General features: G+C 34.6%; 1 long non-coding RNA gene across 1 annotated transcript; it reads left to right on the top strand.

The window, feature by feature from the left end:
* The first annotated feature begins 13,548 nt into the window (after positions 1-13,548).
* On the top strand, positions 13,549-40,227 carry LOC136043235 (uncharacterized). Its single transcript, XR_010621572.1, has 3 exons — positions 13,549-13,821; positions 31,393-31,633; positions 40,032-40,227. It is a non-coding gene; the product is annotated as an uncharacterized LOC136043235 (long non-coding RNA).
* The last annotated feature ends 31,862 nt before the right edge of the window (positions 40,228-72,089 follow it).

Here is a 72,089-nt window from a genome sequence, read left to right as displayed (position 1 = left end):
TATAAAATATAATTCAGTAAGTACTTGAGATGAAATTTTATTTGAAAAAAAGACACCATAATTTATAAGAAACTGATTTAAAACTTGTTGTTGCTATACCTATTCGTGGCCCCTGAAAATGGTCCAGAATAATTTCTTTCATGCCTGGTAGGCATGAAACTTACAGAACGTGTATACAGGTCCATATATAGACCTCAATGTAGAGGTCTGTCAATATCAGGTCTAAATCAGGTATACACCTCAATGATACAAAGTATTTTTACGTAATGTTGTATTAACATGTGACGCCTGAAACTGAGCGACAAATTTTGCTTAAAATTATTTTAGTAATTTATTAGAAATTTAGAATTATTTTCTCGCAGTTTTTAGATATTAATGGTATTTTTTACTAATTTAAAACATTAATTAAATGTTAATAAAGAAAATAAAACATTTAAAAATAGATGCATTTGATTATTCGCTTATGTATTTGTTTGTTTTAAGATCTATATCTTTAGTCATCTTTTTGTTCGGTATGACTATTCATTTTAATTACTGTTTGTTTTTGGTTTCATCTGTCCGTTCACAGTAATTCATGTTCGTTTCTAGATTAAACTATTGTGGAACTTTATTCCTCCTTTTTTTAGCTTTTAATAATGCTCTTTACTTTCATTTGAAAATTTTTTTATTCGGAAAAGTTTCCTTAAGTCAACTGCTCAAAAGCTGAACTGCTCTCATTAAAGAACCCTGATGGGTCAGTAACCCTTAATAGCCTGTTCTCAAACTGTTCACCTTGGCGCTATTGAAGAATCATAACGTCACTGCCAACTTTGTATATCACACTGTCACTGAGTAAAAAAGTATAGAAGAATTAGTGAGACAGAATTTCATTTAACAAAGACAAAGCTTTTTGTTGTTATTACGAAATACAGATTTACAATAAGATCATAAATCCACAAAGAAAGATTGTTGAAAAGAAGGCGGTTTGCTTTTCCACTAAGTATTGCCGAAAAACATCATTATATTAGAGGCCTAATTAAAACCTCACTAATTAGTAGTTCAGAGAAGTTATCAGTAGCATTTGTAAGTAGCGTGATTCGGTTGGATAAATAATAAGTTAAATTCCACGAAACGTGTTTAGATTCCCTGTTGTAAATGAATGCCCTGTCTTGTATGAATGATTATAATTTATTTTCTTCTATGCTGAAAAAAAGAATAATAGTCATTTAAATACAACTTCATGATTTTATTTGACATCAAAGGGTAGAAAGTTAGGCAACTTGCTCGGGTAATTTTAAGTCAACTAATTGGGTATTCTTAAATTTTTGTGGAACTTTCTTTTAGTGGACAAAAGTCTTCGAATCAGTTTCTTTGCAATTTTTGGGCAAGATAGGCATATCGAAAATTGAATGGACAAATTAATTCTTGGTGCTATTATCCAAAAATATGGTTAAGGGTCATAGTGACCACTCCTTTCTTTAGTATTCCGTTTACTTCGAGTCCGAAAGGGAATCCGACGACAAGACGACGTGTATTGAAAGCAAAAAATATGTGATATACACCAAAAGGTTGGAAATGAGATAAACAAACATTTACAATCGCCACTATACCAAATATAGCATGACATTTCTAAAGATGTTATTTAATTTTTTTTATTCGAAAATAGACTATAATATTGAAAATATACAAAATCCTTTTATAATACATATTTTAAATACTTCCTCTTTTCTTTCTTTATCCAGCGTTATTTGGTCCTCTTTTTCTCATTTCCTCTTCTTTTTCGTTTGCTTGATGACGGGTTGGTGATGCTTCATGTAATGGATAGATTCTAACCGGTTATTGTTTTCATTTCCTATATCTGAAAATAAAATAAAAATCACTCCTGTTTCTTTTTTTTCGAAGACTCCCTGGTTATTTATAATCTTACTCATCCCTATTTTACTATTATTTTCTTCACTTTCTTACCTCTTACTCGAGATTCCATAGCTTTCCACTTTCCTAATTCCTCACATACATATGTTTTTCTCTCCTAGTACATTTTATCTACCTCTTTCCTATTTTTTTTTTTTTGTTAACAATTTTTCCATTCATACGATTCTCCATTCATTAAATTACCATACAACAATTTCAAAATTCTCATTCTAGCTAACGCGGCGGCATGAGGCTGCTCCCTTTCATTAGGACTATAACATTTAACATTAAAATTTATTTTTACAAAGCATATACATTTTTGTGCTTCAAAATACTTTCACTTTTCTTAAAACACTTTTCATTGCATTTACATAAATAAAAAAAAAAATTAAAAAAATCTATTACCTTTTTTTAATACATCACATTTTAACACATTCTATTCTCGCTTGGCCTTACGTTATTGGGTAGCTACAACAATCTTAAAAAAAAAATCCCGAAAATCAAATATTTCCCAATCCAGGGGAATCGTATCCCCTTCAGCATATGAAATAAATTCTACTACTTTAAAATAAATTCCAAATAATCATAAAAAAGAACTTCAAATCTAAAATCTATAATATAAAAATTCATAAAAAATCCTATAATATTTCTACATTCCCTAAAAATGTAGTCAACCTTAAACTCCATATAAAAATTCTAACCAAATATCGAACTCTGAATTCAAACACTTCATGTAAATTTTGAAATATTTAATTTGAAATTTACATCTATTCCATAAATATATGTTCCGTCTTTTCCTTTTTCCAAAATTAAAAACTCCCTTTTCTAATCTTCTACCTAAATCCTTACTACAAAATAGAAAAATAAAAATCATACAAATCTAAAGCCTTAATCCTTTAAACCTTATACTTTTTCTCGGCTCTGCTTTTCTTTTTAACAACACATCGTTACCCAACAAGGCACAAAAACTATTTTTTTCGACTTTAGACGAAACACTTCCTCGATATTCTTACACTTCACAATCCCCACCCTTTTCTATTTTATTTCCACACGATCTATCACATCATAATCTTCTCTCTGCTTTTCTTTTCGTTTCCACGCATAATAACAAAATGCGATATTATGTACACTATTGCCCTCATATAAGCTTCATCATCTACTTTTAGGTACATAGCTCTCTTTCTAGGTCAACTTCATCTTTTTTACCTATTAAATAAAAAAACAAGTTTTTTTTTAACTGAAAGTAAGGAGCGACATTAAAACTTAAAACTAACAGATATTACTCCGTGTATGAAAGGGGCTGTTCCCTCCTCAACGTCCCGCTCTTTAAGCTAAAGTTTGACTCTTTCTCTCAATTCTACTTTATAAAACAGTAAATAACTTTAGCGTAAAGAGCAGGAAGTTGAGGAGCGAACAGTCCCTTTCATACACGGAGTAATTTCTGTTCGTTTTAGGTTTTAATGTCGCTCCTTACTTTCAGTTAAATTTTTCGAATTTTGATTTTGGCTCTCAGCAAATGAATAATTAAAACGAAATTTGCGTATTATTTTTTTTGCTAAATGGCTTTCTCTTAGTTTTGATCAGACGATTTTGAGAAAAAGGGTGGGGGAGGAGAACTAGTTGCCCTCCAATTTTTCGGTTGCTTAAAAAGGCAACTAGATTTTTTATTTTTAACAAACGTTTTTATTAATAAAAAATATACGTAACCTACAAATTTTCTTATGTAACGAACTTCTATATTTGTATGTTTTTATTATGTATATAAGGGGTTTGCCCCCCTCGTTAATACCTCGCTCTTTACATTAAAGCTTTAATTTTGCCCCAATTCTTTAAGATTGACCCCTGAATCACAAAGGCTGTAGAATAAATAGTTGAAATTACTAAAAATACTTTAGCGTAAAGAGCGAGGTATTTAGGAAAAGATGAGCCCCCCCCATATGTGTAATGATATCTGTTCGTTTTAAATTTTAATGCTGGTCTTTACTTTCAGTGGAAAGAACTTTTTCATATTTATTTTTTCATTGTTTTTTTTTTAATGCTAGAAAATCCTATACCCCCTTCATGGAATTTCTCTTCTCCCATGGAAAATTCCTCAACGGGAAGATCGTCCCACGTAGCCCCCTCCCCTCAACCCCCCAACCAAAAACCCTCCTGAAAAGGTCTGTACACTTTCAAATAACCATTACTGTATGTAAACGCTGGTCAAAGTTTGTAACTCGCAGACCCTCTCCGGGGACTGTGGGGGAGTAATTCAGCCCCAAAGACATAGTTATTAGGTTTTTCGACTATGCTGAACAAAATGGCTATCTAAAAAATTTTATCCGTTGACTTTGAGAAAACATGAGCGTGGGAGGGGGTCTAGGTGCCCTTCAATATTTTTGGTCACTTAAAAATGGCACTAGAACTTTTAACTTCCATGAAAATGAGCCCTCTCACGACATTCTAGGACCACTTGGTCGATACAATTACCCCTGGGGGAAAAAAACAAACAAACAAATAAACACGTACCCTTGATCGGTCTTTTGGTAAAAAAAACTAAGTTCCTCATTTTTGTAGATAGGAGCTTGAAACTTCTACAATAGAGTCCTCTGATACGCTGATTTCTGATGTCCCCTATTTCCCAAAACAAGGCAAATTTTCTCAGGCTCGTAGCTTTTGCTGAGTAGGACTAAATTTGATTAAACTTATATATTTAAAATCAGCATTAAAATGCGATAAAAAATCCGAAAAATCGGGTAAAAATCCGATTATTTTGATGTATCTATTAGTATCAAAATATCCGTTTTTTAGAGTTTCGTTTACTATTTAGCCGGGTCGCTCCTTATTACAGTTCGTTACCACGAACTGTTTGATAATACTTGCTAATAAATTCCTCAGTCCTGCTATATTTCTTTCTTGTTTTTCATATTCAAACATTACGTGACACTGCATTTCTAATTTCTTCTCGCATAGTTTAGCAGGCAACTTTCTAGCAGCATGAAACTCTTGTCCGCCTCTTCTTCACTATAACTACCATTTTCCATTGTCTTTAGTGAAGGAAATTGTTTCTTTTTTTGATAATATTCCTTAAGTATTTCTTTGACAATTTGTCCCTTTGTCTCAAGCGACATTCCAGATTTTTCTATTTCATAAATTTCTTCGAATACTTTATTGTATTTCGGTGGATGTTTCGTTTCTTTTCCATGTTTCCTACCAAGCTCTTGTTGGTGATTCTTTTTTCCTTATCATTTATTCCAACATTGTCCTAGTGAAAAGTTCGTTCATCTTATATTCCACATGTATGACCTGAGGACCTCCATGGTTTCTATGTATGAACATATTTTCTGTTTTCAATTTAGGTGGAAATTTTTCATTTTATACATACTGGTGAATTGTACTTACTATTTGCTTCAGATGTGTCTTTTTGGGTTGCAAAACAAAGGACAGATACCACAAAGCCGGACAAGCATAAGTAGCCTATTCACATAACTATCCAGTTTTCACTCTCCGTTCAGTTCCAACTTCTTTGAAAAAACCTACCCAATATTTTAATTTTTTTCCTTTCTTGAGATTCCCTCACACACCTCTTCTACTTCGTCTCCCAATGATAGAATTTCACACTCATCTCTATTGAACTGTAGCTTGAAGATGTCACAATATTGATCTACAGACCGAAGAGCCACTTTGAAATCATCTTTAGTTTCTGTGGACGTTGTCAGATCATCCATAAAAATGTTTAACTTGACACCTTCTATTATAATGCCATTTATTTCCTTTTCTAGATATTTTAATAACAGGTCAAAATAGTGTTCAAACAGTAAAAGACTCAGTGGACATTCTTGTCACACTCCAGTTTCTGCTTCAAATCAAACAGTTCGTTGCAACGAAGTGTTATAGGGAGAGACCCGGCTCAATAGTAACCGAAACTCTAAAAAACAGAATTTTGATACCAATATTTACATAAAAAGAATCGCATTTTGATGCTGATTTTAAATATATAAGTTTTATCAAGTTTAGTCTTACCTATCAAAAGTTACGAGCCTGTGAAAATTTGCCTCATTTTAGAAAATAGGGGAAAACACCCCCTAAAAGTCATATAATCTTAGCGAAAATCAAACCATCAGATTCAGCATATCAGAAAACCCTACTGTACAAGTTCCAAGCTCCTTTCTACAAAAATTTGGAATTTCGCATTTTTTTTTTTTGCCAGAAGACAGATCACGGATGCGTGTTTATTTGTCTTTTTGTTTTGTTGTTGCTTTATCGTATCGACTCAGTGTCCTAGAATGTCGCGAGAGGGCTCATTCTAATGGAAATTAAAAGTTCTAGTCCCTTTTTCAGTGACCAAAAAAATTGTAGGGCACCTAGGCCCCCTCCCACGCTCATGTTTTCCCCAAAGTCACCAAATGGAAATTAAGAGATAGCCATTTTGTTCACCATAGTCGAAAAACCTAATAATTATGTCTTTGGGGACGACTTACTCCCCCACAGTCCCCTTGGGAGGGGCTGCAAGTTACAAACTTTGACCGTTGTTTACATATACTAATCGCTATTGGGAAGTGTGCAGACGTTTTCAGGGGGATTTTTTTGGTTTGGGGGGAGAAGTTGAGCGTTGTTACGTGGGAGGATCTTTCCATGGAGTAATATTTTATGGGAGAAGAGAATTTCAATGATGGGGGTGCAGGACTTTCTAGCATTATTTAAAAAAAAAAAATGAAAAAATAAATATGAAAAATTTTTCAAATGAATTAAGGAGCATCATTAAAACTTAAAACGAACATAAATTATTATGCTTATGAGGGGTTTACCTCCTCGTAATACCTCGCTCTATACGCTAAAGCATTTTTAGTATTTTCAACTATTTATTCTACGGCCTTCGTGATTCAAGGGGTCATTCTTAAGAGAATGGGGATAAAATTCAAGTTTTAGTGTAAAGAGCGATGTATTGACGAGGGGGTGAACCCCCTCATATACATAATAAAAACATACGATAATACACGTTCGTTACGTAGGTTAATTCGTAAATTACGTATATTTTTTACTAAAACGTTCGTAAGAAATTAGAAGTTCTAGTTGCCTTTTTAAGTAATCAAAACATTGGAGGGCAACTAGGCCTCTTCCCCCGCTTCTTTTTCCTCAAAATCTTCCGATTAAAACTATGAGAAAGCCATTTAGCCAAAAAAGATTAATATGCAAATTTCGTTTTTATTATTTATGTGCGGAGAGCCAAAATCAAAACTTGCATTCAAAAACGTTCAGAAATTAAATAAAAAACAAGTGTTTTTAACTGAAAGTCAGGAGCGACATTAAAACTTAAAACGAACAGAAATTACCCCGTATATGAAAGAAGCTTTTCCTCCTTACCCTCCCTCCCCCACTCTTTACGCTAAAGTTTTTTACTGCGTTAAAAAGTAGAGTTAAGAGAAAGAGTCAAAATTTAGCGTAAAGAGCGGGGCGCTGAGGAGGAAAAGCCCCTTTCATATACGAAGTAATTTCTTTTCGTTTTAATGTCGCTGCTTACTTCCAGTTAAAAAAAAAAAACTTTTTTTTATTTAATTCCCCAGTAACACCGCGAGATGTTATTGTGTTGCGGAGCAACACTACTGCTTTCGTAGTTTTTTTTTTTCACCGTGATCAGCGACCTGTAGCTCCGAAGTGGTAAGATTTAAAAATTTGAGATTTTTCAGAAGGAAGGGAAACGTGAAACAGAATAAAAAAGTTCCAGAGAAGTTCCTAAAATTTCTAACAGTTTTCCATAAAAAAAAATAAAACGGTTTTTTTCTTAGAATCTGTGCGTTCGATGTTTGGCGTCAAGTTAAGACGACCCTAGCTTCGGAAATAAACTTGTTAGAAATACAGTTATGCTGAACTCATGTAAAACTTTCATTTGTCTCTTCGAGAACCGGAGCACAAAATTCCGTAGCTCTTACAGATTTCCCGGAAATAATTCCGGAAAAGTCCATCTCGTTCCGATTTTTTTTGGAATTTTCTCAAATTTTCGATTTTCATGTTTCTTATATTTTTATCGAGTAGTGCTATGAAAAGTATGCAAGAAGAAGTGAAGTGTTCTATATACCAAGTTGCTTCGTTCTCTAAGAAATAATTTCCGAAGTTTCGACGTTCTAGAGGTAACTTCTGTTCTGGACCAGCTAGAATTTTTTTCCAACGCGGTTCGACAGGTCTCGATCTTCTAACAACTGGAGCTTACAATAGTTTCTCCGAAATAAAATTCCTTCTTTGCGTTTTTCTATTTGGAACTTTTGTCATGCCCTCGGGGCAATTTAAATTTTTTGGTGAATTTGGTTTGTTTTATATTTTCCTAGTTTAGACCATCAGAAAATAAGCAGAAAACTATAAGACGTTATTTCCGTATCTCTTTTAAATTACCCGGAAATAGCAACTGTGTCCCGTAGGGCACAGTTGCACGTGTTGCTCCGCAACTGTGCCCTAAGGAACAGGGCACAGTTGCTGCAACACTTCCCGTTGCACAGGCACCGGAGGTCTAGTTTAGTTTTAGTGGCTTAGATAATTTTTTTGATAAAAGAGAGAAAAAGGCCTTATTTGGCCAAGAGGCCTCTACCGGTCGACGAGAAGTGGACAGAGGTTTATACCGAGCAAGATAGTCCATTGTTGCAGCATAATATTGGACAAAGCTTTTCCTGAGTTATCGACTCTTAACGCACCCTACTGGAGAGTGCGTTAAGACCTTACTCCTTGATACATTCAAAAGAGAATAGAAGTTCCTAAGAACAGAGATCCAAGCTCGTATATAAGGTCTTACTGGCTTACAATCAATAAGTTGCCATAGTTGCTTATTATTATAGCAAATTGTGTAACTTGTCTAAGCCATTTCCACCATTTTAGCATAAATAAGCACCACTATGTTGCCGGTGCTTTTAGTGCAAGTTGATATACGGGAATTTGTTGTACTTTTTGTGAAGGGAGGGAGAGTGTTTACCCCCCTAGAAAACCGATAAAATTATAGTGTAAAATTGGGAATATCATTTAAATCTTGGCCTTTTAGAGGGGCACTCATCCCCCTCTGTGTATGTGGCTACGTTCAGGCACCATACTGCGTTTCAACTAGCATCAGTGCCACACATAGGTCCTTTATATGGCACTTGCTATTTACCAAGTGACATATAGCGATCGCGATTTCTGTCCGTCTGTTTGTCTGTCGGTCCCGGTTTTGTTAGTTCGGGCACTTCCAGATAAGCTAGGAGGATGGAAGTTGACATGCGTTTCAGGGTCCAGACCAGATTAAATTAGAAATAGTCTCTCTCCCGATTTGACCATCTGGGGGGAGGAGCGAGTGAATTGAGATAGTTGAGAAGAATTTTATTTGCCGATAAAACAAATGGTTGCTCTTCTCAAGTGTGGCTTGCTGGTCTAGGGTTATGATTGTCACTTAGGGTGCGAGAGGTCTCTAGTTTGAATCCCGGACCATCCCAATAACATCCGAAGCTAGATTCGTGATCAATATAGCGATCGCTGAAAGTTGGCAGGCGTATTAGAAACAGGACCAGATTAAATTAGAAATAGTTACTTCCTAGGTTCAACCATCTGGGGAGGGAGGAGGACGGTGAATTCGGAAAAAAATAAAAAAATGAGGTATTTTTAACTTACGAACGGGTTATCGGATCTTAATGAAATTTGATATTTAAAAGGACCTTGTATCTCAGAGCTCTTATTTTAAATCACGACTGGATCAGGTGACATTGTGGGAAGTTGGAGGGGGAAACCAGAAATCTTGGAAAACGTTTAGAGTAGAGAGATCGGGATGAAACTTGGTGGGACAAACGTTACAATACCGAATAAGAATTGACTACAGGAACACTGTATTTGCAAGTTTTCTTTGTAGTAATTGCCAATAAACAAAGAACAGCAAAATCGATGACTCTAGTACCGAGTCTAATTTTAGGTTCCGACCTCGTCACAAGTGCCATATGAGCTCTTGGCTCTTGTTTTATTTCAGAGACTTTCAAATTTGCAGGACTGAACCTCTGAACATTTATGGAGGAATTTTCAAAGGAAATAGCTGTAGTTTTGATATGCTTACCATACAGAGTGAAGAGGGGGGGGGGGGCTAACTAAGTATATGTTCTTTATTGCTAAATAAGATGCATGGTTGTTTCATTGGATAGCTGAAAGATAAAATTGATAAAGGTGGGAAGTGTGACAAGAAGTAAGGTTTGAAATTTTGAAATATGTGACCTTGTCCAAATGCAAAATAGTGAGACATTAATATGTGTAAATGGGACCTAACATTAACGATTTATAGATTTTGTTCAAGGAAGTCTACAGAACTTTTTGCTTAAGTGGGGCATGTTTTCCAAACAGATTTTTTTTTGTACTCCGGAACTCCTAAAAGCTAAAGTAGGAAGATGTTTTAGTCAGACAATGAAGTATGTGATAACTTTTAGAGTGTCTTTGTTTATCTTTTAAGACGGACAGGTACAACTATAAACTTATCCTACCTCCCATGATTCTTTGTAACTCTAAAATTAGTTTTATAGCTGCATTACTGTCTTTGTAAAAACCACATAATATTTTTATTACCTTCAAAGTTATTGTCTTTTTAACTTTTCTTGTCAGATATATACTTATGTTTGAGAATAAATTTAAGGGCCTTATTTTTGCTTTTTATTGATCTTGCTATAAAATCTAATAACATTTCGTTTTTCATTTTCTTTCTCCAATATCCCTTTCCTTAGAATTTAAAACTCCAGGATATGAATCCAAATGTTAAAAACAAGTTCTATACAAATATAGTCATATACACAAAATCTTTATAATCATAATATAGCAATAAATAAAGTCATAGTATAAGATTAAAAGGCTTGACATATACTTTGAATGCTTAATAATAAGGACAATAACCTGCGCTTGTTTAATTGCATCATATCATGGAAGGGGGAGCGTTTTATTAATTCTAATTTCAATTGCTGGTCATTTGAGACTTAAAATCAGATTTTAAAACATAGATTAAAGAATCAACTACACACGAATAAATAAATTTTGTGTGTTTTGTAAAAATAGTAGATTCTTAATAAAATTTACTCCTTCAGGAATGTATTTCTACCAAATTAGTAAAACAATAAGATGTCTCTCAAGTGCCCACAGTATTTGTATCTTTGAGTTTGCTTAATTCAAAACTTACTGTGAATAACACGGAGTAATTTTAACACGAAAGTTATGTTAATTCATGTTAATTTTAACATGAAAATTTAGCAAATATTGTTTTTTTAGCAATGTTTTTTTGCAATTTTGGCTAAAGCAATTCTTTAGCAAATGCTTTTTTAGCAACGTTTCGGGCAACATTTAAGTCACACTCGAGTTATTTTGCAGACATCTTTTTGAATAAACCAGAAACAACTATAGCTTTTGCGGTATTTAATTCGCAAATAATTTTTTGCTAAAAAAATGATGGATTTCTGATGAAGAAAGAATAATTTTGTGCGCTATTGAACATTTTGTGAATTACTTCAAAGAGGGTTAATTAATGATTCTAAACTTTTGCATATTTTTTCCCAAAAATGTGGATGAAAAAATACATGAAGATAGAAATGTAGTGTGTAAGAACTCCATTGATCTAACCAGTAACACAATACCAAATTTAAGAGTACACAGTACCCTAAAATCACTTTGTGAGTCTCGGTGTCGACTGACCGTCAAAAAGACAAATGTCCACTTGCGAATTCTCCCAGGGGACTAGGTATCATTGAGAGCTATGGTGGTTTGATTATGAAATTTGACTAAAAAATAGTGGAATTTACGTCCCTCTTGTCTTTAAGCCTTTTGATAAAAGTGATTAACACTACAGGGAACTCTCAAAATGGGCAAACTGCTCAAATGATTATTCCTGGAGATGATTTTTAACTTTTTCTGAGCAAGTAAGCGAGAACATTCTTAGGAACTGCCCTTTCCTCATCTTTAAAAAGCGAATTCTTCTCTGTTCAATTGAAAAAAAAAATCACACTTTCTGACGATGTAAATTTCATTAAAACTGACTCTCTCTATTTCCAACACAAACCGAAAGAAGTTGAATGATCGTTCTAAGATTCCTGGGAAACTAGGTGTCAGCTTCTAGTTTTCTGCTTTCTATTTGGATCTCTCCTCAATAAATCACTCTTTACGCTAAAGTTTTGACTTTTTGTTCCAATTATTTAAGAACGACTCCTGAAAAACAATGGCCGTTTGATTCGAATAATAAACTATTTTAAGAGTTCTATATAAAACTTTAGCCTAAAGAGCAAAGTATTGATGAGGGGGCGATCCCCCTCATATATGTAGTAATTTCTATTAGTTTCAAGTTTTAATGTTGCTCCTTCCTTCCGGTTGAAAAGGTTATTTTTTTAATTTAGCTCTCATTCAATGGAATTCCAGCTCTCACTCCATGGAAAATTCCCTTCCCAGACCAAATATTCCTCCATGGAAAGATCCTTCCTCTTAACCCCCCCGCCCTCCCCCAATCCCAATATAAAATCCCCCTCTCGCCCCAAAAAACATCTGTATACTTCTCAATACCCAACCTTATATGTAAACAATGGCAAATTTCATAGCTTGCAGCCTGTCCGCCAGGGTTGTTTTTTTTTGGGGGGGAGGGGTTCAAGTCATTCTAAAAGACACAGTTATTAGATCTTTCAAATTAGTTGAACAAAATGGCTATCTCAAAATTTTGATCTGATGACTTTGTGAAAAAAGGGGCGTTGGAGGGGGGCTAGTTGCCCTCCGATGTTTTCGGTCAATTAAAAAGATACTAGAAATTTTAATTTCCGATAAAATTAGTACTCTTCCGATCTTCTAAGATCCCTGGTTCGATACGATCACCCCTGGGAAAAAAACAACTAATTTTTGCTTGTGAAATTCCACATGTTTGTATATAGAAGCTTGGAACCTCTACTATTTGGTATAAAGAATTTGATGTTGTGATTTTAATAAAGATTATTGAATGTTTTGGTGACGTTTCCCCCTCAAAAATTATTTTTAACCCTTTCCCCTGAAATGTTTGTCCGGACCGTAAAGACGTAACACAAATGAATACAAACAAATGTGTTCATGCTTTTTCTTATTTTTGCCCCCCCCCCACTTCGTGAAAATAAATTCTGGATACGGTCCTGCTTGGGATATACCTGTAGCATATATTTTGAATTGCAGTTTGATAATTAGTCATTACAGAGCTTGGCGTTTATAGTCGTAACAATCACTTTAAAAATCAAGAAGTGATTCTCTTATAAAGTAATTCTCTTTTTTAGTCTTAATTCAAATATGCCTGATTTTTTCTGTTTTGTTTGTTAGTTTCCTCTTTTTCGTGTTGGTTACTTTCCTCTTTTTCGCGTTGCTGTTTGTGCTATTATCTTGTTTAATTCTTTTTGCTATTTCTTGGGAGTGTGATTTACCTTTTTTTTACTTCTTGACGAATCACCAATAAATTAATAAAAGTTTTGAAACTAGGTCTTTCTCAGGATCAAACTGTAGGCTGTGAATTACAGTAGCCTATAATAATTTGTCATTATATATCTTAGTTTAGCTTTTAAAGTTGTAACAATTTCTTTATAAATTCTGTTACCAAGAAAAATATGTTACTGTTCCAAGACCGACGCTTTTTATATTCTTTCCTATCTTTTGAATGTTACACATTGATCTTTAATTGCTTACATGACCCCAACAAATGAAGAATTGGCAGACTTATTCTCACCGACAATCAATTTTCTTTCTAGGAATGAATTTACGAGCAGTGTCAATTGCAACTGACCCATTACGACCAGTTTGGGGGATGACCAGTACGTCATAATTTGCCTCTGGTCATGTCGTGTTGATTCGATTAGGAGACGGTCAAACAGACCGTGGCCCCCTTGTTCAAGGGAAAATTATGACACTAGGGTTATTGCCGTTGGCATTTTAGTGGATTTGTTGGATTACTTCAAGATAGGGAGATGATAAAGTATTGATGTAAGTGATGGTCTTTTTTCTCTTGGCATTTTTAAATTATCTGTGTAACCTTTAACTTTTTAAAAGAGGTGCCAATCATCTTAGTTATTTTTTTATTTGTTCTTGCAATCTTAGTATTGTAATTTCGTGATATTCAGATTCAAATTAGTTAAATCAAACCGTTCGTTTGATTGAACTTGCACAAAGTGCAAGTAAAGAACGACTCGGCCCAATAGGAACCGAAACTCTGAAAATAAGATTTTGATAACAGTATATTCATCAAACAAATTGGCCTTTTGTCCTGATTGCAAATAAATAAAATTCACTTAAAGCTACGAGCCATTGAAAATTTGTAAGATTTTGAAAAAGGAATCTTAATGAAAACATCAACATCAGATTCAGCGAATCAGAAAACTAAACTGTTAGGGTTTCAAGCTCCTATCTGGAAAGATGTAGAATTTGTATTTTTTTACTAGAAGAAACTTCTTGAATGCGTGCTCATTTGTTAGTTTTTTTTGTTATTCCTAGGAATTTTGTTTTCTTATTGAACTACTGGCTTTAGAAGATTGGAAGAGAGCCCATTCGAACGGAAACTAAAGTGCTAGTGTCGTTTTCAGTGACCGAATTGATTGGAGAGCAACTTGGCTCTCTCCCATGTCCCATTTCCCTCCAAACTCACCCGATAAAAATTTTGAGAGTGCTGTTTTGTTTAACATGGTTGAAAAGTCCAATAACTATGCCTCTGGGGATGGTATGACCCCCCATAGCCTCTGGCGAAAAGGACTTACAGTAAATTATGAAATTTGTCCATTGTTTACACACAGTATCTGTTTATTGGGATATATTTAGATATTTCTTCAAATTGGGTGGATTTTCCTCAGGGAGAATTTTCCGTAGGGAGAGAAGTTTTCGGGATGAACTTTCCAGTGGAGGTTTTACATGGGGAGAATTTGCCTGAATTCCTATACAGAATTCGATTCTATTTGTCTTTCTTTCACTTTGGCTATTCGATTTTACATGCAGAGAGGTCCTGGAGGAATTGCTCGGGGAAAATTTTCAGCAGGGTTAGAATTGTCAGGAAGATTTCTCCGTGGGGGGGGAATTTTCCGAGAGAGAAATTCTCGATTTTCCGGCAGTATTTGAAAAACGATCAGAAATTAAATAAAAACGTCGGATTATTTTCAACTGAAAGTAAGAAACAATATCAAAACTTAAAACTAACTGAAATTATTCCGTATATGAGGGGTTGCCCGTCTTCAGTACCTCTTTCTTTACTCAAAAGTTTGACTTTTTTCCCAGTTCCTTATAAAAGACTCCTGAAAAGCAAGGGTTGTTTGATTAGAAGAATATTTCTTTTTAAAGTACTAAAGAACTATAGCGTGAAGAATGAGGGATTGAAGAGGTGTCACCTCCCTTATAAACAGAATAGTTTCTGTTCGTCTTAATCTTTAATGTTGCTCCTTACTTTCAGCTGAAAAAGTTTTTTTTTATATATAATGTAATATATGAAAGAGGCTTAGAGGTTTTATGTTAAAGTTTCAAGACATCGTAGATATAAATTATGCTCTCGAAAAATTATATATAAAATTATAATAATATAAAATTTTATAATTTATAAAATTATAAATTATAGCGTAAAGTGGAAGGGAGTGAGGGGGTAATAGCCCTCTTCATGGATTGGATAATTTATTTATGTTGTATTTAGAAAAATATTTGAAGGGAGTATCCATCCCAACCTTTACGCAGGAAAATACTTCAAAAATTAAAATACCCCCCCCCCTCAGAAAAAGGCGTTTATGAGGCTGTTTAGGGGAAGATTTAGATTCTTTGGAAAGATATTACTGTGGGTGACCCCCCTCCTCTATTCGCCCTTTTTGCAAATAAGCATGTGAATTTGATCTTTTACTTCACACTTAGGATATTATTGCATCCTATTCGACCTTTATCCTGTTTAGACTATTAAACCTCTAAGCTATTAGATTGTTATCATTGAAGTGATCCCAGCTTGGTAGTACGGAGCCCGAGGGTTTTTTCTAAATTCTGCAAGGTTGGGTGACAGAAATGGTATTTGCTCCTATAAAAAAGACATGGCAACTGAAATGTCAATAATTTTTGCTAATAATTTTTGGCTTCGCCAATGGATTTTGGGCATCTTTATCCTTTTTTGCTATACTTTTGCTTGCTTATTTCAAGCTTAGTCTTGATATATTCTTCCAACCGAAGAACTGGTAGGGGTCAGATGTCCAGGCTGCTGTCCATCAGTGCAACACGAGGGCTGTCTCTTCAAGCAGCGTTTTACAGGATTTTAGAACAGTGGAGTGCCTTGTTTGTGTTCCTGGGTGATCAATCTAACAAAACTGACGCTGATAGGGAGTCGGGAGAAGCCAAGGCCGATTTTCCGTTTCATTAACGATCCCTTCCACAAAGCGTATCTATATTGTCTTACTTTCACGCTGAAGAAGGTGAATGTGCTCAATCTGGAGTTTCAGAGCAGAGAAGTTCGCATTAACAACATTCTGAATAGCACCAGAACTACAATTACCTTTCTATTGAAGTCCTTTGTAAAGCCCAGTGTGATAGAAAGGGCTGCACAAGAGGAAATATTAAACATATCCCTGGAGGATCAGCCACTCCAGTGCAGTTCTTCATCTGAGCGAATTGAACCTTGGGCCAAAACATGGTTATATGATAAGAAGTTCAAATAGCTTATCACAATCCTTCAAGAATGAATGGCTTACTTATTCACATAGGTTATATAGGACAGTTTCTGTTCATTTTAAATCTTGAAGTTGCTTTTCATTTCTACATGAAAACACTAATTTTTTATATTGAATATACACAAAAATCTGACCATTAAAAAACAAGCAAAAATGGAATATTCAGAAATTAACTTTTTTATGAAAAGAAAGAAGGAAATTTAAAATAAGCCTAAATTACTGTGGATAAAAATTCCATAAAATGAGGATGAAGTACAATGCACAATGAAAACAAACTTAAACAAATGGGAATCCTGAATACTCCGAAATATTTTGTGCATAAAATAAACTAGCAAGTTATATGATTTTTACTTGAAAGTAAGATTTGTTTTGTAAATTAATAAGCTATGTGATTTTTTTTTTTTTTGGGGGGGGGGTCACGAAAAATTTTAAAACCTTGCACCAGCCAACGTTAAAAAACAAAACAAAAAAGGGAAACACTGATCTGATGTGAACTCGGGGGATACGCCTAAAAATGATTTTTTCCAAGAAGGGCCGATAAAAACAGATTTTGTTGGTAATTTGAATAAGAAGAGACCAGAAATTAGGGGACATTATGAATTTGGGGGTTCAGAGCCCCAAGGATAACCCATCCTTGGGGCATCCATGGGTCAATGTTTGCACGATGTTCTGTTTGTCTTCGAGGACGGATATAATCGAATAAACTAGCAAGAATCCAAGAATCAAGCCACATCGATGGATGTCTTACCGAAATTTATGAAACGCAAATATATCCAGGATGTGATTTTTGGGTATCTAAATCATGATAATAAATTCAAACTTAGATTGACCTAATTCGAGAAGTTCGGATTTCCTGATAGATGGTTTTCGACAGATGACAAGCTGACAGAAGAATTTCAACAGGAAGAATATGAATATTGTACATACTTTTGAACAAAGGAACAAAATACTAAATACTGCTAATTTTCTAGTTTAAAATCCTATCCGGTAATTATTATGACTTCTGTAATCTTTTTTTAATTATATGTGAGTAACAGCGGTAGAATAAACTACATAAGACTAACATCTTCTAACGCTGTAATATTGATCAAGAATAAAAAATGCAGAAGTGGATAAACCAAAAAATCGAGGGGAACAAAAAATAAGCTGTGGAGACCAGTATAGCAAGTGTTTAAGACCTTCTAAGTTGAGCATTGCCTACATCATTCAGCATTTGTGCAGTTATAAATATCATTCTTAAGCTATCAAAGATTATTTTATATCAAAGAAGGAATGTCCTGTGTCTCGCCGCTGTCTCTGTCTTGGGCGTTTCAAGCATGGTAGGAGGCCGTCACAAACTATGGTCTACCCAGGGGGTACTACCTAGGGGGGCGTACAAACCCTTGTGGGCGAAGAAACTCAGTGATTTGTAAGCAGCGAGCTTCATCAGTAAAGTAAAAAAAAACGCTAAAGCCTATGATATGGCAATTTAAAAGAAGCAAAAACTTCATATCTTCAATTCTCCGACCATAATTACGACAAGTAATAAATTTTAAAACATTATTGGACAATTGAATAATTTGGATTCAGTATTCAAATTTAGCGTAAATAGTTAAATTACTTGCGCAGAGAAATTTCGTAGAACCTAAAATAACATTTTCCAGAGTTACCTCAGTGTTTGTAAAGTTAGGTATGTTTATATATCCATGCAGGATACATTCACGCTAATCCAATGAGTCAATTATTATGAATTTATTGGGGAAAACAGCTTACCTCTTACAAAGACACATCTTTTTGTCTAAGCATTATCATTTAGAAGGTACGGTAGCCCACCGAAATTACACCCCATATAAACATTTATTTTGTGTAGGAATGCATCACAAATATAATGTACACGAAACCGTAAAAGAAACTGGCTACTAAGTTCGGATAAAATCCGACTTTGCCCGAAAAGCTTAAAAACTTTACAGAATTTTTTTTCGATAGAACTTTACCAAACAGAAAAAACTGTGTAACGGTTACTTTTTAACACTTTTAAAATTTATTGGTGGTTAACGTGCGCACACATACTTAACATTTGACAGGCTTGGTGGTCTGCCCCCCAAAACCAAACCTACACTTAGTTTAAATCACGCATTGTGTCATTGAAGGTACAATGTAATAAGGCATGAGATATATATTTTTTTTAGAGAGAAGGGGTATTTATTACCACAACGAAACAGCATTATATTTATAAGCATAAATATCCTGTCAGTGTCAAAGGCAAAACCAAGCGCAACAATAATTGAAATTAATAATCACAAGACACAAGAAAATTTTAAGTAGATTGCAACATATTTAATTTCACAAATAAGATCGGTTAGAGATGTCTTGAAGGCATCGGCTGATCACATCAATGAGCAGAGAAAATTAAGATTAATCCTATATGCTATAATATTATATAATACTAGCTGTTGGGATGGCGCTTCGCGCCACCCTAAAGCCCCCCCCCGCGCGTAAGTCGTTACGCGCCATTGTAGTTGTGTCCCTGTGTCCCCACCTGTGAATATATATATATATATATATATATATATATATATATATATATATATATATATATATATATATATATATATATATGTTTTTAACTACGTGAAACTTGCGAATATACAACATTCTTCGCTTTCCCATTGTCTGTACATATAAATAGATTGTCAGGTTTACCGACTCGTTGGAGTGGCGCTTAGCGCCACCCCAACACCTCGTTGGTGGGGGCGCTTCGTGCCCCCCAAGCCCCCCCGCGCGCGTATATATATATGTTTTTAACTACGTAAAACTTGCGAATATACAACATTCTTCGCTTTCCCATTGTCTGTACATATAAATAGATTGTCAGGTTTACCGACTCGTTGGAGTGGCGCTTAGCGCCACCCCAACACCTCGTTGGTGGGGGCGCTTCGTGCCCCCCAAGCCCCCCCGCGCGCGTATATATATATATATGTTTTTAACTACGTAAAACTTGCGAATATACAACATTCTTCGCTGTCCCATTGTCTGTACATATAAATAGATTGTCAGGTTTACCGACTCTTGAACATGCAACATATAATTGTCCATGGGAAAAACAATCCGTATTCAGATCTATACCTCATTATTGCCCTTGAGCTTTGTTGATGGTGATTGCTAATCAAACATTCCCTGTGTCCCCATCGTCATTTATATATCCCCCTGTACCCCCCGGCGTCCCTGTTGTATTTGTGTCCCTGCGTCCCAGTCGTCATTTATTGTCTACAAACATGACGTCAGTCGACACACACGTCCCAGTCGTCATTTGTGTCCCGGTGTCCCAGTCTGTAATTTCTCTTTGAGTGTCCCGGTCGTCATTTGTATTCCCTGTGTCCCGGTTTGTATATACATTTGTTTTTGAATTGGTATATGATGAAATAAATTTCTTGTTTTTTTCCTTTTTTCTTTTTAGGTTTTTTTTTTTTTGGTTTTTACCTTTTTTTTAGCTTTTTTCATTTTTTCTTTATTTTAGTTTTCTTTTTCTCCATTATTTTTAAGTTTTTTTTTTCTTTTTTTCTTTTTTTTTTATTAGTTTTTAGTTTTTTTTCTTTTTAGTTTTTTTGTAGCTTTTACCTTTTTTAGTTTTTAGTTGTTTTTTCTTTACCTTTTTTATTTTTTTTCTTCTTTTGTGTTAATGCTAAAGCCAAGGTTCGAACCTGGAACCTCTCGGACCTAGAACCTGGAACATAACGCTTTACCAACTCAGTTACTTCGGTTTGAATACGTTCTTTTGAATTGGTATATGATGAAATAATTCAGACGTCATATCCTTATAATGACGTCACTCGACAGACACACAGACAACTTATTTTTATATATATAGATATAGACTAGCTGTTGGGGTGGCGCTTCGCACCACCCCAACACCTAGTTGGTGGGGGCGCTTCGCATCCCCCTCCCCCGCACGCGTAAGTCGTTACGCGCCATATTAGTTACGCGCCATTGTAGTTGTGTCCCTGTGTCCCAGCTGTGAATATAGATAGATATATGTTTTTAACTACGTAAAACTTGCGAATATACAACATTCTTTGCTGTCCCCTTGTCTGTGCATATAAATAGATTGTCAGGTTTACCAACTCTTGTTTACCTTTTTTTTTTAGTTTTTTTAGTTATACACCATGATTCTAATGATTGCCCTTGAGCTTTATTGATGTGCATTGCTAATCGAACATTCCCTGTGTCCCCGTCGTATTTATATATCCCCCTGTAACCCCCGGCGTCCCCGTTGTAGTTGTGTCCCTGTGTCCCGGTTGTCAGTTATATTCCCTGTGTCCCGGTCGTCATTTGTATCCCGGTGTCCCGGTCTGTATATACAAATAAATTTTTGTATTTTTCCCCTTTTTTTTCTTTTTAGTTTTTTTTTTTTTACTTTTTTTAGTTGTTTTAGTTTTTTTTCTTTTTCTTTTTAGTTTTTTCTTTTATTTTTTTTAGTTTTATTTTTCTCCTTTATTTTTCTTTTTTTCTTTTTTTTTCTTTTTTAGTTTTTTAGCTTTTTTAGTTTTTTTTATTAGTTTTTATTTTTTGTTTCTTTTTAGTTTTTCTGTAGTTTTTACCTTTTTTTTGTTTTTTTTAGTTTTTTTTTTACTTATGTCCTGGTCGTCATTTAGACTCCCTGTGTCCCGGTCGTCATTTGTGTCCCGGTGCTTTGTTGATGGTGATTGCTAATCGAACATTCCTTGTGTCCCGGTCGCTTTCTCTTTGAGTGTCCCGGTCGTCATTTATATTCCCTATGTGCCGGTGTCCCGGTCGTCATTTGTGTCCCAATGTCCCGGTCTGTAATTTCGTCAGTCGAAAACCTGACGTCAGCCGACACACAAACATGACATCACTCGACAGACACACACACACAGACAACTTATTTATATATATATATATATATATATATATATATATATATATATATATATATATATATATATATAGATATTTTTATATATATAGATTGGTATATCTATCTATATCTATATATATAAAAATAAGTTGTCTGTCTGTGTGTCTGTCTGTCAGGTGACGTCATGTTTCTGTGTCGACTGACGTCATGAAGTTAGTTGTCGTCATATTTGCTATGACGGTGACGTCATTAATGATATTTAAGACATGTATGTTCACGTAGAAATCTATTAATGTTTAAGTTTAAAATGACTGATGAACTTACAATGGCAAAAGCCGATGAAGATGCTCAAAGAGTCTATGCCAAAAAACTTGCTGCTGATAGAGAAAGTCAGAAAAGAAAGCGTGCCGAGGAATCAAAAGAACAGCAAGGAAACAGGCTTGAGGCTAAAGAACGCAAAACCGCGCAGTTAGATGAAGATCCACCTGGACAGCGAGAGTCACAACATATCAAAACTGAAAATGATTGCGATGATGATTGGGTTTGGGATTTTGACTTGGATAAGGTCATCAATGCCTACCAGATTTTAGTTAAAAAAACAAAGGTTCGGCGACATGTATTTCATAGTGAAGCTGAAAAATAAAGAAGAAAAAGAAAACTGAAAGAAGAAAAAATGTAAAAAACTAAAAAATACTAAAAAGAAAAACACTCAAAGAGAAATTACAGACCGGGACACAAATGACGACCGGGACAGAGGGAATATAAATAACGACCGGGACACTCAAAGAGAAATTACAGACTGGGATACCGGGACACAGGGAATATAAATGACGACCAGGACACATGTATTTAAGAATATCGTTCAAAGACAAATTTTTAATTGTAAGAAGACCGTTGAAAGAGAAATTTCTAATTGTAAAATGACTGAAGAACCTAGAATGGCAACACCCGAGGAAGCTGCTCAAAACGAATGTATTCAAGCCGAAGTAGCTGAGTTGGTAAAGCGTTATGTTTCAGGTTCTAGGTCCGAGAGGCTCCAGGTTTGAACCTTGGCTTTAGCATTAATACAAAAGAAGAAAAAAACTAAAAAAGGTAAAAACTACAAAAAACTAATATGGCACGTAACGACTTACGCGCGCGGGGGGGGCTTGGGGGGGGGGGGGGCGAAGCGCCCCACCAACTAGGTGTTGGGGTGGCGCGAAGCGCCACGCCAACAGCTAGTATATATATAAAGAAGTTGTCTGTCTGTCTGTCGAGTGACGTCATTAGAAGGATTGAGCTGTATGTCGTCATGGTCTGTCCGCATATGACGTCTGAATTATTTTATCATATACCAATTTAAAAACGAATTTTCTGGGGGGACGCCGGCCAATCGTTTACAATCACCTATTGACTCATCGCATGTATAGGGTAATAAGATATGAGAGACATTTTTAAGAGAGAAGAGGTATTTATTCACCCCAACGCAACACCATGATATTTAAAAGTATAAATATCGTGACAGTGTCAAAGGCAGAACTGAGCAAAACAATAATTGAAATTAATAGTTATAAGACACAAAAACTGTAAGTAGATTGTATTGTATTTTAATTCCACAAAACAAAATCGTTTGTAGAGACTAATCCTCTATGCTGTAATATTATATTCATGCAGGAGGGGTTGCCAAAAGTCCCCATCAGGATGACATGCTAGAGCGACAAGGAAACAGAAGAATCAGGGCCAATAAACGTGTTCTTATAGGTTTTTTAACCCCTGTAAATAGGGCCATATCCAGGATTTTTGTGTATTTGTGGGGGATTACAAAAAAAAAACTTTACAAAACGCATCAACAAATTTTTTATATGTGTTTTGCTACTTTTGTACGAGTCAGTTCTCAGAAGGATTCGAATTGGATACCTCCTCTCCTCCCTGGACACGGCGTGCCTTTAAAATACTGTGAAAAAGCACCACTACCCAAAATGCAAACGCGTCTGTTATAACCAAAGTTCAATGATCAAATTGTACGATAACGTATAAGATATGTCAGTTTGGAGCTTCTGGAAATGGTGAAGGCTTGAAACTATAGTAACCTTCTTTTCAGTCTAGTATACAACACTTGAAAGTTTTATTTGAGTTATATTTTGGCTTCCTATGACTTTTTATTGTTTTTGAGTTATGCTTTTCATGCTGTTTTTTGTTCCTTGTTGAATCTTGTGTTCTTGTTCGTAGTGATTTAAAATTCTAATAAAGGGCAACATCTTCCTCCTCTCTTTACTAGTTCTGGAAAACTTTATCTTTGCATAAAATTGGGGAAAAAGAATCTAACCAAATCAATATGTACAAATCTGTAAGAAAATATAGGAGCATGACAGCAAAAGTATATCTTATCATAGATTGTTTTATTGCCCTTTCTCTGTAATACAGACAGAAGAAGAAGAGAAAAAATGGAGTCACAGCTTTAAATTTTGTAACTACCTCAGGGAATTTTAAAGAAATCGAGAACTCATTTTGGCTCAGTTTCTTTGTTTTCATCCACTGCATAATCAGGTAAAAAAATAAAAAATAAATAAAAGCACTCATATTTTGGGACTTATGCTCGTAAAGTAAAGTTTCCTTTAACATGCACTGATTACAGAGTAAAAGAGACGGTATCAAATTTCTGGCAATAATGTCAATTCACAGAAATTTAGGCGAGGGGATTTTTTTTCGAAATCTAGAAGGACAGTTTTTCAATTCAAACGCCAAAATCAGGTGTTTTTCAAAACCTAGGGTGGGAATATCCAGTGGGTAGTATTCTCCCTCCCATTGACGCCCCAGCCTCCTCAGTAACCATATTACAGACTATATTCAAATTCATTCCTCCAAAACAGGGAAATACGGGATGAAATTCTTCCTCCATTTTTATCTGATGTAAAAGCAGTGAAGGGTTTGAAAGTTTTAGTTAACCTTCACACTTTTAAGGCTTTGAGCCCCCCTCACCCTTAATGAAAAGATCCGATGTCTATTCTCCGAATAGCTGGTGTAGCTATGTAATACAGAATAAATTATTGGGACTGTATAAACAACATTGAATAGCCGTTCATTTTAAATGGCCTACACATATATTTAAAGACAAATCTGCCACCGCACGACAGTACTCGTATAGCCCCTGAAAGTGGAGAGGTGTAAAATTGGCTTTTGAGTCGTCATAAACCAAATGGTTACCTCACAATTTTTATATACTGAAAGAGGTCCTAATTTCCACCAAAAACAACTATACATCTAATAATGAACTAAACGATTACATATTGAAAGTTCTTACTAGAACAAGAAAATTTAAAGATATAAATTTTTATTGTCCATACAGCTTTTATTAATAAAACAAGTTTACAAGAATTATTAAAACGCAGAAAAAAAAAACAATTAAAACTCAACAAATGGTAACAATAAAACGTAAAAAAAGTTTATAAATGATAAAATATAAGCAAAAAGGACCATGTTTAAAGACAAACTGTGTTTGTCTTTAACTATGTTTAAAGAAAAATCTGCCACCACACGACAGTGCTCGTATAGCCCCTGAAACTGGAGGGGTAAATTGGCTTTTCTCACAATTTTTATATGAAGAAAGAGGCCCTACCTTCCACCAAAAAAAAGTGTTGCTCCCTAACACTGCACTCATAACACATTCCCGGTGAATAAAAAGGTTTGAGGTTAGAAGTATCAAACCTTTTTTTCGACCAGGCGACAATGACTGGTGATGAAATAGGACAAGATGCATGCTGAGAAGTTGATTTTGGAAGAAGCAATTACTTTGATTGGGAGGGTAGGACCAAAGTTCGAAATGGCAGAAATCAAAATTAGAAAATGTCATAGAAAAGCTCGTAGAATAATATGAGAGTCTGGAAGCGGTTGAGCGCTGAGGCCACTCCCCGTGTTCGTGCCTGTGGAAGGAATCTAGTAGTTTTGAGTAATTATTTTCTGAAACTTAACGTGCCCAAAAACCAGTTTTGTGAATACCTTCCATAGTTCAGTTCTCTTTACACCCTCTCCCTAACTTCTGGTTAAAACAGTGATGCAGGTGGTGCTAAAAAATGCACAGTGCATAACACCAAAACACTGTATTGCTACAAAACACCAATGCACTTGAAGCTAGTGTTTAAATACGAAATCATTTGAAGTCCCCCACCTCCTTAAGCTAAAAATATTTTAACAAAATGATCAAATATAGCCCTAGATACTTTTGTTATTCGCCCATTATCTTTTAATCTGCAAGGGCATCAAAGAACTATTAATGATCACATGCTGTGCTAAAAGGATTTGGACCCCATGAACCTGTTTTCCTTATTAAAGGACAATATAGACAGAGGTCTAAATTGATAGGTTATATGACTGAGAGCGAATCCTGAGGCCTGTGGAAGAATTCTGGAATGATTGACTGACAAAGATGAAAAATGACAGTTTTTATGATTTGTACGTGATGCCCGTAAATGAAACAAAGAGGAAAGCGTTTTGACGATGGCATTTTTCCTTGAGAGAAGTACTTTATTTGATTTCTCCATCTTATCTCAACTGAAAACCTAGCTGAAGGGCAAAACTACCGAAAGTTGCAGGATTTCAATTATATGTATATGTATATATATATATATATATATATATATATATATATATATATATATATATATATATACTAGCTGTTGGGGTGGCGCTTCGCGCCACCCCAACACCTAGTTGGTGGGGGCGCTTCGCGCCCCCCCAAGCCCCCCCCGCGCGCGTAAGTCGTTACGCGCCATATTAGTTACGCGCCATTGTAGTTGTGTCCCTATGTCCCACCTGTGAATATAGATATATATATATATATATATATATGTTTTTAACTACGTAAAACTTGCGAATATACAACATTCTTTGCTGTCCCATTGTCTGTGCATATAAATAGATTGTTTACCGACTCTTGAAAATGCAACATATAATGGTCCATGGGAAAACAATCCGTATTCAGATCTATACCTCATGATTCTAATGATTGCCCTTGAGCTTTGTTGATGGTGATTGCTAATCTACCATTCCCTGTGTCGCCATCGTCATTTATATATCCCCTTGTGCCCCCCGGCATCCCCTTTGTAGTTTTGTCCCTGTGTCCCGGTCGTCATTTGTGTCCCGGTGTCCCAGTCTGTGATTTCTCTTTGAGTGTCCCGGGCGTCATTTATATTCCATGTGTCCCGGTGTCTCGGTCGTCATTTATATCCCCCTGTGCCCCCCGGCGTCCCCGTTGTAGTTGTGTCCCTGTGTCCCGGTCGTCATTTATATTCCCTGTGTTCCGGTCGTCATTTGTATCCCGGTGTCCCGGTCTGTATATACATTCGTTTTTTAGTTTTGTTTTTCTCCTTTATTTTTTTCCTTTTTTATTTTTTTTCTTTTTTAGTTTATTTAGATTTTTAGATTTTTTAGTTTTTTTATTAGTTTTTATTTTTTTTTCTTTTTAGTTTTTTTGTAGTTTTTACCTTTTTTTTAGTTTTTTTAGTTTTTTTTACTTATATCCTGGTCGTCATTTATACTCCCTGTGTCCCGGTCGTCATTTGTGTCCCGGTGCTTTGTTGATTGCTAATCGAACATTCCTTTTGTCCCGGTCGCTTTCTCTTTGAGTGTCGTCATTCATATTCCCTATGTGCCGGTGTCCCGGTCGTCATTTGTGTCCCGATGTCCCGGTCTGTAATTTCGTCAGTTGAAAACTTATGATGAAATAAATTTTTAATTTTTTCCCTTTTTTTGTTTTTAGTTTTTTTTTTTGTTGGTTTTTACCTTTTTTTAGGTTTTTTAGTTTTTTTCTTTTTTCTTTTTAGTTTTTTTTGAAGTTTTTATCTTTTTATTTTTTTTATTTTTATTTATATTTTTTTAGTTTTCTTTTTCTCCTTTATTTTTCAGTTTTTTCCTTTTTTTAGTTTTTTTTCTTTTTTAGTTCTTTTTGTTTTTACCTTTTTTAGTTTTTTTTAGTTTTTTTAGTTTTTTAGCTTTTTTTATTTTTTTTTATTAGTTTTTAGTTTATTTTATGGTTTTTTCCTTTTTTTAGTTTTTTATCTTTTTTTAGTTTTTTTTTAGTTTTTAAGCTTTTTTAGATTTTTTTATTTTGTTTTCTTTTTTTTTGTAGTTTTTACCTTCTTTAGATTTTTGCTTCTTTTATTTTTTTAGCTTTTTTAGTTTTTTTTCGTTTTTTCTTTTTAGTTTTTTGTAGTTTTTATCTTTTTTATTTTTTTGTATTTTTATTCGTATTTTTTTAGTTTTCTTTTTCTCTTTTATTTTTCAGTCTTTTCCTTTTTTTAGTTTTTTTCTTTTTTAGTTTTTAGTTTTTTTTTAGTTTTTTACCTTTTTTTAGTTTTTTTAGTTTTTTTAGTTTTTTAGATTTTTTAGTTTTTTTATTAGTTTTTAGTTTTTGCCTTTTTTTAGTTTTTTCAGTTTTTTTTTAGTTTTTAGATTTTTACCTTTTTTTAGTTTTTTTTAGTTTTTTAGCTTTTTTAGTTTTTTTTTCTTTTTAGTTTTTTTTGTAGTTTTTACCTTTTTTAGTTTTTTTTCTTATTTTGTATTAGTGTGAAATAATTCAGACGTCATATGCGGACAAACATGACGTCACTTGATCCACAGATCCACACACAGACAACTTATTTTTATATATATAGATATATATATTAGTAATAAATATACGCAACTTACGAATTAACTTACGTAACGAACTTCTATATTCGTATAGTTTTATTTGGTATATGAAGGGGGTTCGCCCCCTCGTTAATGCCTTGCTATTTACGTTAAACTTCGAATTTTGTTCCAATTCTTTGAGCAAACTATAACCAATACAAAAAGGGAACCGGTCTCTGTCAAATCCGAAAAATCCTGTATATGTATCTGCCCTCCCCTCAGGGGCATAATTTGTTATGGAGCATGGGGGAATACTACCCCTCCCAGCTACTCCTAGCTGAGCAACATGAAGTATTGAAAGAATCATCCACATATTTTAATTTTTAACTTAAATAGGATTCTTTCATTATAGTCCAGTCCATATTATAGCCTAGAAAAGGGAACAAATTTTAGATTCTATAGTTGCATTATAATATATCAATGAAAAGTGTATTTAATATTATTGAATCACGGATGTATTGAAACATTTGATTAAGTCTTTCATTGAAATTCCCATAAGCAGTTGGATAAGAAATAAAAATAAATTTATTCATCTTAAGAAGCCAAAAGTTAAAAAATTTACTGCATAGGTCATGGAACGCTGTCAAACTCGTTGGACTCGATGGAGTCTAGTTGTCCTCCAATTTTTTCAGTTGCTTTAAAGGGCCACTAGAACTTTCAGTTTTATTTACGAACGTCTTTCTTAGAAATAAATATACAAACCCCATCATATACTTAATAATTTCTGTTTGTTTTAAGTTTTAATGTTGCTCCTTACTTTGAGTTGAAAAAAACTTACTTGTTTTTTCAATTTAATTTCTCATTGTTTTTTTTTTATGCTGAAAAATCCGGCGCCCGCTTTATGGAAATTCTCTTCCCTCATGAAAAATTTGTCCGTGGAAAGATCCTCTCACGTACCCCCCTCCCCCCGACCAGAAAAAAAGTTCGTTACCATGAAATGTTTGATTTTTGGAAACATTTTCGGAACATAAAAGTGTTTTAACCGACCTTCAAAGATAGCTACCATACTTTGTTTTTTCATGGGAGTGGTTTATCTATTGTTTTCTTATGTGTTTTTTTTTTATTTTTGTCATTTATTCTTGTTTTGCTTTTGTGGGGCAATGTTCTTTCGTATTCAACAAGTTAGAAATATTCTACTTTTCTAAACTTTTAAAGCATCACAGGCATGCACAAAAGGAACTTACTCTGGGCTGGGAAGGGTCAAATTTCTGTGGGCTGAATGGAAATTATATAACATCAACATAAAAAAAAGTCTAGTAAAACCATGACAATACACCGAAGCAGAGATTTTAATTGTAAAAATATATTGTGAACCATATATTGTGAGCCTGGCTTAGAGTGTCATACAGAAGAATCAATACAGGGTTCGTGTTTATTTTACCAACTTAAAATTGACACGGAATAAACAGGTAAATGGGATTGTTTAGCTCTCCTTTCTGATATTAAATAAAAAAAAAACAAGTTTTTTTAACTGAAAGTAAGGAGCGACATTAAAACTTAAAACGCACAGAAATTACTTCGTATATGAAAGAGGCTGCTTCCTCATCAGCGCCCCGTTCTTTACGCTAAAGTTTGACTCTTTCTCTCAATTCTCTTTTTTTAAACAGTAAAAAACTTTAGCGTAAAGAGCGGGGCGTTGATGAGGAAGCAGCCTCTTTCATATACGAAGTAATTTCTGTGCGTTTTAAGTTTTAATGTCGCTCCTTACTTTCAGTTAAAAAAACTTGTTTTTTTTTATTTAATTTCTGAACGTTTTTGAATCAATGCATGTTTTGATTTTGGCTCTCCGCAGAGGAATAATCAAAACGAAATTTGCATGTTTTTTTTTTGGCTAAATGGCTTTCTCATAATTTTGATCGAATGATTTTGAGAAAAAAAGAGCGGGGGACGAAGCCAAGTTGCCCTCCGATTTTTTTGTTAATTAAAAAGGCAAATAGAACTTTTAATTTTTTACGAATTTTTTTATTGGTAAAAGATTTACGTAACTTATAAATTAGCTTACGTAAAGAACTTTTGTATTCTCATGTTTTTATTACATATATGAGGGGATTCGGCCCATCGTCAGTACCTCGCTCTTTACACTAAAGCTTAAATTTTATCCCAATTCATTAAGAATGACCCCTGAATCACAAAAGCCGTAGAATAAATAGTTGAAATTACTAAAAATACTTTAGCGTAAAGAGCGAGGTATTAGAAGGAGGTGAGCCCCTCATATGGGTAATAATTTCTGTTTGTTTTAAGTTTTATTGCTGTTCCTTACTTCCAACTGAAAAAGCTTTTTCACATTTATTTTTTAATTTTTTTTTTTTTAATAATGCTAGTAAATCCTTCTCTCCCTTCATGGAAATTTTCTTCTCCCATGACAAATTCTAGATGGAGAGTTACCCCAGCATATCCCCCTCTTCTCAACCCCTCCCCCCAACCAAAAAAATCCTCCTGAAAACGCCTGTATACTTCCAAATAACCATTACTATATGTAAGCACAGGTCAAAGTTTGTAACTTGTTGCCCCTCCCACGGAGACTGTGGGGGAGTTAGTCGTCCCCAAAGACATAGTTATAAGGTTTTCCAACTACACTGAATAAAATGGCTATCTCAGAATTTTGATCCGTTGACTTTGGGAAAATAATTAGCGTGGGAGGGGGCCTAGGTGCCCTCCAATTTTTTTGGTCACTTAAAAAGGGCACTAGAACTTTTCATTTCCGTTAGAATGAGCCCTCTTGCAACATTCTAGGACAACTGGGTCGATACGATCACCCCTGGAAAAAAAAACAAAAACAAAAAAACAAATAAACACGCATCCGTGATCTGCCTTCTGGCAAAAAATGCAAAATTCCACATTTTTGTAGATAGGAGCTCAAAACTTCTACAGTAGGGTTCTCTGATACGCTGAATCTGATGGTGTGATTTTCGTTAAGATTCTATGACTTTTAGAGGGTGTTTCCCCTATTTTCTAAAATAACGCAAATTTTCTCAGGCTCGTAACTTTTGATGGGTAAGACTAAACTTGATGAAACTTATATATTTAAAACCAGCATTAAAACACGATTCTTTTGATGTAGCTATTGGTATCAAAATTCCATTTTTTAGAGTTTTGGTTACTATTGAGCCGGGTCGCTCCTTACTACAGTTCGTTACCACGAACTGTTTGATACAATTAAAGAAAAATTTGAACAACATAAAACTTACGAAAATACGATGCAAAAATAAACCAATCGAATTAAAGCACACTTTTTATCACCGTAGTATAGGACAGTAATATTTAATTTCTTCTTCTTGATAATTTCCTCAATTTCGGAGGGGGGGTCGATTTTTTCAGCTGTAGAATTATGAACACACTCAATCAAGCCTTACAATAGAAAATATATTTCCTCAGGATCTAACATTTCTCGGGATCTGTCATTCATAGGATGGAAGACTCCAAGTACTAAAGTGGCAGCCAGAGTGAACCTTAAGGAGGGAAAGACCGAAAAATACATTTCATTACGCGTACCAGCAGGACATCCAGGCGATAGTTAAGCCCGATGAGAAGAAGTCTTGGCAGCAGCAATTATAAGGATCCGAGGGATAACTACTTCTTTCTGGGTGCATATTGAGGAAGTACATTTTAGAATAAGGTAAGGTTCGACGAAAACAATGACAAATTTTGTATATTGGATGAGCCTAAAAAAGCTTTTTCAATGTATTTTGATTATGTAAATCCAGATAGCTTGGGAGGTTCAGGAGATATTTACATAGGATTGTATTAGGAGCATAAACAAAGGGTACCCTGATGGGAGATTTGGTCCTAATATATTGAATTCTCATACTTTGTGCATTACGTGCATACATTACGTGCTTACGTGCATACATTGCTACGGCTGAACATTTACTCAATATATTTTTTAGCTCACTTACCATTGCTTTGCGTGTCCTTGGTTACTCAACGTCTCTTTTTTGGGAGAGGGGGGGGGATGGAAGAGGTAAACTGAAAAAAAAAAAAACAGTCATATCATCCAGTAATGTAGAAACATTGTAAGAAAACATTGAATCCTCAGAGAGAACATCGGACCGAGCCCCCTCCCCTCATCCTACATACATACGCATACATGTTATGGACGTGCTAATCAATGGACGATATAAAAATGTGGGCTTGATTAGCTTTGGTATCATACCTCCAACCCTTTTAAACCTGAATGCAGCCAGAGGTTGAAGGTAGGGTATCCCTTCAGAAAAAAAAATCAGCTTTTTGCCCTACTCTCTTGATTGTGGCCCTGACCAGGGCTATTGTTTTACTATTAGACCAAGGACAGCAACAAATATTATTAGTAACAAAATATTGGTTTCAAAATAAGAGTATTTTACTCATGTTGCAAGTTTTGATACTTTTTCATATCGGATGTTTTTGAATATTTAAAATCCGGAAAATGAGAATAATGTGACATTTAAACAGAAGGAACTTCAAGTATTTGTGTCCATGAGCGTCTAATTTCAGTCATGGCACAAATCATTAAGAGGGCCTTGGGGGATTTCATAAAAACTTCGCAAGAGTTTACTCTGTAACTTCTTAAACTTTCTTTGCGTACGGATGAGCAGTGTAGTAATGCATACAGGATTGAAAGACATAGATACATTCGATTTTAAGTATACAGAAGATTTAGAGAGATTCAAGTACAATAAGCAAACATTAATAAACAATAAAAGTGTATATATTAAAATATACCCCCGTAAAGGTCTGTGGTCAAGAACGCAAAGAGAAAAAAAAAACCAACTTAGACTGAATAGCAAAACCCCAAGCTGCCACATTCCACTGATTACACGCCTAAAACCAAGCTGGAGCAAAGTGCCTAGCATATCAAACGATAGAACATACAATTCGAGCCTGGCCTAGAAAAATTAACCGCACTGGAGCATTTAAAAAAAAATAAAGAGATCAACTATGGTTTAACAATTTTTCTGAAGGTAGCTAACGACTCGTCCTTTTTAGTTGACCCAGGCAGACTATTCATGCTGCCTGAATACTATCAGGGGAATCAACTTTGATTTAGCTGATGGACTGAATGGAGTTCGGACGTTACCAGAATTAAGAAGATAATCAGACAAGTCAGACTTAAAAAAAAAATCAATTGAATTTAAGGAGCTTAGAAAATGATTAGTGACAGAAATAATTTTGCGGTGAAGGCTCCATTTAATAAAAAGTAAATTGATGTAAATACAGAAATAAAACTCCTTGAATTTATCATTGGTAATTGAACCCTATATATGCGCCTCTCCCGATATAATCTTTCACCTAATCTTCTGCACCCTACTTAAGAACAAAAAAACCGCGCGCATAAACGATATAAATGAGTTGGCCATAAGTGTGAATATTAGCAATTGAAATGAAGCAACAAGTGCATCTTCTTTCCCATTCATAAGGCTGAAATGCTTTGATTACCATAGTTATCATAGTGCTGAATAGGGGCAGTAGCCGTTGTGACCATTTCAAGTGACAGCTAACACGTGTGCTAATTTATTTACGGTATGAATTTAAATGAATATATCTAGTTGTGGGTCCTTTTTAATTTAATTCAGAGCTGTCTTTTTGACACCTTTTTTGTGTTTAGCTTATTATGACCTTTGAATAATGAATTGGAAGTGTGATATTTTTGTTTAGATAGTGTTTGGTATTAATAGAAGGCATGAGTGTTCACAGATACGTTTCTGGGTGGAAAAAGTGGGGGAGGGGCTGTCAAGTGGAAGACGTTCCAAGGGGAAAGATTTAAGAAAAAAATTACTGAAAAATCTTGTGTTTTCTCTAATGCTACCAGAATTTTTGTATTTTCTTCATATGAGGGAATTATTCCTAGTCGTTCTTTCTCTAAGAAGTATTGCAGAAACAATTGGGTCATTGGAAGGGGTTGATTTATAAGTGCCTATCCTAGGGTCCTAACACACGCTAAAACTATGTTTATTGAAGAAAAGCAGCCCTACTTTTGAGGCTGGTAAAAGGGCCATATAATTGGCAATGGCTCAGAAATTTATCTCAGCCACCATCATTGAGGAAAAACTTACCATTATAGCGTATACTTGTCTGTTAAAGGAACGGACTTAATAAGTAAAGTTGGGTTAATCCTAATGAAATATACCAAAATATACTGATAATATAACACTTTAGAAACAAAACTATGGAAACTGCGACAAAGGATTGTGGAAAGCGCCGCGCAGAACGCATTATTTTAAATACCCAGCCTATCCTAACCCCTAACCATCTCTATATATTAAATATTTAATAAAAATATACGTACCTTGCAATTTTCTCACTCAAAATAAGCAAATCGTAACCGATCCAGGAAGGGAACCGGTCTCTGTTAAATCTTACACGGCGTAATTCTTGAGTGCGTTCCGTTCACTGTTCCGTTTTACAGACAAGTAGGCTACCTTATAACGTATTGTATATATCTAAGAATTTGCCGTAAAATATTCACTTTGTGAGAAAACAGTCAACCAAGTTCAATGATTGTATTCATTATTTTAAAGGATTCTTATTTCCGTTTTTAGACCTATCCTCCAGACATTCGGTTTGTGCTTTGACCTCATGTATAGTTTCAAGTAATCTTCCGGTTTTATCCACTTCTCGCTTCCACTAGTTGCCAAAATCGGGACGGAATCCCACCCTTTTTTCGCCGTCCAAAAATTCCTGTGCGTGTACCTGCCCACCCCTCAGGGGCATAATTTGCTATGGAGCATGGGGTATACTACCCCTCCCAGCTACTCCTAACTGAGCAACGTGAAGTATTGAAAGAATCATCCACAAATTTTAATTTTTAACTTAAATGGGAATCTTTCATTATAGTCTAGTCCATATTATAGTCTAGGAAAGGGAATAAATTTTAGATTCGATAGTTGCATTATAATATATCAATGAAAAGTGTATTTAATATTATTGAATCACGGATGTATTGAAACATTTGATTAAGTCTTTCATTGAAATTTCCCATAAGCAGTTGGATAAGAAATAAAAATAAATTTATTCTTCTTAAGAAGCCGAACGTTAAAACATTTACTGCATAGGTCACGGAACGCTGTCAAACTCGTTCTAAGCCTGGGTCCACGGCATTCGCCGCTTTATATACGATTTAATATAGTCGTAAAGTGTATATTATGGCATGCTAATACATAGTTAGCCATCTAACTATAATTGTTATCTACTTGAAAGACAAAGGCCGACTTTGGTTCGGATTAGAGAATTATTGTGGTACGTGATTTAGGCTTACGGCGGATATTGTTTTCTATGCCATCTTCAAAAGTAATTCACCATCATAGTCTTGTTGAATTTTACCATGAACGAGTCATTGTCTGTCTTATATCTAAAGTTCAAGTATGGTACACCTATTTTAGCCTTCCTTGATTATCATCGCAGGCCTTACAAGGGTATCGATTATGAGTATTATAGGATGGGATGAGCGGATTCAAGGCCGTATTTAGGAGGGTTTTGGGAGTTTAACCCCCCCCCCCCCCAAAAAAAAATCTAAGTCGTAAAAATGTAACAAAGATGTATATAAACAAATTTTGATTAGTTTGATAGTATTTTTATGCCCCCCTCCCAACAAAAATTCTGGCTATGGTCTTGAGTAGGTTGACAAAAGGGTTTTCCAGAGGAATATCTAAAGCCCTCGGAAAGTATGTTACTAGGTTCATAATATTCAATGTTTTTAAAAGCAACTCTTCGAAGTGAATATTACTAATTCTTCCCGCTGTCTGTCGACAAAAGAAGAGTAATAGGAGCTTACAGATTCATTTGAGCAGATTTAGTTATCAAAGGGGTTTTCTAGGGGGCGTCTGAATCCATCTAAAAGAACCTAACTCGGGCGAGCCTACTTTTTATAAATATGATCTTTCGAATTAAATATTTCTAACCCACCATGTGCTAACAAAAAGTAGGGCTAGGGGCTACAGGATAAGATTTGGCTGAAATAGTGTTCGTTGACTGAACACTTTTTGAACTAAATAGTAGGGTCAGCAAAAGGCTGAACATGTTGAAACTGGTATATTCAGAAAATTAGAAACGGGAGAGGACTTCTATTCCTGTGAATGTGTAATCATCTTAAATTTTATTTTATTGTTTACAGTATTACTCGTCTTTTTATTCCTTCCCCGCCTAAAAAAAAAAACTGCTATATAAGGTAGATTCCTGGGTATAAAGAAATACCTTAGAAAATATAATCTACTCCCTTGAGTATTCACATGTACAAATGAAGTCACCCCTCCATCCCCAAGATCTTCTAGCATTTTGAAATAGATTCCCCTAATTCGATTTAATCCACCCCCTCCCTAATGTGCAAATATATAGTCCAAATTATATATTTCCCGTCACTTGTCTTTGTCTTGTCTCACGCTAAGCTGAAAGAAGCTAACGAAGAAACCAGCTTGTTTTCGAGTTTTAACCAGCGTTAACTTGAGTGAGTGGCGTATAATACACAAGTACCTATATAATATACTTTTCCTAATATCTGAAGCTCAGAAACCAAATTCTAAGACCTTTAAGATCCTAAAAACTCTCTGCCACTCCCAAGAAGTGATAGTCATGAATTTGCCAACCCCCAGCATTGGCTGTTCTCCCTCGTGATAATATACCTATTTTCTTCACCGACATTCTTTTTTCAACTATACTCATCGTCATAATTTACAATCAAGTCTGATAAACGAAAATTCATGCTTTTCGTAGGTTCTTATCGTCGGAACTCACCTATCAAATAAAAAAGAATTGAGTGTATACCAATCTATGGCGAAAGGGTTTTAAATACTTTCAGCCCGCATCTCTCTCTATCCGAATTGCAGTAAATTATATGTTTCGAAGTTTCGAGTCGTAACTGTGACGTGTACTTCAGCATTTACAGGTGATTGAAACTTGGCAATCAAATAAGAAAAAACTAGTTTCTTTGATTCAACCTTTTGGTTATTTCCTAGCTATAAACTGGTATTGTCCTAACATGACTCGTAACTTACCTAAAACTACCACTAAAAAATAACAATTATTAGCTGTTGCTTTTTTTTTATACTCGAATGTCACTTTTAATAGACACACCTCCAATGTTTCAGGGGTGTTTTAAGAGAACTTTAGTGTTTTTTTTGTTTGTTTGTTTTTTTTCTAGGAGTAAGTAATGGAGTATCTGTATTTGAAGCGTTCGTATCAGAATTTGAACGTATTCCGCGATAGAAGCAAGTTTTGAGTTATTGTCGGTTGAAGTTAATAACTTATTCAAAATGAGAAAGACTTGCCGTTTTGTTGACAAGAGCGAATTGGAAAGACGATTTCTCAAGTGCTATGAATCAACACAACAGACCCTATGCTTAACAAAATTTTGATGTTTAACCCTGTTTACAGGAAAACAGGATTAACCATACTTTTCGGATGCAAGGTTGAATTTTCAGATTGAAATTCCTTGAAATAGGTCACCATCTCTCTTACCCACTGAAAAAAAGTCTTGTAGATGTTGTTTTTGTAAGCCTCTAACTTCATATCCCTGTATCTTAACAGAAAAAATAGAAGCAGCGATTAAAATAGAAATATTGTTATTATTACGATTTGATGAGATAGTTAGTTGTAAGTAGCCACCCAATCGCAAGTCCTTTTTCTACCTTTCTCGGGGGGGGGGGGGGGGGGGGGTACTGGCAGTTCAGTTGAATGTATCTTTTAATAAAACTGTACTAAACTGAACTTACTGAATACTCCAAAAAGCATAATACAGAGAAGCGACAGTTAATCACAATTTAGTTGCTAGATCATAATCAATTACTAAACTGTATATTGGGCAACTAAACAAATGAATAGGATAGTATTTATTCGGATCCAGCTATTACTGAATTAGATAAAAAAAACAGGGTTTTTTTTTAACTGAAATAAGAAGTGACGTAAAAACTTAAAACGAACAGAAATTATTCCGTGTACGAAAAGGAGTGTCCCCTCTTCAAAGCCCCGCTCTTTACGCTAAAGATTGCCTTTTTAACAGAGGTCTACTTTTTAAAGTAGTACAATACTTTAGGTAAAGAGCGGGGCGTTGAGGAGGGGACATACCCTTCCATATACAGAATAATTTCAGTTTGTTTTAAGTTTTAATGTTGCTCCTTACCTCGGTTAAAAAACCTGTTTTTTATTTAGTTTCTGAACGTTTTTTTTTTAACTAATGCAGGCTCAAATTGGGCTTACCGTGCATAAAACAATAAAAAAAAAAAAACACATTAATTTTGGCAAAGTTTCCCCCTGTGCAAAATCTCCTCTTGAAAGTCCACCTCCTTAAACTACCCTCCCAATGCGAAAATCTGACAGTGTAAAACCAAAATTATTTATTATGTTTTTGAAGGGGCCGTCTCCTTATACAATGCCAGGAAATATAGCTCTCTCTCTCCATGAAAATTCCTTCCCCTCATGGGAGATCCCTTCGTGTAAAGTCCATCCCACATAAAATACCCCCCCCCCCAGAAAATTGTAATCTAGCTGAAAATTACACCTGAAGGCTTTTTTGCGGATGATTTCGGCTGACATTTTTTGCTTAGTCAACTTTTATTTGAAAAAGACTTTAATTTATGATTGATTTTAAATCCATGCCGGAAATCCTCCCTCCGTCGAAACTTCTTCTCACAAATACCCCTCGTCCCCTAGTAGAAAGTTGCTAACGCATATATTTCCCTCTGCAGAATTTATCCTACGAAAAACTCTCCCATGGAGAATTTTTCCCGTGAAAAATCCCTCCACCTGCGGAAAGATACTCTAGACAATCCCAACCTTGTAAATATTTTTCCCGGACAATTCCCCTTGATATCTCAACATGTAAAATTGAGTCAGCAAAGAGAGAGTAAGTCAAATAAAAAGAATTTTGTATAGGGATCTCGGGAAATTCTCCCAGTGCAAAACTTCCCTTGGAAAGTTCACTCCAAGAGAACTTCCCTCTCCACCGAAAACTATTCCTGTAGGAAATCCCCCCAGCAGAAAATTTTCCCCCCTCCCCGGAAAAAGTCCGTATAATTCCCGATAGGAAATATTATACGTAAACAATGGGTGAATTTCCTGACTTACAAACCTTTCCCCAGGGTTGTGGGGGTTTGTGTTATTTATTCCCCTCCCCAGTAGGTTTCAACTAAACTGAACAAAATGAAGATCGGATGATTTTTAGGAAAGAAGGTGGATGGGAGGGGGGGCCAGTTGCACTCCAATCTCTTTGGTCACTTAAAAAGGGAACTATAGATTTTATTTTCCGTTGGAATAAGCACTTTGTCGATATTACTTTGTCGATATGTCGATATTGGTCGATTTTTGTCGATATTTTAGGACTATTGGTTTGACGCTATCACCCCTGGAAAAAAAATCACAAAAAACAAACAAATAAACACGCATCCGTGATCTTTCTTCTGGCAAAAAATATAAAATTCACATTTTTGCAGATGGAAGCTTGAAACTTCTACATAAAGATTCTCGGATATGCTTAATCTGATGGTTTGATTTTTATTAAGATTCCTTAAATTTGAAGGGGTGTTTCTCCCATTTTTGAAAATCAGGCCAATTTTTTCAGTGTCGTAGCTTTTGATACGTATCACTAAACTTAATGAATCTTGTATAATTGAAATCAACATAATAAGCCGATTCTTTGATATATTTATTAGTATGAAAATTCCGTTTGCTAGAGTTTCGGTTACTATTGAGCCACATCGCTCCTTACTTAAAGTTCCTCAACACGAACTGTTTGATAGATGCGCCCGACAAAATGAGCTACAAAAAGTTATACAGCCCCATTGCCCAAAATATTTTTGGTTGTTAACCTTGTGTAATCAGGCTTGAGATACCTATAAGCTCTCAAATGGATATAGTGACTGATGTAAAGTGCACAATTTTAATCGTATGTTGTATGTTGATGTATATGTTGTATATATGTTTATGTATACATATGTGTATGTGTTGTATATGTATATGTTGTAGTCGTATGTTGATGTATATGCAATAAGGTGAATCAGTGCAATGGATTCTCATTGTGTAAGATAAAAATCTTTTTCATTTTTTAGGTCAGCGAAATGGCCTAAACCTAAGTTGAAGATGCCAATTAGAAAGGACATACTATGAATTCCTTCTACACCAAACATGCAATCGTTGCATCAGAAAGGGACTGCTCAAGCATCTCGTTTTGCTTTGCTCTGCATCTCCAAATAAAAATTTGATGTAAATATTTTTAGCTATAATTAGAAGTTATAAATTACAAAGATGTCTGTCTATGATGTTCTCACATTTAGAGGATCAGTAGTCATGTTTAAGCCACTAATATCAGCAGCAAACTCAAGGATAACTCAAGTCCACATGTCAGGATAACTCAATAGCCACATGTCCCGTGCAATAGCTGGGTAAATGAGAATTAGAGTATTTGTCATTCTTATAGGAAATAAAACACGTTTTTTTTTAACTGAAAGTAAGGAGCAACATTGAAACGAACAGAAAATCTTTCGCATATGAAGGGGGTCACCCCCTCCTCAACACCTTGCTCTTTCCGCTAAAGTTTTTTTTAGTACTTTTAAAAAGGCGTCTTATTGTTCTACCCAAACCACCCTTGTGTTTCAGGAATCGCTCTTGACGAAGTGGGACAAAATTCAAACTTCAGCGTAAAGAGTGAGGTGTTGAGGAGAGGTCAAACCCCTTCATATACGTAATAATTTCTGTTCGTTTTAATTTTTAATGCTGCTCCTTACTTTCAGTTGAAAAGAACTGCTTTTTTTTATTTAGTTCTGATCGTTTTTAAATAGTGCCAGGAAATCTGACTGCGCCTCCACGAAGAAATCCCCTTCCCCAAGGAAATATCATCTAGACAATTCAATCCCTGTGAAATTTTACCCCCGACAATCATCCTTAACATCTTCACGCGTAAAATTGAGACAGAAAGGAGAAAGCAAGACATATGAAAATGATTTTGTATAGGAATTATAGCTAATTCCCCCGCTTTGAAATTTTCCCTGAAAAATTTCACCCTCTGTAAACTTCTCCCGTGGAAAAAATCCTCCCATCAGAAAATGTGTCTCCCCCACCCGAAAATGTATGCATGCTTTCCAATAACAATACTAAGCGTAAACAATGGGCAAATTTTATAACTTAAGGACTTCTCCCCTGGGGCTCTGGTGGGTCATGTTCTATCCAAAGGCATAGCTATTGGGCACTTAAACTATGACGAACAAACTGGTTATCTCAAATTTTGATCAGACGACTTTGGGAAAAAGGGGCAGGGGAGGGGGCCTAGTTGTCCTCCAATCTTTTTGGTCAATTAATAAGGGCACTAGAGCTTTCAGTTTCCGTTCGAATGAGTCCTATCGCGAAATTCTAGGACCAGTGGTCCGATAAGATCACTCCTGGGGAAAATAACAACAGAAAATTAAATAAACACGCATCCGTGATCTTTCTTCTGGCAAAAAGTACAAAATTCCACATTTTTGAATATAGGCGGTTGAAACCTCTGCAACAAGGTTCTCTGATATGCTGAATCTGGTGGTGTGATTTCCAATAAGATTCTTGGACTTTTAAGGGGTGAAAATCCATTTTTTAAAGTTTCAGTTACTGCTGAGCTGCTTCGCTCCTTACTTACAATCCGTTACCACGAACTGTTGGGTAAAACTGCCGCGCCATAAAATTCCTGATTTTATACTTCAGTTTTGTTACATAGCTTTAATGCACCCATAGGAGTACCCGGGAGTAGTAATAAGCTGCCTTCGTCAAAGATACTAGAAACTATAAAAATAGTGGTTATAATAGTCAACGTGTTACCAACCTCATCTTGGCGACTTAGTCAACATTACCATGATCAAACAGTTCGTGGTAACGAACTGTAGTAAGGAGCGACCCGGCTCAATAGTAAACGAAACTCTAAATAACGGAATTTTGATGCTAAAATATACATCAAAAGAATTGGATTTTCATGCTGATTTTAAATATATAGATTTCATCAAATTTGCTCTTTGTCATCAAAAGTTATGAGCCTGAGAATATTTTTCTTATTTTAGAAAATAGGGGAAAACACCCCCTAAAAGTCACACAATCTTAACGAAAATCACACCATCGCATTCGGCGTATCAGAGAACCTTCTAGCAAAATTTTCAAGCTTCTATCTATAAAAATGTGGAATTTCGTATTTTTTGCCAGAAGACAAATCAGGGGTGCGTGTTTATTTGTTTGTTTGTTGGTTTGTTTGTTTTTTTTTTTGCTTTTTTTTCAGGGGTCATTGTGTCGACCAAGTGGTCCTGGAATGTTGCAAGAGGGCTCATTCTAACGGAAATGAAAATTTCTAGTGCCCTTTTTAAGTGACCAAAAAAATTGGAGGGCACCTAGGCCCCCTCCCACGCTCATTTTTTCTCCAAAGTCAACAGATCTAAATTTTGAGATAGCCATTTTGTTCCGCATAGTCAAAAACCATAATAACAATGTCTTTGGGAATGACTTACTCCCCGAAAGTCCCTGGGGGAGGGGCTGCAAGTTCAAACTTCGACCAGTGTTTACATATAATAATGGTTATTGGGAAGTGTACAGTCGTTTTCAGGGGATTCTTTTGGTTTTGGGGGTGGGGTTGAGGGTAGGAGGCTATGTGGAAGAATCTTTCCCTGGTGAAATATGTCATGGGGGAACAGAAATTCAATGAAAAGGGCGCAGGATTTTCTAAAATTACTAAAAAAAAAAACAATGAAAAAATAAACATGGAAAAGTTTTTTCAATTGAAAGCAAGGAGTAGCTTTGAAACTTAAAACGAACAGAGATTGTTACGCATATGAGGGGTTCTAAAAATACTTTAGCATAAAGAGCGAGGTATTTAGGAGGAGATAAATACCTTGCTCTTTATGCTATAGCATTTTTAGTAATTTCAACTATTTATTCTACGGCCTTTCTGATTCAGGGGTCATTCTTAAAGAATCGGCACAAAACTTACGATTTAGTGTAAAAAGCGAGGCATTAACGAGGGTACAAACCCCCTCATATACATAATAAAATTTAAGAATATAAAAGTTTGTTACGTAAGTTAATTCTTAAGTTACGTATATTTTTTACTAATAAAAAATATAGTTAAAAATTAAAATTTATAGTTGCCTTTTTGTGTAACCGAAAAATTGCATGGCAACTAGGCCTCCTTTCCCATCCCGTATTTCTCAAAATCGTCTGATCAGAACTAAGAGAAAGCCATTTAGCCAAAAAAGGCATTAAAATGTAAATTTCATTTTAATAATTTATGTGTGGAGAGCCAAAATCAAACATACATTAATTCAAAAATGTTCAGAAATTACATAAAACAAACTAGTTTTTCTAACTGAAAGTAAGGAGCGACATTTAAACTTAAAACGAACAGAAATTACTCCGTATATGAAATGGGTTGTCCCCTCCGCAATCCTTCGCTCTTTACGCTAAAGTTTGACTCTTTACCACAATTCTGCTTTTTAAAACAAGTAAAAGCTTTAGCATAAAGAGCAAGGGATTGCGGAGGGGATAATCCATTTCATATACGGAGTAATTTCTGTCCGTTTTAAGTTTTAATGTCGCTCCTTCCTTTCAGTTAGAAAAACTAGTTTTTTTTTATGTAATCACATGAAAGGGTGAATAGAATTTAACGACGAATTGACTCTGAGCACATGGAATCAGCACACAGAAATATTGGGATTTGTGATTTTAACCGTACGACTCAAGCAAATTTTTGTCCCCCCCCCCATAAAAAAAAGAAAATTTGTCGTACTTGCTTGAAATATAGTTGAAAAATTGAATTACTTTTATTAATTTTGAATAAAAAAATAAAAATTTCAAAGAAACTAAGTAAATAAAAAGTATAAGGTATTAATACATTTCTTGTAGCTATTTAAATGGATTATGTAGTTTTTTTTGCAATGTCCGCCTTTTGCACGTTTTCTACACAGAAGTAATTTATATTCCTTATTCTTACATTGGAATTAAACTTAATACAAAAATAAACATAGATGTATTATCTTAAAATCCCTTTCCATTTATTTTTAATAATCCATGCTTTTCAAGACCTCACGTATAGGAAATGGAGCAATTGAATTATTTTGCTACCCATTTGGAAAGAGATTGATCTAATAGCTCATATAACATAAATATTTCTGTAAATCGGATTATAATCCACGAAAATTGGGAGCTAATAGGGCCTTTTTATTTCTGCAATAATGTAGTATATTTACCGAATGTCTTACTATACGTAAAAGTAGTAAAGTATTTTGGAAGCAATTTTATAGAATATGTTTTTGATGGTTTGACTTCCTAAATCATTAAATGGAAAGTTGTTTGATTTTCAAATTGTTCAGATCGACTCTTTTTTTCCCACCAAGGGATCAAAAATCTGGGACCATACCATCCGTAATGCAGGGGAAGGGATGAAGAGGCTGTCATTCCAATGTAACAGAATAAGGAAGGAATTAATAGTGTAAATCCTTGCAACAATTTTTTGCTAAAAATTAATATTTATTATTTCATAAGGCGAGATTTTCAAGTTATCGTAGTTCACATCACATACACGTTTCTGATCCATATGAAAATGAGCTATTTAATAAGCCTAGATTGACTCATGAACGTATTTTGAACAAGGTCTTTCCAATATTTTAAAAGGGAAGACACAGAATCAATGTAAAAAGTCTAGGGGAGGCATTTTCTTTTAATTGAAATACAAAAGACGGTATTTTTCAAAATCTAGGGAGTATATTTTTGAAAACTTCCATTTAATGAAAATAACAAAAAAATATTTATAAAAATCTGGGGTTGCAATACCACCCCTTCCCCCTTTAATTGGCACCCCTGTTTGAATTGAATTTTATGTTTTAATTCCAGTAATCAGCAATTTACATGACAGCTTCTATAATATTGGCTAGTGCTAGCGCTACTCTTATTTTTAAGTACTATGGCAAATATTTTTCCTTTTGTTTTCCCTTATTTTCCTGCTGTTGTTTTGCTTTTTCCTTCTTCAAAGAGGTAATTTTGAAAAAGCCTGAGTCTGAAGAAGCTTAATTTTCGACAAAGATTTTTTGCTGCCTCAAAAATTCTAGATTAAACATTTGAGCGTACGATGTAGTTATTATTGACGTAGTAAACGTCAGTAAGCGTAGTATATAGTGACATAGTAAACATTTGGCATAATTGTTTGCATAAATATTTTCCTCAATCAGGGCAAAAGTTTAAAGAAAGTATTTTTTTGCTAGAAAATTGCAAAAAAAAAAAAAATTCTGAAATTTTGTATTTCTTCATATTTCTACAAGGGCAAATGTTTGGAGAGAGATTTTTTGCTAGAAAATTGTAACATTTTAAGAGAATACAATCAAATTTTGTACTTCTTTATATGTCTACAAGGGCAAGTGTTTGAAGAAAGGTTTTTTTTTTGCTAGAGAACTGCAACATTTTTAAAAGAATAAAATCAAATATTTGTTCATCTTCATATGCCTACAAAGAGGAGGAAGCACAGTCCACCATCTCTTGGAGTGCTAAAAGGTTTTTAAATTAGATTTTCCTAATTCTAAATTTTGCGACACATCGACTGTGGTAATCAAAAAGGCGCTATCTGACGCTCCTTGCCAGACTAACATTCATGTTGGTCAATCTCTCCTCATATTCATTATATTATCTCGTTAGGTTCTCAAGGTAAGTAGAAGAATTTGTATAAATTCTTCTATAAAGTTAAATATACTTTTCCTTAATGAAGAAACAGATGGAATTTAGAATTTTTTATATTTAGGCTACGTCTGTTTTATTTGACGGATAGATGAATAACTTTCATAAACAACTATTCGTCAATAAAGAAAAGAAACTAGACTTTTTTTTGGTCCTCTGCTATCCTATAAAATTTATGCTATGAGACATACTGCAATTAATTTCATTAAAGATATAGGCGGGCCCTGTGCCCGCTCCCTCCAAGTTTAAAATTTACAGAAGTTTTCATGCATTTCTTATTCATATCAACAAATAAAGCTCGCTCTTATCACCCCCCCCCCCCAACAAAAACAGGCCCTAAATATGTGCCTGAAGCTTACAGGCTCGTTTGCATCAAGCGGAGACTGTAGACCAGTGTTGCAGATGTCTGGTTTAAAGTTGCGCCACCATAAAAGTGAAAATGCGCCTAAAGTTCCACTTTTCTAATGAAAATGATCCGAATGAACAATTTTCCCCCTTCCAAAAAAATGCGCCGATTTGAAAAAAAAAAATACGCAAACACCACAGAAAAGCGTCAAAATGGCGCAAATGTACTCAATCTAGCCACTCTGGTATTGACTGCAAAGCAATTGAATGAAAAAATTCACTCATTCAACGAAAAGACAATAAATCTAATCTTTTAAAGCTGCGAAAGCAAAGATCAACATTTTAAAATTGTCTTCATTCTTTGCTGACCAGGAAAAATGAACAATTGCATTCCTTAGCTAATGAAGTGAATCTTGCGATAGACGCGTGCGCCTATACCCGAGAGCTACAATAACATTGACCATCATGTGACTGGTATTAGGTATCAAAGGTCTATCTAAACCTAAAATTTATATTTCAAAATAAATTTCCGACATCTGGAGGCAGTGCAGCTTCAATAATTCAAAAGGGATCTTTCAATATTCCTAGTATATTTGGGATTTATACCCGCGTATCAATACAAATAATACAGGTACGTACAGGGGAGAAAGGGAGGGGGAGAGGAAATCCTTGAAATTTCATAATTTTTGTTATTTTTGTGTACTTAACTTGAATGTTCAATTAATTTGCATTCTCTTTTATAAACTGTTTATCTGTTCCTCGGGTTTAGTCCAGCTTACGCATCTAGTCATGGGGTGGGCTTAGAGGCCACGGATTCTGCCTTAAAATGAAAAAAAGAAAACCGGTACTTGTTAAATATCCCGACACTTTTTGTTAATTTCATTTTGTTAATGAAATATATAAAATATGATGAAAATGTAATACTTTAGAAGCAAAATTATAGAAAGTACAACAGAGAATTATGGAAAGTAGGCCGCGCAGAACGCATTATGTCAGATACCTAACCTAATCACCTCTGTATATTAAATATTTAATAAAATTATACCTGCATCGTAGTTTTTCTTAATGAGAATTATAATCTACTGCAGAAAGACAAACTGGTTTTTCTCGGATCTTGCATATCAAAATTCGTGAGTGGAGTGGGACTATTTAAAAAGTACCAGAAAATCATAATAAACGGCCAAATATCTTTTCACAATCGGGTCCTCAAAAAACGAAGTGAATTACACCTCATAACAATTTAATATTGGCTTCGCCACTGTCTTAACGAGGCACGTATACAGGAAGAAGAATTTTATCGAGGGGTCACCGACATTCAGAAATTACGCACACCAGCTTGTACGTACCAAGCGTGGGGAAAGTGTGCCAGACGTGGAGGAACTGTGCTACGCGTTTTAGATACTTTGTCAATAAATGTGGAACTGTACGGCACACGTGGTGCTCCGAGAGGTAAAGACTAGATGGCAGAAAGTAGGTGGCCCCTAGGATCTCATGACACCAACGATATCATCTATATGTATTATTTCTGAAACTTATCATATAGATAATATACTTCGTGTTATTACGAATCTGCCCATAAACACAAGAACTACTCTAATTGCTTCTCATTTTTTCGGTTTTTTGAAGGTGAGAGTATCGATATCTCCTGAAAATGTATTTTAGATCCATCTTGCAGTAGCATCTTTTTTTTGGGGGGGGGGAGGGAGAGAGCAAAAGTTTCCCGGTTAAAATATTATTTTTAATTGAAAGAAAGTCTTTTTCAATTACACAAGTTTATTTTCCCCTCACACCAGAAAAAGGTCTCACCTAGCAACATATCGGGAATTGACTTTTCTGGGAGAACATTAGGGTTGGTCTTTAGAGACTGTGCCCCAATAGTTATTGACCCTAAAGTGTGTGTTATAAATTTCTTTGATCACTTTATATGTCTTAAGCTTTTGTATTAATAGTACGAATAGTCATAATACAAAACATTGGCTGCTGATAATCTTTACAAAAATTAAGATTTGGGTACCAAATTTTACTTAATTCGAAATGCTAAATATTTAGCACTGGTTATGATAGCAAAACAATAAAAAATTGTTGCAATTAAGTTTGTTCGTACAAGTTTAGATAATAAATCAAGATCAATCTTTAGTTTACTTTTTTTTGAATTTCCAATTTTATATCTTACTTTTAATTTTCCTATAGTGGATTACCGCTTTGAAGTGGTTTTGTTGTGTAAAAAAGAAACGCTTTTATTATTTTTACAATCAAGAAATATATTTGAAAAAATCAAAAGTATAACAAAACAATATACCATTTCTTGTTTTGCCACAATTTCAAGTTTTTAATAATAATTCTAATACCGAAAGAGTAACTTCAAAAGTTCGAAAATTATTCCACTGATTTTTTTCTCTACCGAGGTCCCCCTACCCCTGTCTGCACGCCTGTAAGTTTCAATCTAATAAGAAAAAAATAAATTATTTTTTAATGTTCCTGTGACACGAACTGATGTAACAAATTTTTTTCAACATTTTTTGTCTCAACTATTGGAACAAGTGGCCCCCTTGGTCCTTGCCTTAGAAGTAAGCCAGTCAAAGAAAAGAAGTTTCTATTTTTTACTGGTTGTATATTGTAAGCAAATAATTAATATGTGCACGAACCAGTCTCGGGTGTCAAAAATCGGTACAACCATTTTTGTTTGTTTGTTGTCTTTGTCGAGGTATACACTTCCCTATCAACAAGCCCTGAAAGTTTCAAACCATTCAGAGACGAAAAAAAATTATGGCCCATTTAGGAGCGAGACATTTTTGCTATCACCTTCCGTACAATTTAGCAACTTCTAATTCCAATTGCTCAAAACTGGTTTCAAACAGTTCGTGGTAACGAACTGTAGTAAGGAGCGACCCGGCTCAATAATAACCAGAACTCTAAAAATAGAATTTTGATACCAATAGCTACATCAAAAGAATCGCATTTTAATGCTGATTTTAAATATATAAGTTTCATCATGTTTAATCTTACCCATCCAAAGTTACGAGCCTGAGAAAATTTGCCTTATTTTAGAAAATAGGAGGGAACAACCCCTAAAAGTAATAGAATCTTAACGGAAATCACACCATCACATTCAGCATATCAGAGAACCCTTTTGTAGAAGTTACAGGCTCCTATCTACAAAAATGTGGAATTTTATATTTTTTGGCAGAAGGCAGATCACGGATGCGTGTTTATTTGTTTTGTTTTGTTTTTGTTTTTTCCCCATGGGTGATCGTATCGACCCAGTGGTCCGAAAATCTTGCGAGAGGGCTCATTCTAACGGAAATGAAAATTTCTAGTGCCCTTTTGACCAAAAACTTGGAGGACACCTAGGCCCCCTCACACGCTAATTATTTTTCCAAAGTCAACGGATCAAAATTCTGAGATAGCCATTTTATTCAGCATGGTCAAAAAACCTTATAACTATATTTTTGGGGACGACTTACTCCCCCACAGTTCCTGTGGGAGGGGCCACAGGCTACAAACTTTGACCAGTGCTTACATATAGTAATGGTTATTTGGAAGAGTAAAAACGTTTTCTGTTTTTTTTTTTAGGTTGGGGAGGGGGGGGGGGTTGAGAAGAGGGGAATATGTTAGGGGAACTTTTCTTGGAGGAATTTGTCATGGGAGAAGAAAAGTTTCATGAAGGGAGAGAAGGATTTTCTAGCATAATTAAAAAAAAAACAATGAAAAATTAAATGTGAAATTTTTTTTCAACTGAAAGTAAGGAGAAGCATTAAAACTTAAAACGAACAGAAATTATTACGTGTATGATCGGCTCACCTCCTCCTAATACCTCTCTCTTTACGCTAAAGCATTTTTAGTAATTTCAACTATTTATTCTACGGCTTTTGTGATTCAGGGGTCATTCTTAAGAAATTGGGACAAGATTTAAGCTTTAGTATAAAGAGCGAGGTACTGACGAGGGGATGAATCCCTTCATATACGTAATAAAAACATGAGAATACAGAAGTTCGTTACGTAAGCTAATTTGTAAGTTACGTATATCTTTTACTAATAAATATTCGTAAAAAATTGAAAGTTCTAGTTGCCTTTTTGGTTCTCTGAACCAAAAAATCAGAGGGCAACTAGGTCTCCTCCCCCATTCTTTTTTTCTCAAAATCACTCGATCAAAACTACGAGAAACCCAGTTAGCCAAAAAAAAAAAAACAAAAAACAAATATGCAAAGTTCGTTTTAATTATTCATCTGCGAAGAGCCAAAATCAAAACATGCATTAATTCAAAAACGTTCAGAAATTAAATAAAACAAAGTTTTTGTAACGGGAAGTAAGGAGCGACATTAAAACTTAAAACGAACAGAAATTACATCGTATATGAAAGGACTGCTTCTTCCGCTCCTTATGCTAAAATTTTTTACTGTTTTAAAAAGTAGGATTAAGAGAAAGAGTCAAACTTTAGCGTAAAGAGCGGAGGAAGTAGCCCTCTCATATACGAAGTGATTTCTGTTCGTTTTAAATTTTAATGTCGCTCCTTACTTCCCGTTAAAAAAAAACTTGTTTGTTTTTATTTAATCTTGAACAGAATGAATGAAGATTTTGGGCTCATTATTCAACTTACTATCAACGCAAAACTTCATCATCAGAAGTTTTACTGCTGATGATGAACTCTGTATATGTGTTCGAAATATCCAGTTAAATAATTTATATCTATTTACTTTCAATAAAAAGCTTTCATCCCTATTTTGAACTGTTTTACTTTCGTCATGGAAAGGCAGTGTGGTCTTCGAAGTTATCTACATTCAGTGATATTAATTTAATTAGGGTATTTTGTGATATTAATTAAAAAAAAAGCATTCAAAGAACAGTCAAGAGCAATATTAAAACCTAAGACGAGGAAAAATAAAGTCAAATAAGTCGAATCTAAAACGAATGGAAATTACTAGAAACGAACAAAAACTAAATAAAGGATCACATCTACAGAATTTAAGAGATATAAACGAGTATGATTCAAATAAAATAGTGGAACAAAAAAACAACAACAATAACCTTTAAATAATAAAAATTCAAAGCTTTTGACTCCACATCCTGAAACCTTTTTCAACGGGAAAGAAAAGTTGAATTAGATTAAAAATTCAATTTATTCGTCCTAATATTTGGAAGTATTTGAATTTCTATTATCTAAATTTTGTTGTTGTTGTTTTATTTTTGTTCCGCTGTTTTATTTAAATTATGCCTTTTTTTTCTTTAGAAAATTACGTAAATGGAAAAGCAGTGTGGTCTAAGGAATTATTTGAGAACCACGTCAAACTTAGAAATACCAAATATTGCCCCGGGTGAAGAAATGAAACCAAAAAGTGAGCAGAAATCAATATGAATAATCAAGTCAAATTTTAAAGAAAAAGAAATTATCACACATAAAACGGGGACCACTGCATCCTCAAACCCCCACAAGGAAGAATGTCATTTTTGCTATGCTGAGAGTTTAAGGTATATTTTAAAAATGAACATTTTGAAATTAATTGATTGATTTGATTGATTAATTATTTTTTTCAATTGGTTAAATAAAAAAAAACAAGTTTTTTCAAATGAAAGTAAGGAAACAATATTAAAAGTTAAAATGAAAAGAAATTATCTCGTATATTAGGAGATCTGTCCCCTCCTCAGCCTCTCGCTCTTTACGCTAAGGTTTGACATTTTGTCACAATCTTTAAGAATGGCTGCTAAAACACAAGGGCCGTTGAACTGAAATAGAAAGCTTTCTTAAAGCACGAAAAACCTTTAGCATCACGAGTAATGAGTTGAGGAGGGGCAGTCCCTCATGTACGAAATAATTTCTGTCCATTTTAAGTTTTAAAGCTGCTCCTTTCTTTTATTTTAAAAACTTGTTTTGAAATTTAATTTCTAATCGCTTTTCAAATTAAGACTGAGTCCCCCCCCTCGTTGAAATATCCCCCATCTGGAAACCCCCCAAGTAAAATTGACCCAGGGTCAATCCCCTCCCGCCGAAAATTCTCTCTCCTTTGAAAATTCCCCTGAAAAGTTTACCCCAGGTAATTCTGGACAATTCTCCCAACATGTATAATTGGGCAGCCAAAGAGAAAGTAGGACAAGCAAAAGTTTCCATGGAGAATTCTTCTCACGGACCCCCCTCCACCCGAACAAAGATCCCCCTGAAAAATTTCCCTAGGACAACTCCTCCCTGGAAAAATTTCCCCATGTGTGAGATTGAGCAGCCAAAGAAATAGTAAGATCAATATAAATTTCTATTGACTATTTATTTTCTACGGAATACGTGACTTTTCATAAACAAATGCTCCAACGTGCGGTATTACTTCCTCTACAACTGGGAAGCTCAATATTTTTTTTTATGCTCAAATATCGATTGGTTATCTCGGAACTGTAAATGGATGAGAACTAGGGATTCCTTGGGACGGAATTTTAGTTTTGTGCCTCAAAATGACTAAAAACGCCGCTTATCCGTGGCACAATCTTTTTGGTAGCTGTAATAGGGCACTAGAACTTTTAATATCCATTTGAATGAGCTCTCTCCTGATCTTCTAGAACCAGCAGTTTGATATGATCAGGCTTGGGAAAAACAAATAAACAAATGTTAAAAAACATCCCGGGCCTTGCCTGTTCTACTTTTAACATCTTCTATGCATCTACCGTATTTAGTAATAATACTACCTACGTAAGGGAAGCTGTCCACTTGATCGATCTTCTCCTTACCCAACATAACCTTTCACCTTCACTTAATCCTTGGTTTTGTCAACTCAGTGGCGGTTCCAGCCTCTCTTTTGCCCATTGAAAATTCTTGATTAGCCCCCCCCCCATATCTCCCAAGAATGTTCAGGCCAGATTTTAACAAATTTTCGTTTGTTAATAAAATACTTATTTATTAACAAAATTTTCATTTATTGAATAAATTTGAATACAAAATACCATAAAAACATTAAAATTAATTAAATTCGGTCTAGTGACTTCTGTTTTTAAAGAATGGTGATGAAGATATGGGAAAAATGAAAATTTTGAATTGAATTTGCTTCTACTTACTACTAACTCCATAGTCAACTTTGTTTCAATACAAGTGAAATTTCAAAAATTACAAACTGATTATAACCGTTACATTGTTTATTCGAAATTTTGCGCCCCTAAAGTTGCTGCATTCGGGGTAAATGCCCTGTCTGTCCCCTTAAAAACGCCTATAGCAGCTTAGCCTTCTTTACATTAATTTTCAAACCTTTTCTTGCCCCCTGAAGTCTCAAAACTTCTGAAAATTCATTCATTTTGCTAACATTTTCATCCAGGATACCCGAAAGTATATTTATTCCAGCTTTCGACTATTACGAGCAAAATAGCCATCTGAAGGCTTGGATCCAAAACTTATTGATTCTCTTAGAAGGAGAGGGCGGGGGATTTGCAAAATGGGGACGAAAGGGGGCTGGCTACCCTCCAATTACTTTCGGTTCTTAAAATGGTATAACTACTTACAACTTTCAACCGAATTACTCCTCTCTCAAAATCCACGACCAGCATTTCAGTACGGAAATGTGATCGTTCTTGCTAAACCAATGCTGATGTGTCGACTTGGATTATATTAAAAAAAAAGTTTTTATCAATAATTTTTTTAGTTGCTGTTAATTAATAACTGTTATACCTAGAATATTTTCTTTTATTTGGCCTTTAAGATAAGACAAAAAAATATTGTACAAAAGCAAAATATTTTGGAAGTCTCACCCTTTTCCTAAAACTGCTTATGTCTGTTTGCAATACTTAATACAAAAAACAAATACATGCTACGCATCTGAAAATGAAGTTAATTTATTATGATATTCTTTTATGAATTTGTGTTATTCCATGATTGAGTGATATTTGGATAATTTAGATATAAACATCCCATTCCTATCATATATTTCAGATTCTCGTAAACATAATAATAATACGACTACGTTATGTAGGATACATTTTAGGATACTAAAAGAGTCTATTTAAGAATTTTGATGCCATCTATTTGCTACCCGAGTAGATCTACTTCTCTGCCAAAAGCCTGCCCATTCAACGGTAGGACATATCAAGGGTATTTTCAACTAAAAGCTTAAAAAGAGAATTAAAAGCAAAACTTAAAACAAAACGATAAAGGAGATGAGATAGGCATTGGGAATGAGGGATAAGGAAAGATTGTCCTGCTTTCCATATGTTTGCTGGAAGGAGAAAGATCTGTTTATAAAATCTGACATAATTTGATGAGATTTTGGAAGCTTAGGTCATCCGACCACAATAAGAACGCTAGTACGCGGTAATAGATTTTTTTTTAAAGTGTCAATTTGTCATTACTTAATATTATTATACCCAAAAATAGACGATGATATTCTAGTAATTTTACACGTGAGTAAAAAATGGTTCTGAGCGCTTTCAGATTTTTTTTTGCCAATGAGGCCTTGGATATCGTAATAGCCTTCTCATTCTTTAAACACTTTTAGGAATATCGGAAGATGAGTCTTTTTAACATAAATTGAAAGTTTTAGTCTATTACCTAAGTAATAAAACAGACCGTACCAGAATTTCTGATTTCTACTGTGTTTTTTAAAAGAGCGATTCAAGCATGAAAAGGGTCAAAATACTATCGAGTTGAATTTAAGAGATCACCAAAGATTATCTAATGGCTATTTATGTAAACTACAAAATTTAGTGGCTATTCGGCCACGCGGTGGTATCTTTATCCTCAAAGGTAAAAGTGACCCGTAATTTTTTTTTTTTAACTTTACACTGCTTGTACAGATACACAATATTGTATAGCTGGGCAAGCTTTGAAAGTTCGTTGGTATTTTTTTAGGGGAGGGGGAAGTTGTAGGCTAAAAACTTTTACTTGTTGGCCAAACATTTCAAACTGTCCAGGAGAGGTCCTTCAGATGAACACGGAAGAGAAATTGACCCCTCAGTCTTCCCTCATTTGGAGGAACATATTTGGAATAAGCATACAATATGGATGCTTTGGGTAATATATTCTGTCTTAACACGAAAGCGTAGTTTTCAAGAGAAAATGGTAATTAAAAAGAAACTGAAAAAAAAGGGTGAACTAAAGGTTAAGAAGTAAATGGCTACGGTGCAGTGGAGGTGGATAGTTGACGGCTCCTCATAGTTAAAATAGCTCTGAATATGATATAATTAATCAACAGATTAAAAAAATAACAAACATATGTTGCAACTGTAAATAAAGAGTTACGCCAAAACTGTGTTCCAGTAGCACTTGGTATATACCTTATGAATAGATTAGGGGCAATATACTAAAGAATGGGTTGCATGCTGCTGATATCGTGATATATTACGTAAAGATTTGAGGCTTGGTTGTGATCTTCTCGGAAAATGTAGGCCTACTACATCCAAAGTTTATGTTTCTAAAATTTCTAAGAACACCAGATTAATCCTATCAACCCTGGGAGGAAAAGGAAGAGGAAGAAAAAAAAGTTGCAATGACACCGTAAGGGAAAAACCTGATGTCTCTTATTACTTAAAAAAGTCTTTCTGATGAAAGTAACAAGCGAAGTTGAAACTTAAATTTGACTTTTAAATTTTACAAACTTGAAACTTAAATTTGTTGCTCTGTAGTTTGTGAAACATATACATGCAAAACTGGTTCAAATAAACTGATTTGTCATGTTTCTCTATATTTGAAAAATTAAAATAAAATACTGCTTTACAGAAAAAACAACATTTACACAACAAAAGAGGCTTAGGAGCAGAAAATTCCTTAAGCAGCAGGCAGACAATAAAACACTAGTTTTTAAAGTGTTACTAGTGTTACTAGTTACTAGTTTTTAAATAAAATATCCCATAACTGGCCATGATATAAACAAATTCTAACATACAACTTAAAACAAGTTTAAACTTAAAATAGACAAAATTTATTCTGTCACTCTTTATGCAAACATATATTTTAAAAACTGACTCAAAACTTACTCGTGATGTTTCCCTTTGTAGACTTCTGAAAAACTAGCGCTTTACTGAAAACTGAGCTTGCTTGTGCATTTTCGAGAATAGAAAATTCCACATTTTTGCAGATAGCAGCTTAAAATTACTACAGGATTATTCTCTGATGTGCTGAGTCTGATGATGTGATTTTCGTGAAGAATCCTTGAATTCTGGGGATACTTCCCCCCTTATTGAAAATCTGGCAAATTTTCTCAGGATCGTACCCTTTAATAGGTAAAATTAAACTTGATGAGTTTGATACATTTGGAGACATAGGCAGCACAATAACGCTGCCTAAGAAAAGAAGGATGTCGGGACAATGTATTATTATTATTACTTTTGGTTGAAAGACCAGGGCACTTCATATAAAATGAATTATCGTAGAAATTTCAAAAGGGGCTTATTCAAATTTAAATTGAAAGTTCCAGTCCCCTTTTTAATAGTCAAAGTACTTGGACCCCTCCCCTACCCATCACTTCCCCAAAAACATCCAATCAAACTTTTGAGATAGCCATTTTGTTCTGCATATTTAAAAGGTCCAGTAGTTATTTCTTTGCGGATGAAACCCCCCCCCCCCCCCAGGTCCTAAGGTCAAGGGCTATACGCTGTACTAGTTGTCCATTGCTAACATTTGAAGTTTTATGGAAGAAGTGGTCGTATAAACTTCGGAAGTGGCTAATTCAATTGGAAATCAGAAGTCCTAGTGTCCTTTTTAAGAGTAGAAAGTGATCGGAGGGTAACCCCCCCCCCCCCAATTCCTATTTTTTCCAAATGCAGAGCCGTAGAATAAGGGTTGTAGCCTAAGTTATGTCCTCGGGCATATAAGAATCTCATGGAATGAGTCGTCGTATAAACTTAGGATAGCACTCGTTTGATTGGAAATTGGAAGTTACAGTGTCCTTTTTTAAGAGTCAAAAGTGATTCGAGGGCAGTCAGCACCCCTCCCCTGTACACACATCGTTTTACAAAACAAACGTCCAATTAAAAATTTTGAGACATCTATCTTCTTTTTGAGAGAGCACTGTTGGAAGATACAGTAATAATTCCTTTGAGGATGTGAAATCACCTACAGCCCTCGGGGCAAGGGCTGTAAGTTAGGCAATTCGTTCAGTGTTCAGAGGGGTGCAGTCAGCACTCCTCCCCTGTACACACATCGTTTTACAAAACAAACGTCCAATTAAAAATTTTGAGACATCTATCTTCTTTTTGAGAGAGCACTGTTGGAAGATTCAGTAATTATTCCTTTGAGGATGTCAAATCACCTAAAGCCCTCGGGGCAAGGGCTGTAAGTTAGGTAATTCGTTCAGTGTTCAGAGGGGTGCAGCCAGCACCCCTCCCCTGTACACACATCATTTTACAAAACAAACGTCCAATTAAAAATTTTGAGACATCTATCTTCTTTTTGAGAGAGCACTGTTGGAAGATTCAGTTGTTATTCCTTTGAGGATGCCAAATCACCTACAGCCCTCGGGGCAAGGGCTGTAAGTTAGGCAATTCGTTCAGTGCTCAGAGGGGTGCAGTCAGCACCCTCCCCTGTACACACATCGTTTTACAAAACAAACGTCCAATTAAAAATTTTGAGACATCTATCTTCTTTTTGAGAGAGCACTGTTGGAAGATTCAGTAATTATTCCTTTGAGGATTTCAAATAACCTACAGCCCTCGGGGCAAGGGCTGTAAGTTAGGTAATTCGTTCAGTGTTCAGAGGGGTGCAGTCAGCACCCCTCCCCTGTACACAGATCGTTTTACAAAACAAACGTCCAATTAAAAATTTTGAGACATCTATCTTCTTTTTGAGAGAGCACTGTTGGAAGATTCGGTAATTATTCCTTTGAGGATGTCAAATCACCTACAGCCCTCAGGGCAAGGGCTGTAAGTTAGGCAATTCGTTCAGTGTTCAGAGGGGTGTAGTCAGCACCCCTCCCCTGTACACACATCGTTTTACAAAACAAACGTCCAATTAAAAATTTTGAGACATCTATCTTCTTTTTGAGAGAGCACTGTTGGAAGATTCAGTAATTATTCCTTTGAGGATGTCAAATCACCTACAGCCCTCGGGGCAAGGGCTGTAAGTTAGGCAATTCGTTCAGTGTTCAGAGGGGTGCAGTCAGCACCCCTCCCCTGTACACACATCGTTTTACAAAACAAACGTCCAATTAAAAATTTTGAGACATCTATCTTCTTTTTGAGAGAGCACTGTTGGAAGATTCAGTAATTATTCCTTTGAGGATGTCAAATCACCTACAGCCCTTGGGGCAAGGGCTGTAAGTTAAGCAATTCGTTCAGTGTTCAGAGGGGTGCAGTCAGCACCCCTCCCCTGTACACACATCGTTTTACAAAACAAACGTCCAATTAAAAATTTTGAGACATCTATCTTCTTTTTGAGAGAGCACTGTTGGAAGATTCAGTAATTATTCCTTTGAGGATGTCAAATCACCTACAGCCCTCGGGGCAAGGGCTGTAAGTTAGGCAATTCGTCCAGTGTTTAATATAGTATATGTTATTAAGAAAGGTATGTATGTTCGACCTTTACTTTCCAAAAAGACAAAGGGCATTCAGTCGAGCCTTTCAGACAATGTTGAGGAGAGTGTTGAACTAAATCAAAGAAAGTTTTATGTATACGGTTTGTCAAAAGGGTGTGACTAACTGAGTATATTAATTTGAACTTTCTGGAAATGATAAGGCAGATGATCAATTGATCGAAAGACAATTTTTGCGCGCTACTACTATTACTACACCTACCACCACTACTACTGCTACCGCCACTACTACTGCTACCACTACTACTACTGCTACCACTACTATCATTAAAACTACTGTTTCTGTGGCGAGTACTACCAAGGCTTAGGATATTAAAATAAACATCCGAGGGAACTATTGGGGGAAAGTAGAACTGAACCAAAACATACTCTGTGCATACAGATTACTGATATATCAGTAATATTTTTAGAATGGCTTACTACATCAAAGAAAAACTTCTTGGGCTTCATAAGGGGGATGTTCAACTGTCTGAAAGGCAACATTTACCTGCTACTACTCCTATTAATACTGTTGCTAGTACTACTCCTACTACTACCACTATGAATTTAGTAAATATTAAGGCTACGCGTATGAAGGTGAACATTTGACCGAATTTTGAGGGGGAGTTTGAACTAAATCAAAACACACTATGTACATGCAGATTGTCAAAACGGGGTATCTCAAGAAGGAATTTGAGTATTAAGTTGGGATTTGCAGAGGAAGCTTGCAGGGAAGGATTAATTGACAAAAAGGTAATATGTGCTCGCCACTACTACTAATCTTGCTTTTACAAATAGTGCTACGACTACTACTGCTACTAAACTGTCCCAACCGCTATTTCATTTGCAACAACTTGTAAAACTTAGAGTATTAAGATGAAAAGGGTGTCAAAAGGTGGGTCAAAAGGGCATACAAGTAATATTTTTGGAAAGGCTAACCATATCAAGGTGAAACTTCCGGGGCATCATGAAGGGGATGGTCAGCTGTCTAAAAGGTAACATGTACACGCTACTATTGTTATTAATACTGCTACTACTACTGTTACTACTACTACAACACTAACACTACTACTACTTCTACCACTACTACCACAACCAAGGGCACCGGAAGAAAACTTTCTAGGGGGGGGGGGACACCAAAATAGCAGTGGTGGCTGGGTGACAGTGGATATATTTCAGGATATTTTTTCGTAGGAACAAGTTTATTTTTAAATACTTTTAGGAAAAAACTCTCAAATAAAAAGAGCTTATAAATTACATGCAAAACAAAACAAAATACAGTAAATTTTAAACAACAAGGATTCCTGGCAGAGGGATCAGTTTATTCAACCAGTAATATATTTATTTATTATGCATTCAATCTTAAAAGAAAATCGAAATCGAACCAAAATCACACAAAGATTTACTGCTTCCGTAGGTTATAACAGATGCAATTCCTAGTAGATATGTCTTTAGGCAATTTCTTACGCCTTAGAATAATTTACAGAAAGAATAGAGATTCTTAAAAATAATCCTGCCTGCATAGATACCATATTTTGGTTTTATATCGGCCATGTAAAATGAACCTCTTTCATAACAGGACAATTCTCCCCCTCGAACTTAAATCCCTTATATATTCAGACATTAAAAAATAGAATACTGAAAGAAAAAAAAATTTAAACTTACTGTCCAGCTGTCAAGTTGACACTCTTTCTTTTTATTGTCCAATTCAACTAAAAATAGTTTGCGATGGAAAACTGGAAGTAAAAAGTGACTAGGGCCAATATTCACAAAACTAAAAATGGGATTATCGTAAAAATTGCTACACCGGCAGTATTGGCTTTTTATGCCAATTCTAAATATATTAAATAAAAAAAAATTTTTAAGATTTTTTAAGGTAAGAAGCGATATTAAAATTTAAAACGAACAGAAATTATTCTGTATATGAAATGTACTGTCCCTTCCTCAGCGCCCCGCTCTTTAAGCTAAAGTTTGACACTTAATCGCGACTCTACTTTTTAAAACAATAAAAACTGAGAACCCTACTGTAGAGGTTTCAAGCTCCAGTTTTTAAAATGTAGAATTCCCGCATTTTTTTTAGAAGAAACATCGTCAGTGCATGCTTATTTGTTTTGTTTTTTCCCATGGGCAATTATATCAAACCGAAGGTAAAAGATAATTTGGATAATTTGGTATAAGATAATTTTACTTTAAACGTAAATTTAAAGCTCTTTTATAAGCAGCCATACAGATTGGGCCAGGAGAAAGTCTTGTTTTTGCCATTTTAGGGCACCAAACTACGACTTTACCCCAAAAAGGATAAAATTGCAATCAATTTAAAATTATGAGAAGCTAATTGATTTAAAAGTATCAATAACCATATTTTAGGCTTCCCCATTGCAAAAGAAGTAATGCCCCACGGTGGCAGTAGTGGATTCAACCAATTTGACTCACTTTATCTGTAATGAAATAAGGCTACGTTTGGTGATCTGTAAATAACTTCGAATACCACACTGCCTTTCCATAACGAAAGTAAAACAGTTCAAAATAGGGATGATACCTTTTTATTGACAGTGAATAGATATAAAATTATTTAACTGGATATTTCGAACACATATACAGTGTTCATCATCAGCAGTAAAACTTCATCATCAGAAGTTTTACTGCTGATGATGAACACTGTATATGTGTTCAAAATATCCAGTTAAATAATTTTATATCTATTCACTGTCAATAAAAAGGTATCATCCCTATTTTGAACTGTTTTACTTTCGTGATCTGTAATTGCGTATCAGCTATGATGAAGGGGGAGGGAGGGTAATTGTTTAGGTAGGGGTAAGGTTGATTCCCGAAAAGTATAATTTAATGGGCACTACTTACTCTTCATGAGGCTTCGAAATAATAGGAATATGGAACAGGAATTAATCAAAATGTTTCTCTGTACGGCTAAAATGTTAAATTCCCATATCTACCAGCACAGAGGTAGAAAAGGCAAGGCAGGCCATCATCAGCCACACCAGGAAATTTCTTTGGGGTGGCAAATACTGCTAGGAACTTAGTTTTCAGCAATTTTTAACGGTAATATTTTTCTATTCTATTTATATGAAGTATTGCAATGTACTTAAACAAATATATGCAACGTATTCGTCGATAAGAAAATCCTATTATAGTTACTGTGATGGCTTCAGTCATGCAGAAGATCAAAAGTCTCACAGAATTTCCATTCATACAAACAATAATGCTCTTTTTCATCCAACAGAAATTCTTTAGTAGTAATATTAGGACTTATTACCAAAATTACTATTCATCGCCAATTTTTTAAGTATATTCAAATTTTGTCCAAAATTGAAATTGCAAATTTAAACGTAGGACAGTACTAATTAACATACAATTACTGTTTTACACATTTTAAAATCAAATAACCGGATATTTAGGGGGTCGGTACCTCAAATTATATCTTAGTTAGGCCTGGGCTTGATTTGGAAAACAATCAAAAGTCAAATAAAGAAAGGCTTTTCAACTTAATGCAAGGAATAGATTTGAAACCTTTTTTAACAGATTATTCCTTATATGATGAGGGCTGTCTCCTCCTTAGCTCCTTACTCTTTACTGAAGATTGGCTTTTGTCCAATTTTTTTAGTAAAATTTGTAATTAAAAAAAAAAAAATCAAAGCACTAAAACTTTTCCTTAATGAGCAATATGTTGAAAAGGGGGTAGTCCCCCTTATACACAGAATAATTTATATTTGTTTTAAGTTTTAAACTTGCTCCTTACTTTAGTTGAAAAACCTTTTCTATTTGTTTAATTACATTTCATGAATATGTAAAGTGTTTTTAATACAATACTTCTGGTAACGCAGGAAAAACGATTAATATTTCAATGATCTCAGTTTGAATTTTGATGGATAATCAAACAGTTCATGGTAAAGAACTATAAGTAAGGAGTGACCCTGTTCCGTAGTAACCGAAACTCTAAAACGGAATTTTGATGCCAATAGATATATCAAAGAATTTGCTTATTATGTTGATTCCAAATATACAAGTTTCGTTAAGGTTAGTCTTACCCATCGAAAGCTAAGAGCCTGAGAAAATTTGTCTGATTTTCGGAAAAAAGGGGAAAGACCCCATTGAAATCATAGCATTTTAGTCAAGATCACACCGTCAGATTCAGCATATGAAGAAACCCTACTGTAGAGGTTTCAAGCTCATATCTGCAAAAAGTGGAATTTTGTAATTTTTTGCCAGAGGAAAGATCACGGATTTGTGTTTATTTGTTTTTTTCCCCAGGGGTGATCATATCGACCCAGTGGGCCCAGAACGTCGAGAGAGGGCCAATTCTAATGGAAATTAAAGTTTGTAGTGCCCTTTTAAGAAACCGAAAATTGGAAGGCAACTGGGCCCTTTCCCACACCACTTTTTTCCCAAAATCGTATTATCAAAATTTTGATATAGCTTTTTTGTTCAGCATATTTGGAAGGCCCAATAACTATGTCTTTGGAGATAAAAGCATCCCCTATATCCCCTGGGCAAAGGTTTTAAAGTTATGAAATTTGTCCATTGTTTACGTATAGTCTTTGTTATTGAGAAGTACGCATACATTTTTCAGGTGGAGAGGGGAGAACAAACTTTCTGCTGGGAGGATTTTGCACGGGAAGAATTTTCCATGGAGAGGAAAGTTTCCAGGGGGTAAATTTTTCAGGGGAAATTTTACACTTGGTGAATTTGCCAGAATTCCTATGCCAATTTCTTTGTATGTCTTGCTTTCTCTTTACCTATTCAATTTTACACGTGGAGATGTTAAGGGTAATTGTCCGGGTAAATTTTCGCCAGTATTGAATTGTCCGGAGGATATTTCTGGGGGGGGATTTTTCGATAAGGTGGAGCAAGGCATCCGGACGTTAATTAAAAAACTATCAGAAATAAAAAATAGTTTTTTCGACTGAAAATAAGGAGCAAGATTGAAGCTTAAAACGAACAGAAATTACTACGTATATAAGGGTGGTCACCCCCTTCTCAACACCTCCGTCTTTAGCTAAATTTTAAATTTTGTCCCAATTTTGCAAAACGACTCCTAAAACACAAGAGTCGTTAATTAGAACAATAAGTAACTCTTTGGTTGAAGTGCCGAAAAACTGTGGCGTGAAGAGCAAGGTGTTGAGGAGGGGGAAACCCTCTCTTATACGTAATAATTTCTGATCGTTTTAAGTCTTAATATTACTCCTTACTTTCAGTTAAAAAAAAACTTTTTTTTAATTTAATGAAGCTTAGGGACAAATATTTCTCTAAAGGCAATGGAAAAATATATCAATTAAAATAAAAGTATATAAAAATGAAAAAAGTGAGTAATTACAAAAAAATACACAAAACAATAGCCTACGTACAAGAACTATATTAACTCCCAGCATTCAGTTCTGTAGAGCAATGCCGAAGCGTTGGTGGGATATATTTTAATAATATCGACAATTTGGAACTTGATTATCAAACACCAAAATATTTCATGCCTTTAGACTCAATGTTTATAAAAAAAAGTAACGTATTATCAAAGTAGTTTGTTCAGAGTAAAACATTAAAACTAAGATTAAAAAAATCAAATAAAACTTTTTTATAAATATTTTTAATGTCATTTTGAATACAAAAAATAATATATCTGCCACCTTTATATTTAATTCCTGTAAAAAATTAAATCTTTTCAAAGTAACGACTAGATAAATATAATAACTCCTGGAAAAAAATGATAATAAACCACAAAAAATGTATCCGTTCAGGGAGAAAATGCAGAAATTGCAAGCATTCAGTTCAGGGGAAACATTTCTGATGATAGTGGCTTCGTATATCAGATCATGGGTACTCTTGCAATGCAAGCAAAGGTCGACGGCTTTTTTTTTTATTTTTTTTTCTTATGAAATTGTCCCTTATTAAGTTTTTTGTGTACTAATAACTGCATTAATTACTAATAAACAAATACATATTTAGGATCACCATAAAAAGCTGATTCTTTGATTGAATGTTATGAATAGTTAGGCTCTTATACTTTTGTTATTGACAAGGATCGTTATTTACTTACCATTCATTACTATGAAAAATTTGATTTTTTTTTTGTTACTCCAACCAAATCATATAGAAAAAATGTTTGTGGAAAACTCGAAAGGGTCACTCAGTCACAAATGAGAACTTATATTTTCCTTATTAAGGGTCAAAATCTATTGGCAGGCAGCCAACAATGGGGCAACACACATTTTCCCCATGGTATTTCCCTATTCTGCTCTATTTCCTTTAGTTTCCTTATAATTGCTTTATAGTCCCCAATTTCTAGGTGGGGCCAAGGCCCCCATGACCAGAACTACTGTGATACTAGCACTATTAAGGCTAAGGTTATGAAGATGAAAATTTGAGATAATATCGAGGACAAGTTTGAACTAAATCAAAAGACACTATATGCATTCATGTTTTCCAAAGAGCGAATCTCAATAATTGGTTTTGCTATTAAGCTGGAACTTTCATAGAAGGCTTAAAGGAGAAGGTCAATTGACCAAAAGGCAATATGTGTACGCTTTTACAAGTACTGCTATCAATGCTATATTTACTAGTTCTACTACTACTACTCAAATAAACTATTTGTATGACTAAAAGCATTAAGATGAAAATTTCAAGATGTATACAAATATACAAGTTATCAAAAAAGAAAAAAAAAAGAATGTCATATCAATGGCTAATTGTATTCAGTTTAAACTTCCGGGACTTGATGACAGGAACACTAACACTACTACTGTCACTGCTACTGTTTAAAGGATATAAAATGGAATTTTCAGGGAGTTTTTAGGGGAAGGTGAGCTGAATTACAACTCACCGTCTGTGTGCAGATTGCCAGAAGGGCATATCAGCAATATCTTTCGAACAGTTTTGTGTGTGAAGTTGAAACTTACAGGGCTTCTGTGGGGATATTGAACTAGCCAAAAGACATTGTTTGCATCCTAATGCTACTAATTCTACTCATACTACTACTACTACTACTGCTACTGTTATTACTACTGCTAATACAACTGCTGCTACTAAAGCTAAGGCTACTACAATTAATTCTATGGCTACTACTACTTCTGCTACTACTATTACTACCGGTGCTACTACAACTTTTACTTAAATTTAGCGTATTAAGGTGAAGATTTTGGGCAATATTTCAACTGTATTGGAATAAATCAAAACAAAACATGCCCACGCAGGTTGTTAAGAGGACGGATCAGCAATGCTTTAGAAACGGTTAACGGTATTAAGCCTTATTCTGACGCTAAAAGGTAAAACTTTTAGGAGCGTTGAGGGGGGGGGGAGTTTCAATTAAACGAAAAGACAATATGCATGCAAGTTATCAAAAGGGCACATAAGAAGCATCATAGGCAGTTCTGCTCTATCATAGCTGGTTATATCATTGAAACTTTTAAAGCAACTAATTTGATTGGAAATTACAAGTTCTAGTGCTATTTTTAAAAGTCAGAAGTCACAGGAGGGGAAGAAGCCCTCCTCCTTAGCCCATAATTTTCCAAAAAAATACAATCAATATTTTGAGACAGCCATTTGTTCCGTATAGTGGAACAGTCCAGTAGCTATATCTTTAGAGATATTGGGCATGTCAACCCCCCCACTTCTATGCAATTTACCCATTATGCTTTAAATCTAAATGTTGCTTTAAACTGAATCAAAGTTACAGAATTTATGCTGGTTGCCAACAAGACATCTTAGCAATATCCAAAAAACTGCTGAGGGTATTAAATTGACAATTTAACTAAAGCAATAGAGTGTAAGTATATCAAGGCTGTCAAAGAGCATAAATAGAATTTTTGGGAAAGGTATTAAGTTTTATTTTTATAAGATATTAGTTTCTTTTTCCATGAAAATGACTACGTCAATAAAAACATACAAAAATTAATTTAAAAACTTTTTCCACAAAATAAGTTTTTCAATGAAAATTAAAGAACTCCATTAAATCAAAAATGAGTAGAAATAAAATCGAATAATCTACCAAGCATAAAACTGCCACAAATCACCATCAATAAATAAATGAAACCCAAAACGAAGAAAAATTGCAGTACATAACCGAGTCAAATTCCAAACGAGTAAAAATTAACACGAGTAGGGCTGACAACCCCCATGCCTTCTCAAGATCAGAACGTAATTAGCTTATTACAGCCTATATTACTACATAATTAGCCTATACAGCCTATATGAGACCTTCGTGGTCTGTCAAACTAAGTTGTGGGGATTGGTCTTTTCATTTAGACAACACCAGATGCCTAGAATCCATCGAAGATTATCTTTGGTTACTAAAGGTTTTATATTTTGAAGTTGCCTCATGGCTACATACCCAATATTTGCATGTTAAAAACATACTTTTTCTATAATTCAAAGTACTAACACCCATAACTAGCTAGTTGTATCTTTCTAATGGACCGTATTCAAAAAAACTTTGTCATTTACTTGTTTTTAAACTAATTTCGCTTATATACAAATTTTAATCTTCCACACTGAATATCCGCTACTACGTTCACAATTATCTTTAATTTTTTCAAAACGTGTATATATTAACCATGACCCAGCAAGTCCTCAATTATCTATGGGCCCGACAAGCACGCATAAAATTATTCAGGGAGATGGGGATATAAAAAACAACAACTATTATTTGATGATTTGAATAAAACGTGCCCAAACATTAGGAAAAATAACTCTATTTATCTTTTTTTTGTTTGATTGCTACAACCACCTTCTAGTGATCAGCCAATATCTATATTTCAAAGCTATATTCAATAAAATTCTGCTCTTTAACGACATTAATAATTTCTTACGTGGTAAAAGGTAGGGACCTATGAGCAGTTTTGTTCAATATTTAATGCATTTAAGTACGGCCCAGTTGATCTAAAAGTGATGTTTTTTACTTCTGTAATAGAAGCACAAGAGTGTACGGATGAAAAAGCAATTATTCTGCTGCAGCTATCAAACAGAAGAATTATTTTTGTTCTAATTCCTTCTTTACTAACAAAGGAGTTTTCTGGAAATATTTTCTAAGGTTTCTATCTGTCGACCCTCGTTAAAATAACATTCTAAATGTTTAAAGTCTTTCCTGTATGTTATTGAAACAGATTTGGAGATTTCTACCATGAATGGAAATGAAAATACGAATTAGAAACGTTTGGAATTAAGTATTGAGATTAAGCGTTCTGAAAGTGAACTGGGACTAATTCACTGAAGCGCTAAAAAGATTAGAAAGCCTAAAATAAAGTTCAAGAAGATTGGTAAGGGATGACAATCCAGGAAATCAATTATCTTGGATTGTAAAATTCAGTAATTTTTTTTCATTTTTGAGGTTTTCAGTTTATTTAGGTCATCAAACCTCATTTTTATCTTATCTTTTTGAGTTGTTATGATATGTACTTTGTAAGTTTTCCACACTCACGAAGGAATGATCTTTTTGAAATGTGTTGGAGGTTGGAGGGGTACAACCTTTTGAAACTTCGTGGATTTCTAAGGAGACGCGTACAAAATTAAATATTGAGGAATTAGTTATAATTAATTATAATAAATATAAAAAACTAATTTAAACCGTGAAAAGTATTGAGGATTTAAGAGGTATGGACCAATGTCCATCTGTTTTCGTATCCTATTTTTCCTTCTTTCATGATGTGTCCCGTGCTGAACATGAGCCGTGACTATCAGTCCAAGATGTCTGTCGTTTATCTAGGGATACCGTCTATTCTATTTTCAGCTTTTCAAGACAACTGAGATAAATCTTATATTATTAAACGAATAATAATTGCATATATGTATATTTATTTATTTTTTTGTAGTTTTTTTTTTTAAAAGCGACATTATAATTTTTTCTAAAAATTGGCATACTACCATTTTCTAGTGTAAAAATGGCATAATTTTTATCTGAAAATTGGCCTACTACCATTTTCTGGTGTGAAAGAACGTTTTAGATAGATCATGACTTCAGAAATTTTTTTTAGAGCCTTAATATTGGAAAGAAAAAAAATAATAAGAACGACATTACAAATACTTAGAATAGTTACAATAAATTTTACAGAAGTTAGTGCTTAATATTTAAAAAAAGCACATTACTATTTAATTTGATTTTCACCAGCGCAGAATAATTTTTCAGAATAAATATGTAGCAAGGTTGATCGAATAAAGAAAAAGAATTAAAGTTGTTTTGCGTTAAGAGATTAAAAAAAACTATCTTGTCACCGAGCAAAGCTTGGTTCACTGGTACTCATTTGTAATGCTCTGTTTTTTCGATAGTTAGCTGTTTTCCGCATTATGTTTTTTTTTGAGAAGCTGTAGCAATGACAATTATCTTTCCCAGAGAGAATTTTCTTTAGAAAGGTTTCATCAACAGAGAGCGCTTGCAGCCTTTCATAGTCGACTGAATCGAAATCCTAATCAGCTTATTCGAAGCCAACTAACCACACTGTGGCGAGCACCGGTCGGATAATTCCGTTTCAACGCCCAGACTAAATCCAATCATATTCACAGAAGTCGCCATGGCGTCAGAAACAGTCTCTTTTAATCGAATATGAAGGGAGATTGAGGACTATAATAAAACGAGAAAGTCAAGGAAATTAAAAGAAAATACCTTAGTTCTGTTTGTAATTAATATTTTCAGAATTGAGTTTGGGAAGTTCATTTGGTGTGCTATGACAGACTCCACCAAAAGGGACTGTGAAATTTGTTAGAACAGGCTGAGAAGAAGGACGGACAAAGATTCAGTGCAAATGTTTCAAAGGTACACAGACTGGACGAACCCCATGAATATACACATTTTGTATTTGCTTTTGTATCGAGCCAGGAATTGTATTTTTTTTATGGGCTCACTTAGTCTCTGAAAACGGACTAATCACTGGTAAGATCAGTAGTAAGATCTGACTAGTAACAATCAGTGGTAAACTCAGACGGGAGGAAAAAAATGGAATAAAAGAAAAAACATGTTTTCTTGTGTGTCATGCCAGAGGTTATTTTTTTGAATGTCCAACTCTTTAACTACTCAGTAGGCTTAGGCTGCTTAAAAATGAAAGTTATCTCGCACCTACCTTCCAATCTTCTTTATTGGTGTTTTGAAAAGGCTTGTATCTTTTCCCTTTATTACCAGTTTATTCTTTACAATTTTCACGGGTGTTTTACACTCTGTTTTCTGTTTGCTGATCGTGCTGCAGAACAACACAATTGTTCTAATAATTTTTCTCTTCTTTTGTGAAAAGTAGTTGTAACTAGGAATTTAAAACATGAAAATAATTTTTTTTTTCAATATGGATATATTCTAGCTAAAATTCTTATTCAAAATCGCTTGTCGTCACCTTATTCCTAACGAGCTAATGGAATTCAATTACTAAAGCTGATCAACAGTTACTTTGAAATTTTCAAGTGTCCGTGCATGATCAGAACTCTAATAGGAAATGATCACATTCTTGTCATCCGTATCCACCAAAAGGCCTTATCTGAATTCAATTTTTGTAGGTAATAGGAATTAGAGCTGTAACTACGCCCTTAGTGAATTCAACTCCGATCAGACGAACATACTCACATTTCTTACTTCGCCACTCTGATCCAAAGGTCACATCAAAACTTTTGCACCGGTCTAGTTTCATCTCAAGTCATGGACTGTTGCCCTGTAGGATTAACAATTTCTTAGATAGTATTTTTTTTACGAATATGCCTAGCTTTGATCCGGAGTAAAAAAGTTAGCAATACAAAATTAGGTCAAAGAGAAGAAATCTGTGCATAATTTTCAAGATCTTATCTTTGTAGGCACTAGTCCTAAAGATCACTTGAAATATTTTATGGTGTTAATATTACCGATGAGTCTTTAGGAAATCAATCCAATAAAGGTTCCAGAGATATTATCTTAGAATTCTAAAATACCTGAATATCACTTTCCCCTCGACTCTCTAATCTAAGCCTTAGGCAATAATACTGAAGTCACTTTTAGGGCTGACTGTAGCCATTGTAAGGGGATTACCGGAAGTGTTTGATCTTTCCGATGGCCAATTATGTCAACGGCCTGTGGGTATTTTCTCAGCTTCATAATCAGAAAAAAGAAACTAGCTTTTATTCTCACACTGCTGAGAAATGAAAAAGGTTTCATTTCCGATTATTTCCTCGGCGAAAATAAAGCCAAATTTGAAATTAGGTTGTCTTTTAGGTACTAGACTTAAATCACGTAGCTTAATCACGTAACAAATAAATAATATTTTATTTGTAGTTAAAATTTATTTGCTGAAAGCCTTAACTGAATCCATTCATGACAATAACTTATTGTTTGTTCCAGAACTGTGACATTGTCTTAAGAAACCGGTACGTCTTGTATATATATATATATATATGTCCGTATATACGTTCATACGTATGAAAATATATATTCGTATAAAAAAGGGAAATAATAACATAAGGAAAGATTAAATAAATTAGGTTGCTTCAACGGAAAATTCGAAAGCAAAATAAAACTTGTTACTTCTAATTTTAAGTATAAATAGCATCATAACCTACGCACATTATTCTACCGTTTTAACAAGCTAAGCATAGAGTTATGATAACTGTCCACTTAAAATTGAATATATATATATATATATATATATATATATATATATATATATATATATATATATATATATATATATATATATATATATATATATATATTTATTTATATATATATATATATATATATATATGATAGAAAAGCAAATAATAGAAAACAAACTATAGAAAAGCGAACTTAAAATAATAGAAAAGCAAAGAAATTTATACAAGGCACTTTGGGGATCATATTACAAATTCGGAGCGAGGAATGGAAGTGACGGCCCCAGTTACTTATGTTTATTACGCCTCGTATTTTGGGCAACTTATCTATGTCTCCAACTGTTTTTCTGCTTTAAGAAGTCAAATAATTAAAGATTTAGCAGCCCTTAAAGCGCTAAAATACAATCAATTTACTTTCTTCGACATTTTTACAACGGTATTTATAACATCTGCCCCTACCTAAGGTTATGCGTGTGCTTAGTACTCCATTAGACTAAAAGTATTAGTCTTAAATTCTTTCTGTGCTATAATTTCAGTTCTCAAGAGAATAGTATTTTGCACTCACCCCCTACTGGGGGGAATACTTGGAATTGTCACCTTCTAGAAAGGTTCTGTCAAAGCCTATTTATTTAAACGCTGAAAAGCCCGATTAACTGTCGCTCTCTTAAGGCTAGTTTTGTTCTTTTTTAGAAGCAGATGTGATTACGACAGTGGAAGCAGATCTAGACTAAGAAAAGAAAGGAAGGGAAAGGAAATTAGCTCTAAGCTGCTCCAAAAATGCTTTCGGTAGGTTTAAGAAACTAACCTCCCTTATTTTTTTTTTGGAAATACGAATTTAAAGAATTCTTTGAGTTTGAAAGTTAGATAAATTACAAGCACAAAAAGCTTCAACAAATAAAAAAAAAAAGTTAAATTCGAACTGAAGATATAAATTTTTGTATGGATATTGTTTGTGAAACAGCCAAGTTTCTCCTTTTGAAGCTGTAAAAAAATCCAATGTCCAAGGCAGGACTTCAAAAGAAGCATCAAAAATTTGCTTTTTTTAAAACTTTTTTTTAGTGTTTCTATGAATCGGACGAACATTTG

Source organism: Artemia franciscana, chromosome 2 (genome assembly GCF_032884065.1).
Source record: "Artemia franciscana chromosome 2, ASM3288406v1, whole genome shotgun sequence".
NCBI classification, from domain to species: Eukaryota; Metazoa; Arthropoda; class Branchiopoda; order Anostraca; family Artemiidae; genus Artemia; species Artemia franciscana.
This window is presented reverse-complemented; position numbering and strand designations above follow the sequence as displayed.